Genomic DNA, 68,407 nt, shown 5'->3' on the forward strand with positions numbered 1-68,407 from the left:
GAATAGCATTATTGCATTTGTGAGGCAAAGCATGATATGTGTTAGTTGCATTTAAATTATGATTTCATATCTATTTATTGAACTAATATGTTGTTGCCTCCCTTGGACCTACTGGTCGAGCTTTTCCCTTGGGTGGCCGTACCTACTCGGAACCATGGAGTTGGTTCTCACCCTACGTTGTTTTGGGGTGTTACAGGTTCGCACGTGAGCGGTGCGGCGGCGCGAGGCAAGGACGTGATAATTTTAAACATTCACAAACCATTTCTAAGTCTCCCAAACACTTACAAACGTGCAAAAATCACCACAAATTATAAACGCACATACCTAAGATAGATGAGTATCATAGACGAGTCTTTTCACCACGAATCTTGAGATCATCGTCTTCAACCCTTCAAGACTCCACACGACTTAACGAAATCCGCTAATCTAGAAAATCCTTAACAATTTCTCCCTTTGGCGATTTCGTGACAAAACATAATACAAAGATCATCCAATACACAAAAACAAAATAATCGAAAAATTATCACAATCACCAAACGACAACCTCCTCGTATGATCGATCCAATAAAACAAAATACATTTCATACAATTCCTAAAACAAACGCTATGACTTAGACGTGACACGGAGTTTTGAAGTCTTGTAATTCGCTGCAAAACAAATTCTCCAAAACATGCAATCAAAATACAAAATATGCAATAAAAACATGAATAGTCATAGTCATCTACGCAATCAACATCTTAGTCACCTACTTAGTCAAAGCAAAGCATCTAAGTCTAAAAGCAAAGCAACAAAGTAAGCAGCAAGCATCACACATCTCCCCCTTTTTGCCACCAAATCGCAAAACAATAAAAGAAGATGCACAGAAGTCCCAGCATTTAATCAGAATCCTCATCCTGCGAAGGAATATCTGCGCGACAACACCCTATCTTGTCAAAGATTGCTCATCCCTAATGAGGTTCTTACTGTCGATACTACTAATAGACCATCCATTACAATTAACAGAGGTTAACATGTAGACCCAGCACAGCAAAATGTTGCTGACAAAAATGTATAGCGACATGCCATTTTGACTTAGACCCTCAAATTTTTTTTTTTTTCATTGTGGCTTCTCAACTTCTAATATTTTTGAGTTTTTATAGTTATTTCAATAAAAAGTTTAACAAATTATATGACTATTAATTTAAAGTTAATTATTTTAATTTTATTCACTAGAAACAATTAAATTATTAAATTTAATAAAATCATTAATGAATTTTTGATGATATCTTTTTATTTTAACTGTAATCACAATTTAAATACAAAAACTTAAAGTTAAGGGCATCGCAACAAAAAAAAAAATACTAAACTTGAGGTGGTCATTTGAAAACGACAGATGTGCCTTTATTTACTTCTAATCCCAATCAATCACTGTGCAAAATTTGATATTGTCACGCCCCACGACCGTCAATTTGGTCGGTTCGGGCACTTGCACAGACGTCGAACGAATAGAACCTTTCCTGTCCGTCCAAGGCTCAACAACAACGACCATCATGTTTAAAGAATTAGCCCAGGAATAGTTTCAATATACATGGCTTGCACGAGGGCAAGCAGCAAAAGCAAGTGAAAGTAAACTAGCTATACATGCATTCATTATATCTTGAATACTTTAAACAAAATACAAAGCTTCCATTATTTATTACATCCATTTTTCCAAAATACATCCCAAGTCACTCAAGTACAACTATTACATTTTTCTTACATGTCTCTTTTCATCATATACAAAAGATGAAAGCAAAAAGGTACATAACTATACTCGGTGAGTCCACTACCTAGGGCGCGATGCCCTTGCCGCGATCCTCGACCGCTCCGCTCGCGCTAGGATCTGCAAGGTTAGTGGTGTAAGAACTAATGAAAGTTCCCAGTGGATTCGGCCGCCGACCTCGCTGACTCACCCACTAGGTCTACTCAGGTATATATAGAAAGAAAGAATAGATAGGTAACCATACTAATGCTACTACAATGCATGTATAAAAACTGAACAATAGGTAATATGCTTATGATGCATGCATTTCACTTCTACCTTTACCTTTACTCAATCCACTTGGTTAACCATTTGGTTAAACCCAACTCACCAAACCAAATTCCTTTTGTCGTGGAGAATACCACTACAACCCGACGGGACTGTCAGCTGGGGAGAATTTCGCTACCGCCCAGTCGATGACAGCTCCGGAGTTCACCGCTCCTCAAGCATTCAGACTATCTGTGAGTATGATCCAATCCTCACTTGGAGGATGCCATGTCACTATTGCCACAATGTTTACATAGTTTTTCTTTGTCTAGCATTTATAATTCTTGGTGCTATTCATTCCGTCTAGTCACAATGTCACCTTGTTTACTATTGTCATAGTCCAATACTTTGTTCATACATTCATAGGGTTTCTATGTCCATGTCATGATTTCACATGTACTTTTCCATTGATAACATACAAGATGTTTCCCACCGTAGGCATATATCATCATTACCCTACAATGCATGATTTCCCTATGATACATATACATCTATGCTCAAGAAAGTGACAAAGACATAATAGGTCATTCGAAGATTTCGGATAGCACCACCCACCTCGTAGGGATGCCGGAGTGCGAGAAACCAAGTCCCGCGATTTTTAAATGTCCACTTCTCTTGACCTATGACAAATAAAAGCAAAATGAGGATTTTCCTTAATAACTTGTCGTAGACTCGTCGAAACTTCGATCTGAGCCTCCCAATGCGTCGGTTTAACCTTCAATTAGGAATACAAGAGATTAAACCCATGTTAGATCCCCATTCCTACAAAACCCCATTTCTATCCCTAGGTTTCATACATGGTACTCATAGTGCAATTTTCTTGGGATTTCATAGAATAAACAAAGCTCTAGAAATCCAAGAAACTCAAAAACCAACAAATTAGGGTACTTAAGCCAAACCCTAACTTAGAAATGCAAGAAACCTACCTTTGCTTCTTGCTCCACAAGACCTCCTTGTTCTTGAGCCTCTTTTCCACCAAAACCACCAAGTTTCCACCTTTAATCCTTCTCCAAAGCCTCCAAGGGATTCTAGAAAGAGAAGGAGGAGGAGATGAGGAGGAAGAAACGAGGCTTCCTTTGCATGTAAACAACAGGGGTAAGGGTTGGGGTATTTATACAGACCCCAACAATTGCACTTAGGTCCCTCACAAAACACCCTTTCATCCATTGCAATTCAGTCCTTTTTAGGCTGAGTACCGGTACTCGGGTTGGAGTACTGGTATGCGGACTCCCAGTACCAGTACCAGGTACACAGTACCGGTACCAGCTACTCAACCCGAGAGCTACACGAGCTCTGGTCCATCCTGGAGTATCGATACACGATTCCAGTACTAGTACATACCAAGTCTAGTATTGGTACTGGCTACGTAGTACCGGTACACACTCAAACAGCTTCTCAAACCCGAGAGCTAATCTTTCGGGTTTGCTCGCGAGGTACTGGTACCAGCCACTCAGTACCGGTACCCAACATGTCCAATACCGGTACTAGATGCTCAGTACCGGTACTCAACTTGACAGAAGCCCAAACCCGAGAGCTCATCTTTCAGGCAAACTGGCTGAGTACCGGTACCCAACCTTTGGTATCGGTACGCAGCACGGTATAACCAAACCTGAGAACTGCCCATTTTCCTCTTCTATTGGGTACCGGTACCATATTGGCTTGGTACCGGTACTTAATGCCAAAGCTGCAGTCTCACAGCAGCAGTGTTTCGTGGTCTGTTTTCACGCCCGGTTTGCGCTGAAACGCTTAAATACACCCGAAACCCACTTCTAACCATCCCCACACCTCCAAGGCAACTCGGGGACGTCGCTTATCCCACTTATGCCTCTGATCAATTCAATCAAAGTTAGCGTTGCGACTCGGGGATTCGGTATGTTACAGATATATTTCAAAATTTCATATAGTTGAGGGGTCTATACGTTTTTTCCTTGCCGCTTTTTCACCGTGCATCTCAACTGAAATTTTCTTTCATAAGTACACTAACTTAGTAATTTATTTGCACCTGTGTGCTAATTTTTGTTGATTATAATAGGAATGTAGATTATAGAGATCTATTTTTTTAAAAAAAAAACTTATGAAGGTTGGCAATCGATAATAAAACAAATTAGGAATTCAATTAGAAATTCGAAAAAAAAGTTAGGGACCAATTATATAATTATTACAAAAATATGCCAATACTGTGCTAATTTAGCATCTAGGTATCAACTTTCCTTAATTACTAGTGTAATGACCCGCACTTCGCGGCGGGAGATTGTAACATTGAGAGCTAATAATATGGCTTTTATTATATTTTTTTATTACGAAACATACAGATATATATAACATTCACATTATGTAAGATAACTAAATAAATAATATAGATTATCTAATACGATATAATGTCTTTTATAATGCAAATATAATTGATAAAACAGTTCTTAGATCATGGCCTATCGGTTCCACTTGATTTCTTGCGGGTGTTAACTTTGCTTGGTCCTTCTCCAGTCTTCGAACTGCGTAAGTATAAACAATATCTCATATATATATATATATATATATATATATATGGTGGAATAAGAAATAAAAAAAAATATTTTAAAAATATTAATACTTACAAATGTGATTTTTTTGCTACAACAGATGTTTCAATAGACAAATCACTATCGTTGCTTGACAAAATACTGCAAGTCAATAATTTTTTTTTTTTTGAACTGACAGAACATAAATTTATAATCAGTTCTTAGATTTTCTAGAACCGGCAAGAATAAACCTTAGAAGTTCAATAATTTTAAGCAAGAAAAGTTTATATAGATAAAACAATAGGGAAGAAGTTTCTAAAATAGATGGGACAACATACACAAACATGTATAGGAACAGAAAATGATCAAGACACATTGTTTGATAACAATTTTAATTTCTATGCTTGAATAGAGTCATTGTTACTGAATATGAATTACTGCACATAGAAATCATCGGCACAAATGTAACAATCATTATTGAACACTTTAATCAAATTTGATAAATTGGGAAACAAGCAATATTTGGAGTCACTAAAAGCCAAGAGAAAATAAAAGGTCTTCCTTTCATATGGAAAGCAGTAAGAGGATCTATTTAACAACATATCCAAAAAGTGCCAAGAGCAAATTATTATTTATTAGGACTTCGGATGTAATCCCAATGCCAGACAAGAACCTTCGGAATTAATCCATTCAACCACAGGAATTTAGTATAAGTACTTTAGTAATGAGATAAAGCCAATTTAATTGACCGAAAAGGCATATAGAGTCCATATAAGTTACATCGAATCAAACATGCAAACTTTATTTTATTATTTTGGTTAGTATTGGAACAAACAAATATGACTAACTAAATAACTTAACCAATTAGCATTACTGGGACAGATTGGGCTTCCTACTGCAGTAAGCATTACCGTTTCCACTTAAAAGTTTGTCCTCCATTGAGACGATATATTCCCTTTGTTGTTTTTAACTTGTGTTTATATTAACTAGTTAGTCCAAGTAAGCCTCTGCCACTCATGCAACTAGCACTTTTTAAACATGAAACAGGCCAGTTTATACAAGCACACCAAGCAATACATGTTTATACAAGCACACCAATCAATACATGTTTATACAAGCACACCAATCAATACATGTTTATACAAGCACACCAATCAATACATGTTTCTCCACATATTTATCTCCTCCATTGTGGTTATTGTATATGTATACTTGTTGCAACATAACCTTATTTTCTTGTCAATGATTTCATCTACGTAATCCTCCGGCCTTTATGCAGCTCACACCTTTTTCTTCCTTGAACTGGTTTGTTTGTACAAACAAGATTATCATCAATAGCGATTCCACAGATAACATGCTCATCGTAATGTTTACGTGCTCCTATCTTCCAGTCTTTTCCGTGTCCTGAAAGTGGTGGCTCCAAATGATTGAATGGGCTCCTATCAGAAAAATCTCTGATTTTAGGACTGACTATCCTTCTGCCTCTATGTAACTCGCATCTCTTTCTCCCTCGAACTGGAATCTCCATACAAGAAGTACCATCTTCTAGAATAAAACCGCATGTAGATGAAGTTTCTTGTGGAGTGCCTTCTTTTTCAATTACAGGAATTAAAAGAGGAATCCTCTTACCTTTGTGCTCGTCACACCTTTTCCTTCCCTGGACTGGCCTATTTCTACAAACAGCTCCGCCGCTAACGGGCATTCCACAAATATTATCATCTTTCGTGAAGTTATCACTAACTCTAACTGACTGAGGTCTGTGGTTTCCAAACTTGAGTACTTGAGGGAGAAGGTTTCTATAGCCCATAAATGATTCTGGAGTGTCAACTGATCCATTTTCATTGATTCCAATCCCTACTTTCTTGTCAAACATTATGTGCTTAAATTGCTGTAACTTGCTGATAGAAGATGGGCTTCTTCTGCTAGCAGCATTATCTAACTTCGCTAGAATTTCCTCACGACGATAAGCACCATTTTGGAGCTTATTCCATGCATAATCAAAAACTTCAAGGAGCTTGGCCTCTGCCCTCTCGGCTACTACTTTGTTAGTCATCTGTTCAAATTCAAGATCTTGATTAGACTGGAACAACTTAAATTAAAAACACCTAAATAGCACATAGTTAGACGTGGGAAAAGGTAAAAAGGTAGAATTATAGGAAAAAGAAATTATGCACAATAAATTTGTCTACAAAGAGTAATGGAAGTATCACTCTGAGAAAAAAAAACAAAAAAGGGTCATAGTCACTGAATACTGAAAACAATAATATCAATCAAAAAGGTGCCTACTTATATGGATTAAAAAAAAAAATCAAGTATTTGTAATAATTGATAGTTTCTGTCAGTCTGTTCAGGATAATCAGTTTTTCAAAAGATCATTAAACTTGGGTTTAAATCATTTGTAAGTTACTAAAATTTTGGATCTTGTTCATATTCGAGATTTGTAGTACAGTCTCTAGGTTTCAGTGTGATTTCAGTCTTAATTTAGTTCACCAAGGAGATTATCAATGATAAATTAGTGGAATGTGAAACTCGAGTTCTAATTTATACTGATTTGAATGTGATTTTCTAAATTATTAAAATTTTGCAGAACTACTGTTTATAAAATATAGTGAAAACAACAAAATCAATTATTTATATCTTTGTTATTATATAATTAGGAGTTGATCAAGCATGAATATTAGTTAATAGTTTCTTTGCTAGTGTGCTTTATAATGTTTTATTTCTATAATCTTCACTCAATTTTGTTTTAAATATTACCACCTTATAAAGATCTGAGATTGACACCAAAACTAATCCAGTCTCTTCATTTGACAACTACATGGGCTTTAACTATCTGGGGTGCTGATAATTTCTTCAAACAGATCAGTCACATGTTTTAGGAGCTACAATTTAAGTTCTGATGGCATTCTATTCCATCATGGGAGAGACAATCCGTCATAGCATACAATTGATTAAATCACATTATGAAGCTCTACAAGTTGAAGATCCAAATCCAGTAAATTAGATTCTTTAGGATTAGTCTGTATTTGGCTTTTTTTTGGCTCAAGTACAATTCAAAGAAAAATAAATAATTTAAGTTGCTAGACTCTGTCATGATGTGTTTTCCAAGCGAAGAAGAATTAAGTGTTTGTTTTGGATCTGCTTGAGACTTAACTGTAAGAGAAGGCAGAGTACTCACTAACAAGCCTTGAAGCACTTACGACAATAAAATAATTATTAAAGAGTAGTTTAAAGTCGTCATTTAGTTAATATATCTAATCAATAAAAATAGGCCAACATCCCCAATAGGCCAACGTCCCCCCTTTTATCTCTCCTGTCCAGAAAGGGTGTGACTGACCCAGCTTTCTTGTGCAAAGTGGGATCAAATATTTTTGTAATTTATGTAGTAAGATGTCGGGCTTTATTCGATACAGGGGTATCCCACTCATTCATCAGTCGGTCCTTTACTATTACTCATGGGGTAGACATAATAGAGGTCATGCATAGTTGATAGGTTCAAGTTCCTGAGCATGCTTTTTATGTTACGGACATATGACTCGCCTGCTGTTTACGGATAGGTGACTAGATTATACTGGCGATCTTGCTAGTGTTAAAGCAAATGAAAGGATTCTACCTAGCCTTGGAGGTCTCCAAATATTATGCAACCATTGATTGCGAGAGCCGAGTCGTGACTTTCTGTAAACCTGCCCAAGATGAGCTTATATATCGAGGCTGCAGGAGCTCGCTCTTCGCTAGTACTGTATCCACGTCGCGTGCGAAGAAATTGATTAATAGTAGCTGTGTGGCCTACTTAGCGACGGTGGTAGGGGACCGAAAGGAAATTCCAATGCTCGAGAATATTCATATAGTTCAAGAATTTTCGGATGTTTTTCCTGTCGAATTGCCAGGAATGCCACCGGACCAGGAGATTGAGTTCGTAATAGACTTGATTGATGATTCCCGGGCCGTGCCAATTTCGAAGACTCCATATTGGATGGCACCGACTGAGTTGAAGGAGCTAAAGGCTCAGCTACAAGATCTGTTGAATAAAGACTTTATCAAACCAAGTGTATCACCTTAGAAAACCCCGGTACTATTCAATATTCATGAAGAAGAAGGACAATTGACTTCAGTTGTGTGTTGATTACTGTGAGCTGAACAGAGTTACGATAAAAAATAAGTATATGTTGCCCCGTATTGATGACTTGTTTGATCAGCTTCAAGGGTCTTGGGTGTATTTTAAGATAGATCTTTAGTCCGAGTATAACCAATTGAAGATCAAACCGGAGAATTTGCATAAGACTGTGTTTCGAACGCGGTATAGGCATTACGAATTCACGGTGATGTAGATTAGGCTCACTAATGCCGGGCTCACTAATATCCCAGCGGCGTTTATAGACTTAATGAACTGTGTTTTTAAGCCCTTTCTAGACCGATTTGTCGTAGTATTGATTGACGACATGAAAAAGCATGAAAGAGCATTTAAGATTAGTGCTGCAAGTTCTTTGGAGAAACAAGCTTTATGTCAAGTTTAAAAAGTGCGACTTCTGGATCCGTGAGGTCGCCTTCTTGGGTTATGTGATTTCAAAAAGTGGGTTATCAGTGGACCTAAAAAAAAAATGAAGCTATTAAAGATTGGCCCCGACCGACAAACATAACCAAGGTCCATACTTTTCTCGGTCTTGCGGGGTATTATCAGCAGTCTGTTGTGGGATTTTACAAAATCGCCACTCCATTAACACGCCTTACCCGCAACGGAACCATATTTATTTGGGCGATGATTGCGACCAAAGTTTGAAAAAGTTGAAGGACAAGTTGACCACAGCTCCAACTCTCACTCTGCCCGTTGTGAAAGAGGAATTGGTGGTGTATAGTGATGCACTGGACTGGAGAATGGTATGGTGTGCGTGCTTATACAGCATAGGCTGGTCATTGCTTATGCCTCTTACCAATTAAAGAATTATACGAAAAATTATCTAACCCATGACTTGGAGCTAACAGTCGTGGTTTTCGCACTTAGGTTGTGAAGACATTATTTGTATGAGGAACATTGTGAGGTTTATACGAATCATAAGAGCCTAAAATATCTATTCACTCAAAAGGGGTTGAATCTGAGGCAGCATAAGTGGTTAGAACTACTAAAAGACTATAATGTGACTATTTTGTACTATTTGGGAAGAGCCAACGTGGTGACAGATGCGCTCAGCAAGAAGTCCATGGAGAATCTCGCGACGATGATCACGATTCAGCCACAGTTGCTTATGAAAATGCGGCGATTTGACTTAAAAGTCGTAGCTCTGGGCGCCCCCACAACACTCATATGACCTAAGTAATTTGACCGACCTTATTGAGGATAAAAAGGAACAGTCTTCGGACCCAGAGCTCCAAAAAGTGCGGGGCGATATTGAGAGTGGGCAAGCCGGCTAGTTAGGTTGGATTCGGAAGGCACTCTTCTATTCGGAAACCGATTATGTGTGCCCAAGGACGAGAAAATTCATGAGAAAATACTAAGAGAAGCTCATCAATCTCCCAACACTATTCATCCAAGTGGCACCAAAATGTACAAAGACTTGAAGATGCATTAGTGGAAGCTGGGAATGAAAAAGGATATAGGACGTTTTGTGACACAATGTCTAATGTGCCAACAGGTGAAAGCAGAACATCATTTCCCCGCGCGTAAGCTTCAAAATTTGCCGATTTTCGTGTGGAAGTGGGAGAGTATCTTGATGGATTTCGTTGTGGGATTATCTCGATCACAAGGAAGCCTTGATACAATTTGGGTGGTGGTGGACCGTTTGATGAAGTCGGCTCATTTCTTGCTAATCCACACCACGTGGTCAAGGGATAAGTTAGCACAACTGGACGGTGATCTTGTTAATGGCTCGACTGTCAACACACATTTGCTACGTTCCATATTTTTTTTGGTGTAAGGAGGGCAAGCACTGCGACAGGGCTCATAGTCTCTCTAATGTAACCTTTTTGTAGAAGTTCATAAACCTGCCCACATAACTCTTCATGTTCAGTAGGACTTATCCGATAATGGGCTAGATGTGGAGTGCTTGCACCAAGTACAAAATCTAGACAGTGTTGGATGTTTGTCATGGGTAGAAAGCCATCGGGGAGTTCCTTAGGCATGATATCAGAAATTTCATTCAGCAATGGTTGAACAGCTCGAGCTCGAGGAACTTCAGTGTTCTCAGATATTTCTTTTGCTAAAAGGATAGATACTATTGGGGACTTTGTTTAGATCTTTAGAGAATTGACTTTTGTTCAAAACACTCATTTTCTGTTCATCAGTGAAGGGTTGTTAGCGAACTTTTCCAGTTTAGGCTTTAGTTTGGATAAGTAATTTAAAGGAATAAATCTAACTTTCTTATTGTCCATTGTGACTATATAAGCCCTAGTCATATATAGTGCTACAATCAAATTGCCAAGGTCTAACTAACAATAGGTGATTCACATCCATGGGAACAACATTACACCAAATCTTATCAGTATAAGTTTTCTTAATAGAAAATTCAACAAGACATCTCTTTGTTACCAGAAACTCACCTCAATCCTTAAACCATGTTATTTTGTAGGGTTGAGCAAGTTTTCCGGTCTTCAGTTTGAGGTTATTAACCATTTCTTTAGAGACGATTTTCAATACTCCCACTATCAATGACAGAAGAGCAAAACTAACACCCTACGCTATAGATGAATCTAAAAAGGCTACGACGCTTTCAATCATCTTGGGTGGACTTAGAGACTGATAGGACTTGATGGATCAAGAGATTTGTTTCATTCGCATCGAAAAATTCTTCAGAAATCTCATCTACATCTTCTTGTTCTACAGTTTCTTCCCATTTTCATTTTTTTCCTGATTTTCTATTAGACTAGCTCTAGAATTAAATGTTTTCAAAAGGAAATAAGAGGATTTATGTCCCGGTTTGTTAATTTATAACAAATGACGCTAGAATCTAGGGCTGGCAAATGAGCAAGCCGGCTCGTGTTCGACTCGCGTTCGGCTCGATATTTGGCTCGCTCGAGCTCGGCTCAAATTAATTTCAAGCCAACTTTGAGCCTAAATTTAGGCTCGAAATTAATTTCAAGCCAAGCTTGAGTACTACCGGACTCGCTCGAATTAGCCTCGAAAAGCTCGATATATATATATATATATATATATATATATATATATATATATATATATATATATATATATATATATTTATNTATATATATATATATGTGTATACATATATGTATACACATATATATATATGTATAGATATATATATATAAATATATATATATATATATATATAGTACCAATCACTTGCTATTAGGTTTTGGCTCTTAGATGAAAGGATGTGCGGTTAGAATGATAGTGATCTCCTAGGGTCGGATAGAAATGGTCAAAGGTGTAGATCTAACGGCACAAAATTCGATAGCACTAAGCATTTGGTACTATCGATAATATAGTAGCCGGACTCTATCTCTCTCTATATATAGTCCGGCTATTATACTATCTATAGTACCAATCGTTTTGTGCTATAGAGTTTTCTGCCGTTAGATCTACCTATATATAGAGAGTCCGGCTACTATACTATCGATAGTGCCAAGTGTTTGGTGCTATTGAGTTTTCTGCCGTTAGATCTATCCTTTTGGCTATTTTCACCCGTTAGATCATGCTATTCAACCTGCCACCTCCTCAACCCTAGGGGGTTACTATTATCTTGACCGCACATCCCTTCATTCAAGGGTCGAAACCTAATAGCAAGCAGTTGATACTATTAATAATATAGTAGCCTAATTCTATATATATAGGCTAGGGCTACTACACTCTTATGAGTATAGACTCATTTATATTCATAAATTTTCGACCGTTGGATGTGCAATTAGGATGATATTGGTCCCCTAGGATTGAATGAGTGGTTAATTGAATAGTATGATTTACAAATGGAAATTGTCAAAAGTATAGATCTAACGATAGAAAATTTATGAGTATAAAGGGGTGTATACTAATAACAATATAGTAACCGAACTCTCTCTATATATAATTATATGTAATATATATTTTAATTATATAAAATAATATATATTATGTATTTTAATTATATGTATATAGAATTTAGATTCTTGGGCGGACAAAACTAAACCAGCAAAATCCTACTCTAATTGCTCTCACTCTCTCTCTGTTTCACTCGCTCACAGAGTCACTTTTCCTAATTTTTTTTTTAATATTATAATATCGTATTTCATGCATTCATTTTGTATATTGGACTATTAGATTTTTTTTGTATCGAATTTTGGATAATGTTATATAAAAATTAAACTGTAGATTGCACGATGTTAAGAATTTCAAGCGACTCGTTTAGGGCTCGAGCTCGCTCGACTCGAAGTTAGGCTCGCTCGAGCTCGGCTCGAATTAATTTCAAGTCGAGCTTGAGCCTAACTTTAGGTTCGAAATTAATTTCAAGCCAAGCTTGAGCTGAGGTAAGCTCGCTCGAGCTCGGCTCGTTTCCACCCCTACCAGAATCAGCGGGTTTTGCACCTATAATTCCTTTGCCCTTAAGGTCTTGAACTGGTTTTGAAGAGGTTTGACTATTATTCTTTGGGATAGGCTTGGTTCCTATGGTGTTTAGTTTATTATCAGCCTTAAATGCATGACTATAAGCCATGTCGACCCTATAGAAAGTTAAAAGGTCTAACTCGTCTTGGATTTGGGTTCGAAGACCGGCTAGATAGCGAGCTATCCACTATTCTCCATCATCTTTAAGTTCATTACAAGTTTGAAGGTTGTAAAATTCTTCATATTCTTGTACCGACTTAGGCCCTTGCTTAAGATTGTGAAATTTTTGAAAAATAGTTTGACAGTAATCAGTCAATAAAAGTTTTCCTTTTAAGTTTTTCTTTCATTCTTTCCCACGAGCTAATCTTTTCCTTACCCTTTCTAACCCTATCGCTTTGGACTTCTTTCCACCACAATAAGGGATGACCTCTCAATTTAAGGGAGACAAATTTAACTTTTTTGTCATCAGGTAATTCTTTCGATACAAAAAATTGTTCTAGTTTGTTTAGCTAGTCCACAAATTCTTCAAGTTGTAATTTATCATCGAACTCACTCACGACTATTTTAATGCCCTGATCCTATCAATGTATATTTCCTTCATGTATATTTTGAAAAAGAGGATTTCTTCTAGCAGATAAAGTATGATTGTCAAAATCAGTGTCACTTTCCAAATCTTCTCCTATCACATTTTGTTGCTGCATAGTTAACCTTTCCAACATTTGTTGAATGTTATTCATTTGATTTTTTATGTTTCTCATGAAATCTTGTTGTTTATCATACGCTTCTCTCCAATCACAAGGATTTTCACTATTGTCTGTCTTTACCAAATGCTTACAAATTAATCAACAAAGTGATTTTTTTTCTTCTTTTTTTTTAAAAAAAATATTTTGGCCCAAAAAGAAGAACAAAAAGGACAAAGTTCAACACCCAAAAAAAATTGTTTAGGTCAAAACAAATGTTCCCACGAAAAGAACCTATCTCTGATACCAATTGATGCAAACCGAGGGGTCGCCAAATCTAAATCTTCAACTTTATTTTCATTTAAAGGTATTTCTTGAAATAATTAGGTTTAATTTATCAATTCTAGCGAACTTTACTAAAGTTAAAGGAAGAAAAAATTTCAGCAAGACAGAAAATTAAAATCGAATTGAAGTAATACTAAGATGGTGATAAACCTTCAGTATATGAGATAAATAACAACCAACTAAAAATATATACAAGTTCCAAAAAGGTAAGTTCGATTTTATCAAACTTAAAGCTTTAGATTTGGTTGTTTTGGCAAAGATGGTTAGTAATGGTGGAAGGCTAGATTGAAATGGATAATGAAAGATCAGGAGATGAGGGAGAAGATACAAGAAATGCACCGATCACACGATTGCACAGGATCCACAATCGATGAGGGCGGCACATAAGAGGAGGCAGGGATCCAGAAGAAGAGGAGGGGTAGGAGCAGAAGATCTTGAAGCCGATCTTGACACGAGAAAGAAGCGTTAACGATCAAGTTGAGGAAGAAGACGATCTCGGCACGAGGAAGAAGCATTGATGATCACATCGGGAAGAAGAACACCACGACAAGGATAAAAAACAAGAGTAGAAATTCCTATTCATCAAATTTGCCCCTCAAAGCATCAAGAACCAAGCATTTATAGTGTTAAGAGCCTATCCTATAATAAATTATTGTCCTTTTGTCTTCAACACAACACGATCACCCAAGGGCCATGCATAGAAGACAAGACAATTTTGGGAAAGCCGAAAGGTCTTTTTGGAATGGTTTCTATGTTTATTGAAGAAAAGGATTTGGGTTAACCGAATTAACTAAAACTAATCTTAAGCCCAAATTAAACATGAACTTACAAAATAGAACAAAATTGCATCCAAAAATAAAATAAAGGTTTATTTTGCTGCATCAATATCTTCCTGGATATGAGTTCATTAGTCTAAATCAAGATAAACCTTTTTGATTCTGTGGGGATGATTCTAGTAGACTTCTATTATGGCACAGCCACAATAGAGGGCAAAAGTCGTAGAGAGTCTTATTAGGTCCAGAATATACAAACTTATTTCAAGATTATGATGTTATAAGGTCTTCCTAAAAACTATATATTGCGACTATTTAAATTTGACTAATGAAGTTATTCAATTATCATTTCATTAATGTACATAACAGTACTAGAAATGCTCACTACCACTGAATAACATAATTTAGTGCTGGAGTATGTCATAGTGATCAATGAACAAAGTCATAATAGGTTTGCAAGTGTTGCACAAACTCAATGTAACAAGTTATAAAGAACTGGAACTATTTGAGGCAGAGTTTGTACCAAGATAAAAAATGAACTAACCTTTGCTATACAATTAGCCAACTCATAGCAACTATTTTAGTCTAGTAATATTATGTAAAGGTACTATAATTGTTTCCGTTCTCGCAATATCCCAAATTGCTGGAATATGGTGTTAGTGCATTTTTCATATCTGTTTAGTAATTATAGAAGATCCTGGAGAAATTATCACTTACCTGCACCCACCTAAAAACAAGGGAGTAACCCTTTGAAAAAATCTCCCTGAATAACCCAGGTCCTGCTGTAAAGCACGGACTTCCATTTTTACTAGAACAAGTAAGTGAATTTCCATAGTCCAAATGAGATCCTGTGCGGCCATAGTGCTGGAGCCTTGTTCTAAGATTATCAGCTTGCCCAAGATACACTACAACAATGTCATCCAGATCATGTTTACGAGTCCAGCGACCTTCATCAGGGATAGTTGTGGCAACACCCAACTCATAGAGACCAGGGCAAGAACAATTTGCAGGAAGATTGTGAATTCGGTATCTCTGCACTCCATCCTTTCCTGACAAATGGTCTTCCCAATCCGATGGTCCAATAAGAACCTGGCAAAGTGGAAACCCAAAAAATTAGAAAAGTGGAACAGCAGTCGGAAAAGCATATGCATGCATCACATACAAATGCATTTGTAGTAAGAATTTAATCTTTTACTACTATACTATACATAAACCGACCAGCTTACAAGGATGAGAAACAGGTGGAAAGAAAAAAGAGTGAAAAAAAGCAAGCTGAAAAAAAGGTGCTTATCCTTCATGCCCATATGGTGTTGCATGTCAGGTTATTCCCTACACTGACATGGTGAATAGTTATATATGCTGATAGGTCATGAAAGATGCACTCAATTTGCAACAGTAGCACAAAATAAAATAAAACACACTGTATGCAGCAGAATTATATGCCAAAGAAAAAAAAAAAGAAAAAAAACTGAAAAATGTGTGCAGTATCTTATGAACTCGCTATATGCCAACGACATGCTGGCTGATCCAGACCGAACCTGACCCATGTCGACATCTGGGTTCCAGGTCTATCAACGAAGTCGGCGCAAGTCGGCACCTGTATCCGCTATGGACTTGTTTGTTTCAACGTAAGTAGATTTTGGATTGAAGTTGATTTTGGATTGAACTAGAATTCAGGTGATAATTACTTCATCTCCACTATTTGTTTCTAGCACTATAGAAGTGAAGTTCTGCCAGTTCTGTTGTTTGTTTGGCAGGAAATGAATGACATAAAAACTGCAGTTCTCCATTTCCTCTTTTTGTTTCATCGAAAATTATTCAATCCCCACACTCCTGGTGAACTTACCTTCTACATACCATTATTGCCTCTTTTGTAACTTAATAAATAATAAATTATAATATAAATATATAATAAATAAAAAATAATATCATTATATTTTTTACACAATTATAATTAAAATAATTTATTAATTTTTTTGTATATAAATCAAGGATTTAAGTACCGTGACACGGGGTCGTGCCGGAAACTTGCCGGCACGGTACAGCACAGTGCGTGCCGAGCCGTGCAGATGCATACCGGTCAAAAAAATTCTTGTGTGCCGACACATAATGCATGAAATATTTATTTTCTTTAGCAACAAAATATTCTAACTATTTATTATATCTTTTTATCACATTTTTTTAACTTTATTGAGGAAAATATTTATTAATTTAAAGAATAGAGGGTTTTGAGCTGTGCCATCGGCACGGGATCTGCATCGTGCCGGTATCTTGTTGGCACGGTACAACATGGTGGATGCGGCCCGTGCCGACGGGCACTTAAAACCTTGATATAAATTATAATAATGCAATAAATAAAATTCGAAAGTTAAAAAATTATTAAAATTTAACAAATTAATTTTCATCATATTTTAAATGTGCAAATTAAATAAAGGATATATTTGAAACTTAACTAACCAAACTTCATCATATTTTTAACATGCAATCAAAATAATTAAGTTCTCCACCAATATGAAGTGGAGAAGAGAGATATAGAGAGAGAGAGAGAGTAACCCTAAACATATTTACTATTTCTTTAGACCTGCATGTTTCTTAATTTTCTATAAATTTTGACTACCTATATGTGAGATTTGGTTGAGATTTGAGAAAATTAGAGAAAGTTCATGTTAGAGGAAAAAAACAGAGGTTGAAGATGAGGGTTCTTCTCTTTGTGCACACGTCCCGAGACGACCCAACAACCACCCATCTTTCCTGTTGCACACGTCAGCAAGCAGCTTGGACCAACTTTGTCCAAAGATAACAATTAGTATTCTTTTTTAATTTTCTTGCTTCCCAAAAAAATTTGTAGTACTAATTTTCTGTTCAGATCCAGATCTACACATATCATCTATTGGTAATAAAAGTTCGGTTCGTAGAATAGTTTAACTTCTATTTTCTTTTCTTGAGAAAATTCGTAGCCTTATTTCCATTTCACAAAATTCCAAAAAATAACTTAGTCCATTTCTTTCTTGTAAGCTACTTGATTACGATAATTGGGCGGAAATCGATTACGTAGACATCTACAATCCTATCTAAGAGGTTGTTGCAGATAAATTGCGAATTAATCCAGACTAATTGCAATAGCTTAATCGTACTGCCCGTTGGACATCGTGTGGTATAATTTTTTTACCTGATCTAATTTCTTTACTTCATTATTTTCCTTCGTCGAATGTTCTTTCTTTACTAAAATCACTAAAAAAAAAGTTCGTTTAATTGTATTTTGCAAACTGCTTTGCCTACTACGTCTAAGGGATAACCACTTGTAGGATAGGTTTGTATTTTGCAAGCTACTTTCCCGACTACGTCTAAGTGATAACCACTTGTAGGATAGGTTTGTATTTTGCAATCTACTTTCCCAACTACGTCTAAGGGATAAACACTTGCAGGATAGGTTTGACATCTTGTGTGCTGCATTGGTGCATAGCATATAGGATTATAATCTGCCCTGCATCATACTTGGTATCAGAGGCCCGCGGTCAATGCATGATCCTTGGGAGTGGTAAAATTAATCACCCTGTACTAATGTCTTTTAAGCCGACGGCAATGGATTAGATTTACAGCAATTGACTGCTTTGAACACAAAATTAGACGACATAGGAAAGTGTGATGACCCTTGTGAATGGTCAAGCCATAGATGGCACTGTGACCCCCAACGCTGCTCCCGATAGAACAGCCCTTAAAGCCCAAGGCAATGGAAACCAACCTGACCCTCTTAGACTCAATTTCCCACCAGTTGATGACATTACCAAGAAGTTAAAATTAAAGCCCCAACCTTTGACGATAGATTTGACCACCCTTAAACTTTCATTGACTAGCTGACTAATATAGACCAATTCTTTGATTGGTACGATATGTCCGATGACCGTCGTGTCCGTTTCGCCAAAATAAAACTTGTAGGAGCAGTCAAACAATATTGGGTAAGTGTTGAGCGACAATTGGCTAGGTCTAGACAAGTACCGATCATGTTGTGGGATGAGATGAAGGTGAAATTAAGTGAAAAGTATTTTCCCTCAACCCATAGGCTACTTCAGATAGAATAGATGTTGTCCTTACATCAATGTTCGATGATCGTAGCTGATTACATACAAAAGTTTAATGAGATTTCCGTTAGGCATAATGTCCAAGAAGAAAATGATGTGATCTTAGCCCGACTTAGGAGAGGACTACGTGAAGAAATCCAAAAAGAGATCACACCCCATCGAATCACCACTGTAGAGGATGCATTCCAACTCAGACTCAAGTATGAGCATTACCTCAAACTTTTAACTAGGCGCTTCCATTACCAAGCCGAGGAGTCGAGTAATAGAGACTGAACTGATAGGAGAGCCAAGACACTACCGAGTCCATCTTGCCCTCCAATCAACCAAATCGAGACCCTAGGGGGAAAAATCTTTAGATGGGAACTGAGCAAGACCTTTCTCGAGTAAAGTGTTTTAACTGTGAGAGGATGGGCCATTACTCAAATAAATGTCCTATAAAGCGTAACTTAATGATGAAAAATGATGACGATGACTTCGAGGAAGTAGTGTATGAGACTGAAAAGTTTCTAAGTGACGAGGATAAGCACACGTATGTAGATGACCTCGACAGCATTATGCCTTTGCAAGTCGTCTGTTGTGTCTTTACCATCAAGAAGGATGAGGATGACTGACAATGCACTGTTATCTTCCACATTTACACTAAATGCTGGTGTAAGGTGTGCAAAGTCATCATTGACGACGGTAGCTGCATGAATATGGTGGCCAAAAACAGCCCTCGACCGGATGAAGTTGACCCCTGAACCATATCCTAGTCCCTATAGAGTTGCTTGGGTAGATAAGACTACAATACCTGTCACTAAGCGATGTTTGGTCCCACCCAATTTGCTATATATAGGGATCAAGTGTGGTGTGATGTCCTCCCGATGGATTTTGGACACATTCTTTTACGACGACCATGGTTGTACAATCATGATGTTACGCATTGTGGCCATCCAAACACATACACCTTCACCCATGATAAGAAAAAGGTTATGTTGAGACCTCACAGACCTAAGCCGATTCAATATCTCTCTAGCCAACCTAGTGCACCTAAGGGACCAACTCTATCTAAGGAAAACACATTTGAGTATCACTAAGGCTGAGCCGACCAAACTGCTTCACTTCCTGAACAAGAAACAATTCTGTCGGGAAGCCACTTCTGGAGTTGTTTACACCCTAGTTGTCCGAGAGGTAGAGGAGCTTTCCTTTGACCCTGACCTCCCACTGAACCTTCAAAACCTATTGTCTAACTATTCTGATTTGACCCCAAACGAGTTACCTGATGAGCTTCTACTCATAAGAGATATCTAGCACGCGATAGGTTTAGTGCCTAGGTCGCCATTACCAAACATGCCACAGTATTGGGTGAACCCTAAGAAACAAGGTGAATTGAAATGCCAAGTAGATAACTTGGTTAGAAAAGGTTTCGTTAGAGAGAGTATGAGCCCTTGTGCAATTTCGGCACTTCTTACTCCTAAGAAGGATAGAACTTGGCATATGCGTATCGATAATCGAGCCATCAACAAGATTACTATTAAGTATATGTTTCCGATCCCTCGATTGGACGATATGCTTGATATGATGGTTGCATCTATGATTTTTACGAAAATTGACCTTAGAAGCGGATATCACTATATAAGGACTAGACTAGGAGATGAATGAAAAACTGCCTCTGAGACAAAGGAAGGTTTGTATGAGTGGTTACTGATGGCATTTGGTTTGACCTCCAACTACGTTCATGCATGTCATGAATCAAATACTTCGACCTTTCATAGGAAAGTTCCTTGTGGTCTATTTCGACAATATTCTTATTTATACTCAGGTCGAGGACGAACACCTAAGCCACCTTAGGCAAGTTTTAAACACTCTTAGGAAAGAAAAGTTTTACATTAACTCCAAGAAGTGTGCCTTCGTGCAACCTAAGGTTGTTTTCTTAGGCCTTGCGGTGTATGTAGATGGAGTCTCAGCCGATTCTGATAAAGTCAAAGCAATCCAAGAGTGGCCCCAACCCTAGAACATTCATGACGTTAGAAGTTTCCATAGGTCAGTAACATTTTATCAGAGATTCATTAGAGATTTTAATGCAATTACGGTTCCAATTACAAACTACATGAGAAAGGGAGAATTAAGGCTACGAGTAAAGCGTTTAATGAAATTAAGGAACTTACAGCTAGTCCACTTGTTTTGAGGTTGTGCAATTTTGAGAAGATCTTTGAGGTTTCTTGCGATGCATCTAGATTAGGTATTGGTGGAGTCTTAAGTCAAGAAGGTCACTTGATCGTTTATTTTAGCGAAAAGCTAAATGAGGCAAAGATGAAGTGCTCCACATACGATAAGGAATTGTATGCGACTGTGCAAGCCCTGCGGTATTGGCGACATTATTTGTTACCTAAGGAGTTTGTTATACTTTCTGATCATTAAGCCCTTAGCTACCTTAAGTCACAAAAGAAATTAACATGCCAAGTGGGTTGCGTTTCTTAAGGAGTACACTTATGTTCTTAAACACCTTGCTGGTGTCGAGAACAGAGCTGTCAATGCCCTTAGTCATGTCGTTATGACTTTGCATCCCGTAGGAGCACAAGTCACAGGGTTTGACTGAGCCAAAGACAAATATACAACATGTCTAGATTACGGAGAGGCTTATAAGATCCTTCTATATGCACTGTGTGCCTACCCTGATTTTGTTATTCATGATGTATATTTATTTAAAGGTAGTCGTTTGTGTGTTTCCCAAGGTTCATTGAGAGATTTCGTGATTTGGGAGTTGCATTTTGGAGGCTTAGCAGGACATTTTGGTAAGGACAAGACCATTCTTTTGGTTGAAGACCATTTCTTTTGGCCAAGCCTTAAGCAAGATGTTGCACGTGTTGTTGCCCAATGTGGTATATGTCAGACTGCTAAAGGCAAGCGAAAGAATACTAGTTAGCATACACTTTTTCTCATACCCCATGCCCTATTGTCACGGGTCTAATGACTTTTTGTCGAAAAGCCCGCGCGGCGCTCGTCTGTCACCTGCACAGAACGAGCCAGCCAAGCCAAACCGTCCCGAGGCACAACTTCGCAAATTGGCAACGACCGAGAAATGAGAGAAAGCACGTAAAGGGATCCTGCAAATTGGCACAAACAACGAGTATTTTATTGATAACGAAAAGTTGGACTACAAGCGAAAGGCACAAGACTCGACTTGGTCGGGCATGGCCGGTGAGGGCAAAATGATCACCAAGACACTACGCTTTTAGCGAAGCGGGCTCACTTAATACGTCTCACCTAACCTTCCCGTACTACCCTATATTAGCATCCACCCATTTGGCACCCCGGGGGTACAAAGGTGCTCACCGAGGGGTACGTTTTCCCACTCCGCACATCCATGGGAAAATAGGCCGCCGACCTATGTCCGACACGCGTCCGGCTCAATCCGTCGCATAAGCGGCCATCGTTAGCGAAACCTATGTCCCCTTGGATGTGTAGCACAAGTGAACCCGCGGGTAGCCAACCGGATGCCAATTTACATGCAATGCCCATCCAAAATAAGGAAAATCCTATGTCGAAGTCTTGCCCGACACAACATTTACAGACTCTTTACAAACTCAATGTTATTGACAAGGTCAGGGCCGTTGACAACTAAAAGGGCCCTGACAGACTCCCCCACTTGATTCCTCGACGCCCTCGTCGAGGTCTTCAGCTTGTACCACCTTGCGTGCTCTGTTCATCCCGACGTGTCCGTCGAGGTCTTCTGCTGGTACTCCCTGATCTTGTCTTCTTCATGCCGAAGTGCATCCTCACGCTCCCAACTGGCTTCAGCCTTCGGTAGGTTCTTCCACTGGACGAGGAACTCCCTTTCTGCTGCTCCACTGGGTAGCTTCCGCACTCTGTCCGCCAGAATGTTGTCAACTCGCCTCTCGACTGAGGAAATGGTGGGGGTGGGGCGAGTCGAGCTGTTCCTTGAGGGATCTTCACGGTCGGCATGGTAGGGCTTCAGGCAGCTCGTATGGAACACCGGGTGGATTTTAAGCCACGCCGGGAGCTGCACGCGGTAGGAGACCTTTCCCACCTTGCCCACGATAGGAAAGGGGCCTTCATACTTTCGGACCAAACCCTTGTGTACCTTTCGGAACACTCTCAGGGATGCTGGTTGGAGCTTGACCAGCACGAGGTCGCCTTTGCTGTAGTCTCGAGGCCGCCTATCCTTATCGGCCCACTTCTTCATCGTTCTAGCCGCCTTCTCCAAGTAGGCTCGGGCGATCTCAGCATTACGATGCCACTCCTTGGCAAGGTGGTAGGCTGAGGGGCTGCTGCCGGTGTACCCGATGACCAAGGTATGAGGTGTTGAAGGTTGCTGGCCGGTGATGATCTCGAAGGGGCTTTTGTTGGTCGCAGAGCTCCGCTGCAGGTTGTACGAGAACTGGGCTACATCAAGTAGCTTCACCCAGTCTCGTTGGTTGGCACTTACGAAGTGCCGCAGATATTGCTCGAGTAGAGCATTTATTCTTTCAGTTTGGCCGTCCGTCTGAGGGTGTAGGCTGGTGGAGAAGTATAGCTTGGAACCCAAGAGCTTGAAGAGCTCCGTCCATAGCCGCCCGAGGAAGCGGGAGTCCCTATCACTGATGATGTTCTGAGGGACCCCCCAATACTTCACCACATGCTTCAGAAATAGCCGCGCCGTCTCCTCAGCAGTACAACTTATGGGTGCGGGGATGAAACTGGCATACTTCGAAAATCGGTCCACTATAACGAGAATCGAACCGAACTCCCCCACCTTTGGCAGACTGGAGATGAAGTCCAGGGAGACGCTCTCCCATGGCCGCTCCGGCACTGGTAAGGGCTCCAGCAGCCCACACGGCTTCTCTCGCTCCACCTTGTCTTGCTGGCATGTGAGACATGTGCGTACATATTCTTCGATGTCCTCCCCCATTTTCGGCCAATAATAGGCCCTCTCCATAAGGGCCAGGGTCCGATGTACGCCCGGGTGGCCAGCCCACAGAGTGTCGTGGCACTCCTGGAGCAGTTCTCTCCTCAAGTTCCCCGCCCGCGGCACGTACACTCGATCCCCCTTTGTTTTGATGAGGCCATCCTGGATCCAGAATCTTCGTGCCTTGCCTTCGTCGATCAATTGCTTGAGAGTCACTGTCATGGGATCCTTCCTCAACCCTTCACGAATCCTCTCTTGCAAAGTCGCTTGTACTTGACTTGCCCTCTCATTCGACAGAGTTTTAAGGGCGGCAAGTTCGGCCTTTCTGCTAAGAGCGTCAGCGACTTGGTTACATCGCCCTGGCTTGTACTCCAAAACCATGTCGAACTCTGCTAGGAAGTCTTGCCATCTCGCCTGCTTCGGAGTGAGCATCTTCTGAGTCTGAAAGTAACTCAGAGCGACGTTGTCTGTCTTGACCACAAATCGGGATCCCAGGAGATAGTGCCTCCATACCCGGAGACAATGCACCACTGCTGTCATCTCCTTCTCATGGGTCGCGTACCGCCGCTCGGTGTCATTCAGCTTTCGGCTCTCGAAGGCTACAGGGTGGCCATCTTGGACGAGTACCCCCCCAATAGCATAATCCGAGGCGTCTGTATGGACTTCGAACGGGAGTGAGTGATCAGGTAGACGTAGTACTGGCTCCTCCATCACCGCAGCCTTCAAGTCATCAAAGGCTTTCTGACACTCGTCGGACCACCTCCATGCCCGGTCCTTTCGTAGCAGGTCCGTCAATGGTGCAGCCCTCCGCGAGTAGCTGCTAATGAAGCGCCGATAGTAGTTCACAAGTCCAAGGAACGAGCGTAATTCCGTTACTCTTGTCGGCGCTCTCCACTCTTTTATGGCACGAATTTTCTCCTCATCCATTCCAATTAGGCCACCACCCACTCGATGGCCCAAGAACATGATCTCCTTCTGAGCAAAGTAACATTTCTCCTTCTTCACATAGAGGGAGTGCTCCTTTAATGTCTGGAAGACGATGCGGAGGTGTTCAACATGCTCCTCCAAGGTCTTGCTGTACACGACAATGTCATCCAGATAGATCACCACAAATTTGTCTAGATGGTCGTGAAACAGGTTGTTCATCAGGGTACAGAACGTAGCTGGGGCATTCGTAAGCCCAAACGGCATCACCAAGAATTCGAACGCCCCATACCTTGTGACACATGTTGTCTTCGCCTCGTCACCTTCCGCAATCCGGACCTGCCAGTAACCTGATCGCAAGTCCAGTTTGGAGAAGTACCGCGCCTTCCCCAATTGATCGAACAAGTCCGCAATGAGTGGGATTGGGTACTTGTTCTTGATGGTTGCCTTGTTCAGAGCCCAATAATCCACGCATAGCCGCAGACTGCCATCATGCTTCTTCTGGAAAAGTACAGGGGCTCCGAACGGTGCTTTCGAGCTGCGAATAAGACCGCCTTTAAGCAGCTCGTCTAGTTGCTTCCGAAGTTCTGCCAACTCCGGAGGAGACATACGGTAGGGAGAGCGAGCCGGGGCCCTCGTGCCAGGCTCGAGCTCGATCCGGTGGTCCACTGCCCGTCGGGAGGTAAAGATTTTGGTAGTTCTAGGGGCATGACATCCTTGAATTCCTTCAAGAGCTTCGCCACTACAGGTGGCGTCGGAGTCTCGTCCCCACTCCCAGTCTCCAACTTCAAGGCCGCTACATAAGTCAGCTCGCCCCTCCTTACGCCCTTCTTGAGCTGGAGCGCTGAAATCTGTCGGGCATCCGTTGTCTTCCGCACTACCGGAACGACACACGGAGATTCGTCTCCCATCATGCAAAGGGATCCAAGAATGGCATGGGTACTCCTCTAGCTGTCTGAAGAAACTCCATCCCGAGGATGACTTGGAAATCATCCAGCGGCACCGACATGAAATTGGCTTTACCTGTCCACGAGCCGATGCTGACAGGTACCTCCTTCGCAACACCCGCAATAGGTTGGGCCTTCGAATTTACTGCTTTCATGCGACTCCCATCCTTGCTCAGTGCAAGTCCAAGACGTTCAGCTTCACCAGTCGCAATGAAGTTGTGGGTAGCACCTGTATCCACCATGGCCCTTGTTGTCTTTCCATTGAGCTTGATGTCCACGTACATCAGCTCACTATGTTTACTCTCCTTCGGTAGCGGGGTCTTCTTCTTCTCCCCCACTTGACCTTTGAGTGCATTGAGCAACCGGAGTGCCCCCATCCGAATGCTTCCTGTCTCAGCTGCCTCTTCCTCTTCGTCGGATTCGGGTTCCTTCGTCTGCACCGCATTGAGGGACTTCCTCTGAGGGCACGCTCTGACGAAGTGTGGACCCCCACAAAGGAAGCAACCCTCTTCCGGGCTCTTCAAATTCTTCGGACTCTTGGACCCTACCCCTTTTCGCTCCGTGGGTGTCGGTCCCTTACCCTTCGCCTTCTGGTTGTGGGTCTTGGGGTTGTTACTCACGGGTTTCTTCTTGGGGTGTTCCGGCGGCGAGTAGTCGGTCAGCCGCTCAGCTGCTCCCTGAGCCGCAGCTAAGTCCTTGATGTTCTGGCGACGCAGTTCCGCCTGCGCCCAAGGTTTCAGTCCTTCGAGAAAATGAAAGAGTTTGTCTTTCTCGGACATATCTCGGATATCCAGCATCAACGCGGAGAACTGCTTGACATACTCTCGAATGGACCCCGTCTGCTGGAGTCGTCGCAAATTCCGCCGCGCGATAAACTCGACATTTTCGGGAAGAAACTGAGCCTTCAACTCCTTCTTTAGGTCCTCCCAAGTGTCGATGGTACAGCGACCTTCCTGAATGTCCTCGTATCGGGTCCTCCACCACAGCTTGGCATCTCCGTCGAGGTACATCGTCGCAAACGTGACCTTCGACTCCTCATTGTCGGGTTGGACGACACGGAAGTACTGTTCCATGTCGAATAGAAAGTTCTCGAGCTCTTTCGCATCACGAGCTCCACGAAAGCTCCGCGGCTCCGGCACTCGAACACGCCCTGCATGCCCGCCACCTTGGGGTGCGGGAGGAGCGTTGCCCACGGCCCGTGTCAGCAGTCCGACACGTGCAAACAATTCGATGGTCTGCTCCTTCAAGTTATGGACCGCCTCCTTCGTATTATCCTGCAGCTCAGTCACTGACTCGACGAGTTGAGTGAGCGTCGCCTCAAGCATGGCGATCCGTTGCTCATGCGTAGACGCCTTTGTCACCTTCTCGTCAAGTCGAGTAAGCTGGGCCTCCAAGTCGACGAGTCTCTTGCGATTACTCTTGTGCCTATCTGATTCGCCTTGTCCTTCGTTATCCGCCAGCGCCGCGAGCTGTGCCGCCGATGGTTGCGCCACCGTGCTTGTCTCTGCGACAGGGGCTCTGCTCCGGCCCATGTCGTCTCCGTCGATCCGGGCTCTGATACCACTTGTCATGGGTCTAATGACTTTTTGTCGAAAAGCCCGCGCGGCGCTCGTCTGTCACCTGCACAAAACGAGCCAGCCAAGCAAAACCGTCCCGAGGCGCAACTTCGCAAATTGGCAACGACCGAGAATCGAGAGAAAGCACGTAAAGGGATCCTGCAAATTGGCACAAACAACGAGTATTTTATTGATAACGAAAAGTTGGACTACAAGCGAAAGGCACAAGACTCGACTTGGTCGGGCATGGCCGGTGAGGGCAAAATGATCACCAAGGCACTACGCTTTTAGCGAAGCGGGCTCACTTAATACGTCTCACCTAACCTTCCCGTACTACCCTATATTAGCATCCACCCATTTGGCACCCCGGGGGTACAAAGGTGCTCACCGAGGGGTACGTTTTCCCACTCCGCACATCCATGGGAAAATAGGCCGCCGACCCATGTCCGACACGCGTCCGGCTCAATCCGTCGCGTAAGCGGCCATCGTTAGCGAAACCTATGTCCCCTTGGATGTGTAGCACAAGTGAACCCGCGGGTAGCCAACCGGATGCCAATTTACATGCAATGCCCATCCAAAATAAGGAAAATCCTATGTCGAAGTCTTGCCCGACACAACATTTACAGACTCTTTACAAACTCAATGTTATTGACAAGGTCAGGGCCGTTGACAACTAAAAAGGGCCCTGACACTATGGCGAGATCTGAGCATGGACTTTGTTTTAGGACTTCCTGAAACTATTCATGGTCATGATTCGATTTTAGTAGTGGTCACTAGGTTTTCTAAGAAGGCACACTTTATACCATGTAGAAAAACTTCTGATGCCACCCACATAGCGAAGCTTTTTATTGATCAGGTCGTAAAATTGCATAGACTGCCAAAGACTCCTGTGAGTTATATAGATGTGCGGTTTGTGAGTTTTTTGAAAACAATGTGAAAATTAATGAACACTAAATTGCAATTTTCTTCACCATATCATCCACAAATAGATGGCCAAACTGAGGTCATCGATCAAAGTCCAAGTGACTTATTACATTGCCTAGTAGGTGATCATACTAGAAACTAGGATAGCATTTTACCTATGGTCGAATTTGCTTACAACAACTCGGTTAATCGCACCACAGGGATAAGTCTGTTTGAGATTGTCACTGGTTATAACCCGAGGACACCCACTAATGTAATTCCATAATTTCCATTACATGTAGACTATAGGTCAAGCCAGCATGTTGAATCATTTGTTCTGCTTATAAAAGACTTACATGATAAAATAAGACGAGCAATTGTTTTAAAAACTGAGGTTTATGCAAATAAAGCAAATAAACGTCGGCGCAAGAGAAAAGGAGAAATGGTTATGGTAAGGGTTCGACTAGAACAATTTCTCAAAGGTACCGTGAAAAAGCTACATGCGAGAAATTTCGTTCAAGATCTTGAAGCGACTAAATCCAAATGCTTATGTCTTGGATTTGCCTGCTAATGTCGGTTTTAGCTCAAAAGTCAATGTCAACGATCTTAGCCACTATCAAGAGCCTATTTCCATTAACAATCCTATCTCCACAAGTATCTCCACTTCCACTTCCATTTCCACCCATACCAAGTTGTTATTACACTATCAGGTGATTCGCATAGCTTTCTGGTGAAGTGGGCATCCCGACCCGATGAAGTCACATGGATACCTAAGCACTAGCTTAGAGACATTGCTCTAGATCTTTGTGAGGGTGACATTAGCCAAAATCTGTTGAAGTTGGATTTTTCCAATTCGGGGAGAGAGGATGCAGACTGAACTCGACCCGATCGAGGTCCTGGTTCCAGGTCTATTAATGAAGGCGCAAGTCCGCACCCGAATTCGCTATATGGATCTAAAGATGTTTTTTATGTTATTCTCGAATGTATTTAGTATATAAATAGCCTAAAAGGCTTTGCTTTTGGATGCTTTTATGATAATTGAATAAAATTTGAGTTGAGTTTTTTTGACAGAGCTTTGCGTGAAAAGTCTTCCCGAGGTGTTGCCAATTCTGGTGAGGTCCAAAGCTTTACTATTTCTTTAGACCCATGTGGTTCTTAATTTCTGCAAATTTTGACTACCTACTCGTGAGATTTGGTTGAGATTTGAGAAAGTTATGGAGAGTTCAAGTTAGAGGAAAAAAAAAAAATTGTGGTTGAAGACAAGGTTCTTCTCTTTGTGCCCACGTCCCAAGACAAGCCAACAACCACACCGTTCTTCCCAGTTGCACACATCACACGTCAACAAGCAACTTGGGCCAACTTTGGCCAAAGCTAATGATTAGTATTCTTTTTTAATTTTCTTGCTTCCAAAAAATTGTAGTACTAATTTTCTGTCTAGATCCAGATGTACACATACCATCTATTGGTAATAAAAGTTTGGTTCGTAGAATAGTTTAATTTCTATTTTCTTTTCTTGGGAAAATTCATAGCTTATTTTCTTATTATAAAATTCTAGAAGTCACTTAGTCTGTTTCTTTCTTGTAAGGTATTTGATTGCGAGTGTTGGGCAAAAATCGAGTACAGAGACATCTACGAGCCTATCTAGGAGGTTGTTGCAGATAAATTGCAAATTAATCCGGGCTAATTGCAATAGCTTCATCCTGCAGTCGTTGGACGTCATCTGGTATAATTTCTTACTTGATCTAATTTCTTTGCTTTATTATTTTCCTTAATTGAACATTCTTTCTTTACTAAAATCATTAAAAAAAATGCTCGTTTAATTTTATTTTGCAAATCGCTTTGCCTGCTACATCTAAGGAATAACCGCCTGTAGGATAGGTTTGTTATCTTGTGTGCTACATTGGTGCATAGCATAGAGGATTATAATCCGTCCTACATCACTGGCTCGTGCAATGCTCTGGCATGGTGAAATATTTCATGCTATCACGGGTAACCAGAAAGGGCATAGTCTTAGTAGCTTAATAGTTGTATGAGGTATGGTAGATGTAGATATGCAAGCACTTCAAGTTGGAAAAAAAGATGCATGAAAGTGTACTACAAAGAACAATTTCGTTAAGTTTCAATGATTGTATAGTCCAAATGTCCAATCGTGATTTATTAGTTATATTTGAAATTTCGAACAATTTCTAAGCTTTCTATATTAAATAGTAGTGGATCAGTAAATAAGAAATTAGGGTCCTAATTCAAGCAGGAAAGAGTATGATTAGATTAACAAATTTTGGATAAGACACAATTTAAGTCTACTAGAGCTCAAAGAAAGCTAGGATTTAGGCCCTGTTTAGTATTGACGGCTATCTAACGCTATTAGGCCAAAAGGAGTTGAGGAAAAGCATATAGAAATATGTTTTTGCATTTTTCAGTTGAATCGTAAAGGTTATATCATAACAGAATTGTTACAATGTATACAACATGATATTTTATTTAAGAAACAAATAGAATAATTTTCCCCTTTCACTTTCTCACCTATGAAGCACGGATACTTCAAATTTCATGCCGTACCCGTATCGGATACGTACCGTATACCGATACGCGCCCGATACGTGTCCGATACGGGAATGAAGTATCCGGCATTTTTAAAAAATAAAAAAATATCGGATACGGCTCGGATACGTAAGGGATACGGCGGGATACGGGGGGACACGGCCAAGTTCTTTTTTGGTCTAAAATGATCAAAACTTAAAAATTTTTTAAAAGCTCACATCCAAACCTATTGGAAAGAAGGAAAAGAGTGAGAAAACCATCAATCTCTGTTCAATTTATCATTTCCTCTATTTTTTCGCTTTTGAACGGTGGAAGGCGCTCCCTCTCCTTCTATCTTTACACAGTATTTACTCTCTTTCATCTAATTTGTCAATCTAACATTAAGCAAACAAAGACTATAAAGAATATGATTTTTTTCCTTCTCTATTAAATTGTTAGCATATTTTTTTATTACTATTTTAATTATAAAACTAACAAAACAGACATATATATTGAATGGCTAATTATCTAGTTTGTGCGACTATGTATCTATTGTTGTCATTTGATCAAGTTGGATGATAGTTGGCTTAATACTTTTTATATTATTATTTTATATAATTGATTATCTTTTTTTATGAACATATGTAGAATAATTATACAAGTTAATGAATATTAAAATATATTCCTTAATATAGTCCAGATATCATGATTGTTCTCAATATATCATTACATATAATCAACATATATTTAAATATATTTAAAATAATATTTTATTCAAGTATATCCCACGTATCGTATCCTAAAAGTTTTAGGAATTGCCGCATCACCGTATCCGTATCGTGTCGTATCCATATCCCCGTATCCGTATCTGTGCAACATAGTTTCTCACCATATGTAAGGCACTCTCCTTGCAATCCCAAAAAAGGCCTTAAGAGTAATGGAGGTTAGATAATCTACCCAATACTATTTTTACAAAAACCAACTTAATTAGCTGAGATAATCTATCCAATACTCTTTTTACAAAACCAACTTAATTAGCTACTACTGAACTAAATGATAGCTCAATACTTTAGTCCTGCAAAACTAATTTAAATTTACACAAATCTTCAATAACCCAAGCCTTACCTAAATTATACTATAGCACATGGACCAAGAATTACTACTTCCCAGAAAAGGAAGTCATCAATGAACCAAAATCAGACATTTCCAAGTCTTGGGCGCAAATCTGGATCCAAATTTCTTGGTAACACCTATCAGCCAGAAAGTTGATAAAAGAATCCTAGTAAGTCCTTCCTTCTCCCCAACTTCCAAGACTTCCTAATCAAATTCTATTAAGCCCTCATTTGTGGTATTAAAATTAGCTTGAGTAAAGGGTTTGCTATGAGTGCTTTTCTTCTTTTTCATATTTTCCTAAATTTCTCTTCTTCTACAATCATGAGGAACTACACTGATCTCCAAAGTCAGAATATTACTAAAACTATATATGAAAACGAAAACTTGCCCAAATAAAATCCAATATTTCTCTATCAGGGTTCATAATAAGGAAGCTGGCAACCAGTGTTAAGCAGAACAAATATATCGAATATATTAAAGCCTCACAAGATTAAGCTGTCGAAACCTAATCCCTAAGTTAGATCGACCGTTCTTCTGATTTCAACTCAAATTTGACAAGGCCAGCAAACTCATTAACCCTCTATCTAGCAAAACCCTTTTTTTTCTTTTTTGTGAACATAAAACACAGGTGATTTCATATAAGGTTCATAAAAGGGATTAAGAAATATATATACATAGCATGAACTCATGTCTTCACACTATCTAGAAAAACTACAAATTATAAAGGACTAAATTACACATGTCAGAATCCTCAGAAAGAATGTATTCCTAATGTTTCTGTATGTTCGGCCCACTCTCAATCTTACTTTAGATGGTATAAAATGATGACTAGGAGAAAGAATGTTTACCAGATCCATGCTTTAAGTGTCACACTCCAAATAAGAACTGTTTTTGAATCATACTAAAGTGCGAAGTCTGTCTAACATTCCATATTGCAAAGTGGTAACTCAAATAACCAAACCAAAATTAAAAGTTACTAGCCAAAGATAGTCTTAGTATCCAACATCCAAAATGACTTTGTGATCCACCAATCACAATCTAACTAACAAATAAAATAAGTAGATCATAGTGACGAACTACAACTACTATATATCAAATCTCCAAAAGCTTCAGAATGCCTTGCATTCTCCAAAAGGTTCTGGCTATAACTTCGACGCTCAAATACTACGATCCTCTGAGGCACCATTCAGTTGGGGGATATCCCAAGAAATAAAAGGGATATCCTCTAATTTGCATCCAAAAAATAGAAAATATTTGGGGAACTTATTATTCCGACAACACCAGGTAGTTCCAATACAATGCGTTAAGAAATATTTTGCTCCACCATGAGAGCAAGCAACTTTTGCAATTTATCCACACAAGTTGTTCGAGAGTAGCTCGAGGAAAATCTTTTCTTTCCTCTTTGTTACTCTTTTCTAACCTAAACCCTCTTTCCTCCGATCAAATACCTCCATTTAACTTTGCAGTCTCCTACCTCTCATCGACCTACATCTCAAACTTCCATTAATATACAATTTTTTTCTACGGTTTCCTAGCTACCACTTCCTTTGTCTCATCAATCTCCAAAGGCAAATATTCTCTAACCTTTAGTCCTCACAAAACACAATATTCTATCTAAGCAATCCATTAGGGCAGAGAAACTACTCTGACCTGATTGGTCTATAAAATCCTTTCTAATGTATTGAGGTCACAAGGTTCTCTAGTATACTGAGATATATGAGCTTCATTTAGGGTTTCATAGGACTTAAGTAACGTGGCATAGGGTTGAGCCAGCAATACAGCACAGCGCGTGTTGTGCAATGCCAAAGCGTGCAGTTGACAATTATATCTATGAGTTTACACATTTTGGTACGAATTATTTATTTTCTTTGGCGCCAGTATTTTCTACTTGCTCATAATATATTCTTTTCAAATTTTTGTATTCTATTACTTAATAATTTCAAAAAAAAAAAAAAGTATTTTAAGTCCTACTATCTGGTGGTATCATACCGATACTTTCTTAATACGATACAGAATGACAAGCACTACCTCTTCCAATAGGCACTTAGATCCTCGTTCATTAGTTCTTGTAAAACTCTCTACCAGTGTACCTCAGGTGCTCTACCTTAGTAGCCCTCGTAGTAGACATCATACTTTTTTGGATTAGCCCAAGGATTGTGCCCTAAGGTATGCATCCTCTATAAAATTTAAGTCTTCTCAGAGTATATGTTATACTGTTATTAAATGCATTTGTTGTGTGGATCTCCATGTTCTTATTGTCGTCTTTTTCTTTAAGAACTATGGTTTTTAGATGAGCTTCCTCACTAAGTATTGATCCATCATAGTTTGAAAAGGATCAAACTTGGAACAAAAATTGAAGTTTTCATGATTTATAGCATTATGCTAACCAGCCAACCATTCAAAGTCGTCTATACCTGCAAACAAAACAAAAGACTAATTTACACCCAACTTGTCAATCTATAGTCCACTACTCACCATATTAATCAAAGGAGTTTTTTTTAAAAAAAAATCTCAACTCCTTCCCAACATACTATGATGTTCCTTTCCCAAATTCAGTAGATGCCCGTACTCTGTTCACTGTTGAATACATCAGCCAATCGAAGAAAGAACAAGGCTTAGATCATTCACCAATAAAACCACCTTTGTAATATGAGACCTGTCTTAACTTCATGGTGCCGCATCAGATTCTCATTCTATTCACTTGGAGTTGATATTCATGAGCTAAATTTTCAAATTACAGAAGTGTATCATTACCATAGACTACAGATATATAATGGTCAATACCCAATTAGTTCTATTGTTCATTACGAATTGCTATGTTGTTTTCAATTTCAGTATTTGATTTACAAGCACCTTTGGTACCAATATCTATTCTGAACTTGTAAATATTAGAAAAATCAAGGATGTTTAGTATCAATATTAAATAAAAGGAAGAAATTACAGGATATCTAGATCATATTCAAGAGAGGACCACCACCCCCACCCCCCNCCCCAAAAAAAAAAAAAGAGAGATAAATATGCCTCAGCGACATGCCAAATAGCCAAATACAGTTTGCGATTCAAATGAAAAAAGGGAAAGAAATTGATGACTAAATCACAATCACAAGAGAAATGAAGTCGAGAAAACATTTTAGAGTACCTCAATGTGCTTTTGCCAGGAATAAGAAGCAAAAATTAGGAAGAGAATGCCACTTCTTGCGATGAAAGGTTTGAGTTTGATCTGCAGTTACTAAGAGCTTGTCTAGAAATAAAGTACTAATATTTATTTCCGAAGATTTTGTTCTTGTCACACAGCATACCTCTCACATCATAAGTAGTACACGGTCTACAAAATTCAGTGACACTGTGGTAGTAAGAAATAGCAAGTTACTATATAACACCGCACAACAATGGAATGTAAAATCCAAGATATATGCATAAACGTTACGTCTTGTTACAAGCAGAATCTGAGAACACTAAACTAAACAATCCTACCGATTTTCCCTCACGAGAAATCTGCGCAACCATTTAGATCAGAGCATCAGTTCAGTTCTAAAAAGGTAAACAACAAGAATTGCGGAGCCCACAAGTCAATTTCCGATTTGAACCACCGACGGAACATGGAGGTTCGGTGGCAAAGAGGGAAGCGACTGACAATCGGGCGGGTAGTAAGAGTCGGTGGGCGAAAATGATCGAGCAAACCAACCTTCCAAGGGGAGAAGACGGAATCGTGCTTGGTGCGGGGGCAGTCCTCCCTCTTCAATCTGGAAGGCATCGCTCACGACAGGAGGCGCCGGCGTCGCTATCCAGTGCTGCTACCTGGAGACTCCCCTCTCTCTTTTTTAGGGTAAATTACACAGGTGGTCCCCAGCCGTTTTTAAAATTTTCAATTGCATCCCTTTTTTTTCCCATAGGTTTTGTTTTTGCATCTTTAACTCTCTCAAAAAATTTTCTTTTATAACTAGTTAAGGGACCCACGCGATGCTGTGGATAGTTATTTTAAAATTTAATTTTAAAAATTAGTTATAAAAATCAATTTTAGAATTTAAATGGTGCAATAAGTACATCAAAAAATTTTAGTAGCCATAGTAGTACCTCATTAGTTAGTGAAATAATTTTAGTAGGTATCGTAGGCCCCCAGTAGTTAGTGAATGAGAAGAGAAATTATTATTTGTGATTCTCGTAATTAATTTTCATCAAATATAAAATTAACTTAAGATGCATTAATTTTTTTTATTTTTTAATGTACAATTTATATGTGAATGCTCAATATTATATTTAATACCAGTAGTCTAAATTATTTAACATTTATTTATATATATTTTACATTTTATAAAAATAAATAGTAAATTATATAAAATATATCTATATCAAATAAAATACTTATATAATAAATAAAAATATATATATTAAATAAAATATTGTTAATATATAAATAAATACTATATATAATGAAAAAATAATAATAAATAATATAAAATATATATATATATATACTATATATATAATATATTTATATAATATACATATATATTATATTAAGTAGTATATATATATATATATATATATATGTAGGTCTACTTATAACTATTATGGTACCGAGCTCCGAACTATGCGTTTTGTTATCGATCTAGAGGCGTTCAAACAAACGATCAACACCGTAAAATATGATCTAGGGTATAATGAATCTCTTAGGAATAAAATTTTAGTTTTTCTATATCGTTTACTTAAGTAAAATTTATTATATCAAAATAGACGTGAACATTGAATAATCTTTAAAATTGAGTATAGACTTTTAAAATCAAGATCAAGAATGTTTAACCTTAATCTATATAGTTTAAAGTATTTCTCATCAAATTTTGAAGAAATTTTAGATTCTTCAATCACCGTTAAACTCAAACCTTGTCATAATGGGCCATGAATAATTGAAATTTTGAGAACATTTGATCATAAAGTGAAACTAATGTCTGAATAAACATTAAAAATTTTATTTCTAGAAACTGAAAATCTCCTAGATCAGCTTTTAAACGTGGGTTATCCTTGATTCTGAACGCCCTAAGACGAAAACCAACACTATAGTACCGACTCGTACTATAGATTTAGGGTATTAGTAGCCATACTAGTAGATATAGTGTATATATTATATATATATAAGAATGAGAGGGAGGTCCACGTGGACCTCCTCTACCGTGTCCACGAGCCGAAATGCTCTGTGGACCCGACGAGAAACCCCCATATGAGCCCGTCTGTTTTTCGGCTCCGCATCAGTCCCGCGCGCGGACGCCGTATCCGTGCCCGCCCCCTGCACGTCCCCTGTGCGCGGCGCCCCGATGAGCGCGCTGGCCGCGCTCCCGCATTAGGCTATGCTCCACCCAGCACGAGCTGCCCCTCCCCCCCAGCGCCACCCCGGTGCCGCCAGCGCCGCCCCGCTCCCGCCCCAATCAGGACCCGCCCGCAGCGCCCGGCTCCCGCTCTAGCCGCTCGCGGCTCCACCTGCGCCAAGCGGCCAGTGGCTCCGCGCCTTCGCCCGCCGGCTGGCGCCTATCTTTCAGCGCCGCGCACGGTGCCGCTCGTGGCTCCGCCCCACGCTAGCGCCCCGGCCGCCCGCGGCGCCGCGCCCTCGCACGAGCGCGTTGTTACTACGCCCTCACCTCACGCCTCGCCTTCTCTGGCGACAAGTGTAGCAGTTATTGAGGAGAATAAGATATTTAGAGATATAGATATAGATATAGATGAGCCCTACAAAATATAAATTTATATAAATAGCTCTCTCCTTATAAAAAAAGCGTCACGCTTATATTTTTAAATTAAACACAGTAATCAACTCGTGATTTTAGTATTTTTTTCTTTTTATTATCATTAAATCATCGTGTTCAACATAAAAATACCAGGGTGATACTCGAGTGGCGAAAAAAGTGTCATCTAGATAAAGATAAGTTTAGTAGGGTTATGTGTAAAAAAATATTTGAGAGGGCTAAATGTAAAAAAAAAAAAAATCTTTTCTCATTTAAATCTCCAACCTTATATTCTCCTATTATAATTAACAAAACTATTATTAAACTCTATACTAAAGTTGAAACCAAATGTTGTTCCTTCGTTGAGCCACGTGGTCTTTCTTTTATATGGATTTTCTCTCTCTCTCTCTCACATGTTCTCTCTCCCTCACATGGACTCACATGGGCTATGTTCAAGGGACATGCACGTGCCTCTTTGTACCTTCTCTCTACAATTAAAAATTGGGCTTTTTTTGCAAATTGCCCCCTGACAAATTTTATTTGCAAAAATAGCCCTGTGTAAAATTTATTTGCAAAAATGGCCCTGGCCCTGCCACGCCAGCGCCACGTCAGCGCCNATTATTGAGATTCTATTGGTTGTGATGTTGTAATGTGTATTAATTTTGTGATGTTGTGATGTGCATTACTTTTGTGATGTTGTGATGTATTGTGATGTGTATTGATAGGTATCTGTATCGTATTCTTTTATTGAATCTTGTAATTCATTTTTCTTCAACATGTATCTGTATCGTATTCTTGTATTGAATCTTGTAAATGATATTTCTGCGGCAAACTACTTGTAGGGCTGGCAGTTGTATTGGACACGGTGAATGGATGACCGTGTCCAATACAAATGTAATGGACACGGTGATCCATTCACCGTGTCCAATACAAATCTATTGGACACGGTGATCCATTCACCGTGTCCAATAAAAATCTCTGGACACGGTGAGTGGTTCACCGTGTCCAATACAAATGTATTCAATACCCCGAAAATGGTTAAGTCCGTGACCAATACAAGTAGCCAGGCCGTGTTTTGCCAAAAATGGAAGTGAAGGACACGGTAAATGGTTCACCGTGTCTAAACGCGGTGAACAGTTCACCGTGTTTAGACACGGTGAACGAATCACCGTGTCTAATGCAATACTAACGCTGGGGCAGGGTGTGAGAACACTATGAACACGGTGATTGGTTCACCGTGTTTAGACACGGTGAACCAATCACCGTGTTCAACTTAACTACCTGGCCGAGCCCCTGCCCGCGTGGCGCTGACGTGGCGCTGGCGTGGCAGGGCCAGGGACATTTTTGCAAATAAATTTTACACAGGGCTATTTTTGCAAATAAAATTTGTCAGGGGGCTATTTGCAAAAAAACCCCTTAAAAATCTAATCTCTTCCCTTTCTCTCTCTCTATTGTTTTTTCTAACCGAACACACACACAAAAAAAATATCACTTATTTAATTTCACCTCGAGTGGTTTGCTGGGCCATGCATGTGCCTCTTTTGCACCTTCTCTCTACAATTAAAAATCTAATCTCTTCCCTTTCTCTCTCTATTGTTTTTTCTAACCGAACACACACACACAAAAATAATTTTTCACTTATTTAATTTCACCTAGAGTGGTTTGCTAATTATTTTACGCTGCTTCAACTTTGCTCGCCTGCTTAAATTTCAGCTTTTTTGATGAATTTTCTTCGCTGCATTTGTTTTGATTTGATTGAGTAAAAACAAATCATAAAAAAAAGGTGTTCCATCATTAAATCACGTCGGGCATGAATGTGCCTCTTTGCACCTTCTCTCTACAATTAAAAATCTAATCTCTTCTCTCTCTCTCTCTATTATTTTTATAACCGAACACACACACACACAAATAATTTTTCACTTATTTAATTTCACCTACAGTGGTTTGCTAATTATTTTACACTGCTTCAACTTTGCTCGCCTTCTTAAATTTCAACTTTTTGATGAATTTTCTTTACTGCATTTGTTTTGATTTGATTGAGTAAAAACAAATCATAAAAAAAACAGTGTTCCGTCATTAAGTCACGTCGCCTGTTTCATTAAATCTGAAGTTTTAGTTACTGTAACATTCATGCACCTTGTGTTTGATGCTAAACAACATTGCTATATATAGAAAAAGTTGGGGAGGATACATGCATTCTAATGATAAGAAAGAAAGCAAAAGGACAAGGAATATTCTATATACTATGGAAAATTTTGTTTCATACATCCTGTGTTTGATGTTAAACAATATTGCTATATATAGAAAAAGTTGGGTAGGATGCATACATCGGAATGATAAGAAAGAAAGCAAAAGGACAAGGAATATTTTATGTAGTATGGAAAAGTTTGTAAGAGAAAAGTTTATCCTGTATGTGAGATACAATTTTTATTGAACTTAGAAAAGTAAAAGGCAATTTACAAATAATTCATGGTAAAATTGGAATGAAAACAGGAGATTTAGAATTTTCTGTAAGGAATGTAGTTTTTGTTAGCAGAAAATTTAGTGTAAGAAAATTTTGAAAATGTGAGAATATGTCGGAATTATTTTTTTGATGCTAGATTTAAAGTTTCGTGTCATTCTGACACTCGAAAAGTGAGGACGAAACATAATAGCAATCTGATAAAGATTTTAGTTGGTAGACCTTTCGGCGACAAAAAATGATTCAAAACTGAAAATTAAGATCACGTTCTTTTGGTTGATTTTAATTGAGCTTGACTTTCAAATTTGAGCTTAAACGGACATTCAGAAGGGCTCCAACTAAAAATATCAGATTCTGAACTAAATTAAACTATAAGTTGTAGTTGTTGGGGAGCCTATATGTAAGCCCATACCATCTCTCCCTGGTTTTGCCCAACACGTGTGAGAGTGGAGAAGGTTCTCTTTCTCTCTTTCTCTCCCACACACACCCACAACATGAGAGCTTCTCTCTCTTTCTCTCAATCCCTCTACATTTTCGGTTTAGGTAGGTTCGAATTTTCCCTCTCTTCTCTTCCTACAGAATGTGAATATCCGCCGTGAATATCCACCGTGAATTGTAGAGTAATCTTATCTGAAAAAAACTCTGGATCTCTCATCTGAAAAAAAAAATCTAGATTGGCACAATTGGGATGGAAATTGAATGCCATGTTTGTAGTAGCCGTGCGAGTTTGAATTCAAATATGAACTTAGACTTCAAGAACCAACATGATTCATGCTCAGAACTCCTAACTTGACCAGATAAATAAAAAAAACAATTATGTCAGAGATAAACTCGATTTTTTTGAACTTATAATATCATCGCTAATAAATCGCCATTTGACCAAACAACTTCAATAATTTAGCATACAATGGACTTCAAATTTTTGGTAGAAAAAAAAAAACATACAACCAATTTGCATAACTTTTATTTTTTTACATAAAATATTAATAATTACACAACTGTCTATAATTGTATGCCTTAAGTCGTAATCTGTCATATTATAACAGTTTACAAAACCAACCTATGAAATATGGTAGATTAAAATTTGATAGTGAATTGCATCAAAATTTCTAATTTATTTCAACTTTCAAGTTGAAGAAAATTTGCTGTGGTGTGAGTTAAGTAGCTTAATTTTGTGCCCAATATTTATCTAACTAAATTGGATTAGGTAATTTTAGTTGGCTAATTCTAATACTAGCACATGACTTTCATATTTCGAAAATATTTATATTTACGCAACTAAATTGGTTAGTTAGAATTCATTCCAATAATTCAACAAAACCATTTGTATTTACGCAACTAAATTGGTTACTTAGAATTCATTCCAATAATTCAGCAAAACCGACCTATAAATCACGAAAGCTTAGAAATTATTAAATTGACTCAAAAAAATAATTTACTTAACCACTAACAATGGAATATTTAGTTTACTTAATCCATTAATGTGCTGCTGGTTTGAAAATTCAAACCTACCTAAATCGAAAATGTAGAGGGATTGAGAGAAAGAGAGAGAAGCTCTCATGTTGTGGGTGTGTGTGGGAGAGAACGAGAGAAAGAGAACCTTCTCCACTCTCACACGTGTTGGGCAAAACCAGGGAGAGATGGTGTGGGCTTACATATAGGCCCCCCAACAACTACAACTTACAGTGTAATCCAATTCAGAATCTGATACTTTTAGTTGAGGCCATTTTGAATGTTCGTTTACGCTCAAATTTGAAAGTCAAGCTCAGTTAAAATCAACAAGAAGAACGTGATCTTAATTTTTCAGTTTTGAATCATTTTTTGTTGCCGAAAGGTCTACAAACTAAAATCTTTATCATACTGTTGTTGTATTCCATCCTCACTTTTAAAGTGTCAGAATGACACGAAACTTTAAATCTAGCATCAGAAAAATAATTCCGATATATTCTCAAATTTTTATAATTTTCTTACACTGTGAATTTTCTGCTAACAAAAAACTACATTTCTTACAGAAAATTTTAAATCTCTTGTTTTCATTCCAATTTTACCATGAATTATTTGTAAATTGTCTTTTACTTTTCTAGGTCCAATAAAAATAGTATCTCACGCACAAGATAAATTTTTCTCTTACAAAATTTTCTATACTACATAGAATATTCCTTATCCTTTCGCTTTTTTTCTTATCATTCCGATGCATGCATCCTATCCAACTTTTTCTATTTATAGCAATATTGTTTAACATCAAACACATGGTGCATGAAACAAAAATTTTCATAGTACATAGAATATTCCTTGTCTTTTTGCTTTCTTTCTTATCATTAGAATGTATGCATCCTCCCCAACTTTTTCTATATATAGCAATGCCGTTTAGCATCAAACACAGGGTGCATGAATGTTTAGTTTTGTCTCTACCTATTTGTCTTTCAACATCAACCATGATATAGAATATTCTCCAACATGCTATATGTATACACTTCAAATAAAGAAGATTGTTAGAGAAACCCATGCTTTCCAGGTTATTCCTGATTTTCAGAGATCAGCTATGAACCATTACTCCTTTAAAGTTACAAAGATATTTCATGTGAATTGTCTTCACGATAAAGACAATCATATTGCAAAGGAATTTAATAGTGCGGTCGCTTCTGAAAATCAACTTATTATACCTGATAAAAATAGTGCTCAAGTGGAAAATACTATTGGCGAATATGGTCCTACCGAAAGCCAATCAAGGTATGATTAACAAACAAGTTAAGAACTGATTATAAATTAATATTTTGTCTGTTCAAAAAAAAAATTATCTAATAATTAATGTTCTATCTGTTTTCAGCAAAAGGTTGAATCTTAGACAGTTTCTGATCATTGTTGGATTCTTAAATTGGCACGGGTGAAGCAATATATTTATTAGCCGTCATTTCAAACTTCAGGTTTTTTGAGCCCCCAGCGGTAGCTGGCGCGATGTGGATTGGTTCCACTATTGAAACAGTAATTCTGAAATGCTGTTTGGCCTAGTTTTGAGACTATGGCTTCTATTGTCTTGCTACACTTTGCATGGGCCTGTTCCGTCACTTAAGATGGCACCGTTCGAAGCAGCGAATGAGGTGTGGAGATGTATGGCATGGGTCGGGACACTTCATACGCTGCAGTGGCGTTCATGTGAGTTTAAGAGAAAATCAACGAAATTTGAATTGTACCTATGTTCTGATCGTGCCATTATGAGTTGTGGGTAATTTTTTGTCAAGTTTAGTGGCGATTTGGTGTTGAGGGGCATTTTAAAGCTGAATGCATCCTGTGTGCGTCATCCGACATTGATGTGGTGTTCGGAATATTGAAATTTGGCATTTTTTCCAGTTAAGCCGTTGGGTTAGGAGCACACTATCATGATTGTTGCTGGTTGAAACTCTATTGTAGTTGCATCCCTAGTGAAAAAGACCCACGGGAGTGATCTTGTTGTCTTGTGTTGTCCAACTATCGAAAATAACAATTTTGAGATTTATGGACAAAATTTCGTAGTTTCGGTGCACTAATTGTACAATTGGACTTCGAAACTTGTGGAAGGTATTCCCGAGGGTCCTTACTATTTGTGAACAGTGGTTGAAAGGTGAGGCTGGTACAATTGATTTTGTCATCGAAATTGGTTTGATTCAGAGCTATCGTGGTCTAGGTCGACTGCTGTAATCCGTTTTGTCAAGCACTTGGCGTGAGGCTATCACAACACTTATAAGTGGCGTGTCTCGTGATAGCGAAAGGGATGCTATAACTCTTTGCTAAGTTGGATGGTCTTTGGGCTTATTTTTGAAAGTCCGCTTGTGGAATCAATATTTCATTTGTGTTGAGGTGCAATTTCGTGCGATTTGGACGTGTTGGTTGGTATAGATGACACGTTGCGGCTAACTGTAGTAGTTGATTGTTTTGTCTGGATTCGGGTGACACCTAGAGATATCACTCGAGTCGAGAACCTAGGTACTTGATTTGGTGGGTGATTCGATTCGAAGTTGGTTAAGTTGTTCTTACTTGGTTTTCCCATAATGTTTCTATTGTTCCATAACACATGTTAAGTAGTATAGCTTATCATGACACCTTATGTAATGTATCGCATCCCCGTGAGTTGTGCCGAGTTCTGACGAAACGAGCGGAGCGCGGATTCGGACAAGTTAGAGTGGTTCGCAAAGTGTTTAAAACGCTTTGGAACGAGTTGCATAGGGGTTAGAGGACCCATGAGAGCAAGATGGGAAAGTTTCAACTTGAAACTCAAGAATTTTGCTCTCGGGGTTTGGACCCTGTGCAGGGTCCGGACCCCGTAAGCGAAAATTACCCAGTTCGGGCAGTGCATAGATTGCATTGTTTGGGGTGTTAGGTGCAATTTTGTTATGAGAGGGGTGTATAGAAGTGAAGGGCTTATGTTTAGGGCTCATTTCTCTCAACCCAACCTAATGTTAGGGCTCCCTCTCTCTCTCTCTAAAAACTTTCTCTCTTTTTAGAGCTTGAGCAAGAGGGGCTTTTGGAGGGGCTTTGGTGGAGAAGAAGACCAAGACAAGGGTGTTGCTTGAAATTGTGCAAGAGCTTGGAGGAAAGCTTGAACCTAAAGGTTGGTTTTCATGTTTCTAAGCTAGGTTTTGGTTTAATTCCTTCTAGCATGAGTTCTAGGAGTTGTAGTGGTAGATTTCTCCATTTCCCTCATGTTAGGGACTTGATTGGAGAAGATGATGTTGTGTAGGGACCTAATGTTAGGATTTTGTTAATACGAGGTCTAAGCTTTGGATTGATCTTTTATTACCCTAATTGTTAGGTTGACGAACGCGTTGGCGAGCTCGGTTCGGCGATCCGACAAGCGTACGCGGAGATATTGGCGAAAAAGTCTATTTTGGCTTCGTTTTGCCGCATAGGTGTCCAAAAATCATGAGAATCGAACGGTAGCATCTTAGCATTCCTATAAGGTAGGGAGTGCTATCCAGAATCTCTGAATTCCCCCCTATGTCTATGTTGCCTTTTTATTGAGCATATGTGAATAGTCCCATCATGCATGATAGGGTAGTTGACATGTGGTTATTGGTTGAGATTCAATTGTATGCTTCTAATGTAGATGAACATAGTAATTGACATAGAACCATTTGAGACGTGTATGTTGGAACCCTATGCTTGTGTGAATGTGAGATATGGACTATGATAATAATAAACAAAGGTGACATTGACATTAGCGAGTGAATAGTCCCATTCATGCATGATAGGGTAGTTGACATGTGGTTATTGGTTGAGATTCAATTGTATGCTTCTAACGTAGATGAACATAGTAATTGACATAGAACCATATGAGATGTGTATGTTGGAACCCTATGCTTGTGTGAATGTAAGATATGGACTATGATAATAATAAACAAAGGTGACATTGACATTAGCGACGAGATTGGCACTGAGAGATGAATTGCTAAACAAGGTTAAACCAATTGTGGCATTATGGCAAGTGTGGCCTAGATAGTGGTATATATGACAAGGTAGAAACCTGTCATTGCATTGTGGCATCGTGGCTTGTGGCAAAATAGCAAATGTGGCTACACGTCCTCAAATTGAGGATTGAATTGTACTCACATTAAGTCTTGACTTGAGGGAGGTAGCTCCCCCTCAAGCGGTGCGTTCCGGAATTGACACCACGGGGAGAGCGATCCCCGAAGACGGTCCCTCGGGCGTGGTAAAGTCCCCCCGAATGATAGGAATTTTGGATTGTGAGTTTGGGGTTAACAAGTGTTAACCGGTTTGATTGGGTAAAAGCCAAAGAGAAAGAAAGCATGCATGCGTATTTATCATACATATGATTATCTATCTGTTGATCAGTTTCTTGCAGGCATAGTATTAGCATTAGTGTGGTTTGACACTTTCAAATAGGGTATATCCCTGTTTAATCAAAAAAAAGCATTAGTGTGGTTTGCTATATCTACTTTCTTTCATACTTATGCCTGAATAGACCTAGTGGGCAAATCGGCGAGATCGGCGGCCGAACCCACTGGGAACTTCGATGTAGTTCTCACACCACTAACCCTACAGATCCGAGCGCGAGCGGGGCAGTGGAGGATCGAGGCAAGGGTTTAGCGCCGTAGTTAGTGGCTACCGAAGTATAGTCATTTCCTTTGTACATTCAACTTTTGTATGTTGAAAAGAGATGTATAAATCTTTATGTTTTGGGTTGGATGAATGTAAATGATGTAAATATATGGAAATGAATGGATGTAAATGTGGTTACTTGTATTTGGTTAAAAGGTAATCAAATGACATGTATGTGGTTGTATGTTTAGTGTAGCAGCTTAGAGCTTTCACTACTTGTCGTTGTTGCTTGTCCTCGAGCAAGCCGTGTATGATTGCATTCACTCTATGTTGAATTGCTTTGATTGTACATGTGTTGGAACCTTGGGTGGACGGGGGAGGTGCTGTCCGTTCGGCCTCTGTTGACGTGCCCGAACCGACCAAATTGGCGGTAGCGGGACGTGACAGATATAATGGTATCAGAGCCGTGGTGAAAGTAAAAAAAGTCTAGGATGGTCTTAGGGACCTTAGGGTTGGAGACCTCAGGGACTTAGGAAACGTTTAACGTGGACTTGGTTATGCGGAAGCTAATTGATTGGGTTGTTGTCAGTACTTCTCTCAAAGGAGTTGGAGATAGATTCAAGTGCTTAGTTGTTTTTTTCTTGAGGGATTATGTGGGGCGGCCGACTACATAATGCCAAGGGTTGAAAATGAGTACACTTGATCGCTTTCGCTTGATTGGGTAGTTAATTGGAACGTGTGTGTGTCACGTGTGTCAAGTACTAATGTGTATGCTACGTTTCAGGACGTGGTGGCACCACCTCGACGTTCAACGAGGTCCGCTCCGGCATTGCCTAGTGAGGTGCCCGAGCAATCTAGATAGGATGAAGTGTGCGAGTTGCGAGCCCAAGTAGCAGCTTTGGTCGGGGCTATGCAGCGGCAAAAGGAGCAGATTGGAAGGCTCCACGACTTGGTGGCTCGACAGGCAGCTGTGGCTACACCTGTACCTCAGGACCCGCCCGCACCTGTAGCACCTACTCCTGCGGTGGCGGCGGCATTGGTGACGGCTATTCCTCCGATGGCTTCGGGTTCTTCGGCTCTTGATCCCGATGCACTTGAGGCCGAGCAGGAGCAGTCGTTGGCAGTGTTGACGGCCTTTAAGCGGTTCAACCCTCCAACCTTCAACGGTGATGACAAGGACCCTTGGGTCATGGAGGCTTGGCTTACCGCTATGGAGGCGTTATTCGAGGATATCTACACCTTTGAGAGAGATAAAGTTCACCTGGCGTCTCATTGTTTTGAGGGGTCGGCTCAATTGTGGTGGACACGGGTGAAGAAAGGCCGGTCATTGGAGCTTTCACCCATGACTTGGGAGGCGTTTCGGGAGCTACTATTGATGGAGTATTTTCCCGAAAGTGACAAGCGGAAGATCAAGGAGGACTTTCGCAAGTTAAGACAAGGGAACCGATCGGTGCGGGAGTATGAAAAGGAGTTCTCGCACATGGTGAATTGTGTGCCGGGCTTGGTTCGTGGTGATCGGGACCGAGCGGAGGTTTTCGAGCGCGGGTTGCGACCCGATATTTTCAAGGTTATTCATGCATTTCACTTGAAGACCTACGAGGATGTGCTCCGCCCGTTATGGGTGGAGCGCGGCAATGCTATTGCGCGAGAGGAGCGCGATGCATTTGAGAAGGACAAAGACAAAGATAAGTCCAAGAAGCTGGCGGCTAGTGGATCTGCGGGGCAGTCGAGTTCCAAGCGACCCCTCGGTATCAGCGACCACTTTAGCGGCGAGCTAGGAGTCAGACACAAAGCCAGACGACTTCCTTCCCATGTGTGATTTGCGGTGGTGATCACAAGGTAGCGGGCTATCCTCAGCGTGAGGGGCTGTGTTTCAGATGCGGCCAAGCAGGGCACTTGAGTCGGGAGTGTCCGGGTGGCGCATCACTTGCTCCGTCAGCGGCTTCAGTTTAGTATGCTCCGCGATAGCTTGCGGGATTGCCACCTGCTATGTCGGCTGGATGCGCGTGAGCACCGCGTCAGTCGGAGGGATCTCGAGCACCGAGTGGACGGGTTTTTGCCACTCAGGTGGAGGAGCAGCCTGCCATACCAGATGATGTCGTGGCAGGTATTATTTTGATTAATGGCACTAGAGGTAGAGCTTTATTTAATACAGGTGCATCTTATTCATTTATCGGTGCATCGTTTGCTAAGACTCATGGCATGAAAGTAGTGTATAACCCGGACTATTGGTGGGTCAACACACCAGAGCATTTATTTAGTGTCCACGAGGAGTGCCTGGCTTGTCCGGTTCAGATAGGCGATTGGATCATGCCGGCAGATTTGCTAGTGCTAAATCAGATGTGGGGCTTCGATGTAATTTTGGGGATCGATTAGCTCTCCAAGTACTATGCCAGTATCGATTGTGAAAGCAAGGTGATCACTTTTTATGAGCCTAATCAAGAGGAGTTGGTATATCGTGCGTGCAAAAGCTCGCACTTCACGGCGACCGTGTCGGCGGCGAGGGTGAGAAAGATGATTAAAGGTGGATGTGTGGCTTATTTTGCAACAATGGTAGAGACTCAAAGGGAGCACTCAGAACTTGGGGATATCCGAGTAGCATGTGAATTTTCGGATGTGTTTCCGGTGGAGTTACCGGGATTGCCACCGGACCGGGAGATCGAGTTCGTCATTGACTTAATTTCCGGGGCGAAGCCAATTTCGAAGGCTCCGTATAGAATGGCACCGGCGGAGCTTAAAAAGTTGAAGGCTCAATTACAAGACCTGCTCGATAAAGGCTTTGTGAGGCCGAGTGTGTCGCCGTGGGAAGCCCCGATGCTATTTGTGAAGAAAAAGGACGCCACACTCCGACTCTGCGTGTATTATTGTGAGTTGAACAAAGTGACGGTCAAGAACAAGTACCTGTTGCCGAGGAATGATGATTTGTTTGACTAGTTGCAAGGGTCGCGAGTATATTCGAAGATTGATCTTCAATCAGGGTATCATCAATTGAAGATCCGGCCGAAGAATGTGCACAAAACGGCGTATCGTACGCGGTATGGCCACTACGAGTTTACAGTAATGCCGTTTGGGCTTACTAATGCCCCGGCAACATTTATGGACTTGATGAATCGAGTCTTTCGATCGTTGTTGGACCGGTGCGTCGTGGTATTCATTGACGACGTGTTGGTTTATTCACGGAGCGAGGAGGAACACGAGGAACATTTGAGGACCGTGTTGTAAATACTTCGAAAAGAGAAGCTTTATGCTAAGCTAAAGAAGTGCGATTTTGGCTTTCGGAGGTTACCTTCTTAGGCCATGTGATATCCGGGAGTGGCGTCTCGGTGAATCCAAGGAAGGTTGAGGCAATTAAAGATTGGCCTCGCCCGACAAGTATAGCGGAAGTCCGCAGTTTTCTTGGATTAGCGGGCTACTATCGGCGGTTTGTGGAGGGGTTTGCAAAGTTGACTACTCCCCTCACACGCCTTACGCACAAAGGGGTGAAATTCGTGTGGAGTGACGATTGTGACCGAAGCTTCCAAGAGCTAAAAGAGAGGTTGACATCGACCCCGGTACTTGCTTTGCCGACGCCGGGGGAGAGCTTCGTGGTATATAGCGATGCTTCCTACAGTGGTCTCGCATGTGTTCTTATGCAAAGTAGGCGAGTCATTGCGTATGCTTCGCGTCAATTGAAGAGGTATGAGAAGAACTACTCGACACACGACCTTAAGCTAGCCGCGGTCATTTTCGCGCTAAAGTTGTGGAGGCATTATCTTTATGGTGAGCATTGCGAGGTGTATACCGATCACAAGAGCCTCAAGTACTTGTTCACCCAGAAAGAGTTGAATATGCGGCAGCAGCGGTGGTTGGAGTTATTGAAGGATTATGATATTACTATCCTATACCACCCCGGGAAGGCCAATGTGGTAGCCGATACGCTAAGTAGAAAGTTTGTGGAGAACTTGGCGACGGCAGTTACTAGTCAACCGTTGTTGCAAAAAGAGATGCAACGGTTTGGGTTGGAAGTAGTAGCGCCGGAGGTTCCGACCATTTTGGCGGCGCTTGTGGTTCAACCGACCTTATTGGAGAGAATCAAGGAGCGGCAAGTTGAGGACCCATATCTCCAGAAGGTGCGGAGTGATATTGAGGGCGGACGCGCCGGTGACTTCAGCGTTGGATCTGACGGTGCACTTCTGTTCAGAAACCGGTGGTGTGTGCCCAAGGATGATGAAATCCGCAAGGCGGTATTGCAAGAAGCACAACATTCCCCGTACAGCATACACCTGGGCAGCACTAAGATGTACAAGGACTTGAAAGTGTTTTATTGGTGGCCGGGCATGAAAAGAGACATTGGGGAGTTTGTTGTGCAGTGCTTGACGTGCCAACAAGTAAAGGCAGAATACCAGTTTCCCGCGGGAAAGTTGCAAAGCTTACCTATACCCGTGCGGAAGTGGGAGGACATTTGATGGACTTTGTGGTCGGTCTACCCCGATCGCAAGCCGGACATGACGCAATATCGGTGGTTGTGGACCGTTTGACAAAGTCAGCTCATTTCTTGCCGATCCACACCACGTGGTCCGGAGACAAGTTAGCACAAGTTTACTTGGATGAGGTAGTGAGATTGCATGGGGTTCCATCATCGATTGTGTCAGATCGAGACTCCCGGTTCACTTTTTATTTTTGGAAGAGCTTGCAAGATGCTCTAGGTACGCGGCTGACTTCAGTACAACGTTTCATCCTCAGAGTGATGGTCAGTCGGAGAGGACAATTCAGATACTCGCGGATATGCTTCGGGCGTGTGTACTTGACTACAAAGGAGGGTGGCATGAGTATTTGCCAATGGCGGAGTTCGCTTACAATAACAGTTATTAAGAGAGTATAGCGATGGCACCATTCGAGGCACTCTATAGATGTAAGTGTCTCTCCCCTATTCATTGGAGCGAGGTGGGTGAAAGGGTCACCCTTGGTCCGGATGTGGTGCGAGAGGCGAAGGAGAAAGTTCGCCTTGCTCGCCAAAGGTTGTTGACGGCACAATCGCTGCAACGAAGCTACGCGAATAAGCGCCGAAAGGATTTAGAGTACACGGTTGGAGACCGTGTATTTCTCAAAGTATCGCCTATGCGTGGGGTAAAGCGGTTCGAAATTCGGGGGAAAGCTTAGTCCCCGATACATTGTACCGTATGAGATTCTGGATCGGATTGGACCGGTGGCGCACAAGTTAGCGTTACCGCCGAAGCTTGCGGGAGTGCACAACGTGTTCCATGTATCGAATCTCCGCAAGTATTTTCGTAACTCCTCACATGTGTTTGTAATACACTGAACTCTTGCAAATTGCGGAGTTCGAGTGTGCGGCATGAAGTGTGGATCTATCTTACATGTTCTAAATGGCTTGGACAAGTTTTTGGACAAGTTAGAGGGTGAGTGGAAGGCTAGAAGCAAGAAAATGCAATGCTCGGGCGAAATCAACCTTTTTCTGCTTGCTGTACCGGTACAGCCATTAGCTTGTACCGGTACAGCAATGCAGAAACGTGGCAGCATGGGCTTTTTGGTAATTTCACCTTCTAATCCCTATCTATAACCCCCAGCACGACTNCGAGGCTGGCGGCTTACCCACTGGGAACTATTGTTAATAGTTCTCAAGCCCTTTTTATGGTTGTTTTTACAGAACCATCTACAGGAGAGGCTAGGGATCGTGGCAAGGGAGTCGCGTCTAGCTAGACTTTGCTAGGAGCGTGCTAGTCGATCACCTTGCTACTCGGGCTACGGCCGAGGGTGATGTCCTTTGTATAGAGTGACTACCATTGTACAGATGTTTTTGTGTGCCCTGTATTGTATATGAGTTGTAGATCCAGATGTTATAGTTCATACTTTCTCTCCTTCTGCTGGAATTTTGGATTGTATACTCTTTGTTCTTTTACTGATAATATATCGACTTGTACATTGCTCTGATATTGAAATAGGATCTCCTATGATTTCTCCTATTGCCTTGCTTTGTTCTATAGACGCCTTATACACTGCAGGTGTATGGCGGGTCTGTGCACGTACCGGATATGCTTCCGCTGGTACCCGGGCGTGACAGTGTTGGAGTATGAGCCGGTTGCGCTACACGAGGATGGCACTTATGAAGAATTTTCGGTGAGCATTCTTGCTCGAGAGGAGCAGAAGCTACGGAATCGGACTATTCCATATGTGAAGGTCCAGTGGAGCAATCACTCGAAGCGTGAATCCACGTGGGAACTCGAGGAGAAGATGCGCGAGACCTATCCTCATTTATTCGATCAAATGAGCTAAGGTATGTGTTAAGTTTCGCGGACAAAACTATTTTTAAGGGATGGGGAATGTAACGTATCGCACCCCCGTGAGTTGTGCCGAGTTCCGACGAAACGAGCGGAACGCGGATTCGAACAAGTTAGAGTAGTCCGCAAAGTGTTTAAAACGCTTTGGAACGAGTTGCATAGGAGTTGGAGGACCCATGGGAGCAAGCTAGGAAAGTTTCAGCTTGAAACTCAAGATTTTGCTCTCGGGGTGCAGGGTCCGGACCCCATAAGCAAAAATTGCCTAGTTCGGGCAGTGCACAGTTTGCATTGTTTGGGGTGTTAGGTGCAATTGTGTTATGAGAGGGCTGTATAGAAGTGAGGGGCTTATGTTTAGGGCTCATTTCTCTCAACCCAACCTAATGTTAGGGCTCCCTCTCTCTCTCTAAAACCCTTCTCTCTCTCTAGAGCTTGAGCAAGAGGGACTTTTGGAGGGGCTTTGGTGGAGAAGAAGACCGGACAAGGGTGTTGCTTGCAATTGTGCAAGAGCTTGGAGGAAAGCTTGAACCTAAAGGTTCGTTTTCATGTTTCTAAGCTAGGTTTTGGTTTAATTCCTTCTAGCATGAGTTCTAGGAGTTGTAGTGGTAGATTTCTCCATTTCCTTCATGTTAGGAACTTGATTGGAGAAGATGATGTTGTGTAGGGACCTAATGTTAGGGTTTTGTTAATATGAGGTCTAAGCTTGGGATTGATCTCTTACTACCCTAATTGTTAGGTTGACGAACGCGTTGGCGAGCTCGGTTCGGCGATCCGACGAGCGTACGCGGAGATATTAGCGAAAAAGCCTGTTTTGGCTTCGTTTTGCCGCAGCACGCGGCGTAGGTGTCCAAAAATCACGAGAGTCGAACGGTAGCATCTTAGCATTCCTACAAGGTAGGGGGTGCTTTCCGGAATCTCTGAATTCCCCTCTATGTCTATGTTGCCTTTTTATTGAGCATATGTGAATAGTGCCATTCATGCATGATAGGGTAGTTGACATGTGGTTATTGGTTTAGATTCAATTGTATACTTCTAATGTAGATGAACATAGTAATTGACATAGAACCATATGAGACGTGTATGTTGGAACCCTATGCTTGTGTGAATGTGAGATATAGACTATGATAATAGTGAACAAAGGTGACATTGATATTAGCAACGAGATTGGCACTGAGAGATGAATTGCTAAACAAGGTTAAGCCAATTGTGGCATTATGGCAAGTGTGGCCTAGAGAGTGGTATATATGACAAGGTAGAAACCTATCATTGCATTGTGGCATCGTGGCTTGTGGCAAAGTAGCAAATGTGGCTATGCGTCCTCAAATTGAAGATTGAATCGTACTCACATTAAGTCTAGGCTTGAGGGAGGTAGCTCCCCCTCAAGCGGTGCGTTTCGGAATTGACACCATGGGGAGAGCGATCCCCGAAGAAGGTCCCTCGGGCGTGGTAAAGTCCCCCCGAATGATAGGGATTTTGGGTTGTGAGTTTGGGGTTAACAAGTGTTAACCGGTTTGATTGGATAAAAGCCAAAGAGAAAGAAAGCATGCATGCATATTTATCATAAATATGATTATCTATCTGTTGATCAATTTCTTGCAGGCATAGTATTAGCATTAGTGTGGTTTGCTATATCTACTTTCTTTCATACTTATGCCTGAATAGACCTAGTGAGCAAATCGGCGAGGTCGGCGGCCGAACCCACTGGGAACTTCGTTGTAGTTCTCACACCACTAACCCTACAGATCCGAGCGCGAGCGGGGCGGTGGAGGATCGAGGCAAGGGTTTAGCGCCGTAGTTAGTGGCTACCGAAGTATAGTCATTTCCTTTGTACATTCAACTTTTGTATGTTGAAAAGAGATGTATAAATCTTTATGTTTGGGTTGGATGAATGTAAATGATGTAAATGTATGGAAATGAATGGATGTAAATGTGGTTACTTGTATTTGGTTAAAAGGTAATCAAATGACATGTATGTGGTTGTACGTTTAGTGTAGCAGCTTAGAGCTTTCACTACTTGTCGTTGTTGCTTGCCCTCGAGCAAGCCGTGTATGATTGCATTCACCCTATGTTGAATTGCTTTGATTGTACATGTGTTGGAGCCTTGGGCGGACAGGGGAGGTGCTGTCCGTTCGGCGTCTGTTGACGTGCCCGAACTGACCAAATTGGCGATAGCGGGGCGTGACACCTTAACTTACATGCTTAGTTATTTCACATATCAGTTGTTCTATCTATCTTTCCTAGCTATCTTTCCTAGCTTATTGCTTATGATTTATCATATTTACTTCTTGTCCTTGGATGATGTATGATATGTACAGTAGGATTGGTTATAGTTGCTTATCTACATGACTATAATATAACTTGGCAGGTGATTAGTCATTAGTTAAGATTTGACCTTATTGGTTGGTGGATATATCCTTATGGAATTGACCTTGTTGGTCGACAGATTTACTCCTTGACTTTGTATGTTGCTTGACTCTCTTATACACTTTAACCTCGTTGGTTTATAGATTTGCTTCATGAGATTCGACCTAGTTAGTCAGTGGTTACTCCATATGTAGTGCACTGAACTTTTGAAAATAATTATGTTCTAGTAAGAATAGTATTTTGATACTATTTAAAAGATATTGGTGGAGTTTGAGATGTGTTGGAATGGTTCTGGTGCAAAAACAACACAAAAATGAAATTCTGGTGTCAAATTATGCTTAGTAGCAATTTCGATGTACGTATCGGTACTGAAGTTTAGGGTATCAGTATTGAAGTTTGAGTTCAGCTGAGGAAGCCTTCGAGTTTTGCAAAACTCTTGAGTAGTATTGATACCGAGGGTTGCGTACTAGTACCTGTAAAGAGTACTATTGGAACTCTCGAGCGAGAAAACCTGCGAACACTCTCGGGTTTGCATAACTTCCACAGGGTACCAATATTTAGGGGTTACTACAAGTATTGGCCGTGGTGTACTGGAACCTGGTAGTGAATTTGGCTGGGAAATAATTTAGGTTTTGAAGAACCTAGTTTGTGGTAACGATAGTAGGTAGGATACTGGTATTGAAATGCGACTACTAGTACTAACTTGTACGTAGGCTAAAATTGTCAGTGGGACTTTCTCCCTTTGTGAAATTGGCTAACATCATGGAGTAGCTTTTCGTTGACCTATTCATTAAGGAGCAAGGGAAAAAGTCTCGCTGGCCATGCACTCACTTTCTAGAAGGATCGGCGTTGCTCGCGTAGGGGCGGGAGGTGATAAAAGGAGCAAAGGACAAGAAGTGTTCCCACTCTGGGAATGGAGGTGCGTTGTCAAACAACAAGATATCTATAATGCCCCGATTCCAGAGCAGAAGCCCACTGAGATGTCAACAGACCGGCCGAACAGACAGAGTTTTCCCTATCCGAACGAAGCGTCAACAAAGCAGAATAGTAGCAAAGCAAGGCTAAACACAGAATCAGCCCAAAAACTATTTCTAGAAGCTACAACTAGCATTTATGTATCAGAGCACCATAAACAACAATAAAACTACCCTCGTGGCCTAAGTTAACTTATACAAAATAACTCACTAGAAAGCGATAACCTGAATCAATATTATTCTAACATGCCTGTATAGAAGTAAAGCGCGGTACTGAAGATATCTAATATATGCATCAACTTTAAAAGCGGTGCACCACACAAAGTATGCATCATCTAGAATACTAATGATAACTGCAAGATATTACTCACTCATATGCATGCGACCCAATCAACACACTGTGTTCTAATCGTAAACTGACTAACTCGTAGGTCTCATATGTGATGAACAAGAGACAAAGTGACTAAAGTATGCATCAATACTAATACTCATAAATAAATATAGTAAGAGCACCCAATCGTAGCGACCGGCCGACTTAGAGGTTCGGTCAAGCCTGCGCCCGCCTAGTGCCCGAAATCGCACTCCCGCAGGTGCACCGTTGACATCTAGGCTCTGTCCCTAGCGCAAACACCACTCCCGCAGGTGGGTCGTCTTCCTAAGGGCACACATCTCTCTGCTATAACTGGCCAGCGTTCGGAGCGACACTCGAAGGGGAGCGACCCTATCGAGTCTAATAGCGAGTATCTCAGTCAAACTCAATATGGCTCTGTAGGCTATGATCTATACAATGATCAAAAGAATCACAAGAACCAATCTGATGCCCTCAGCACAATTAAAGAGTGTCAACTAATGCATATATCACAATAGCACAATCATATACTTCTCAATGTCTAAAACCTCTCTACTACCACCGTGCTAACCCACAATATCCATCACATGTATCATAGCTTGAACAATGCAATAATCAGTGTATGTCATATAATTCTATGCTCGTAATGTCCAAACAGTCTATTGTAATATATGCAATGTAAACAGTAGTAGGGACCAAACACTATAGGCGGCGCAATGTATTACTCACATAATCTATAATCTACACGTGATATATGTTGTACTGTTATCATAACCTGCGGTAGTATTTCATACTATTTTTCTTTACGCTTGCTTCTATATTAAAAAAATTCGGTATACAATATTTGTCACGCCCCAAGTTTCAACTCAACCCTGGTTCGCCAACCCGCATACACAAGATGCTCTATGTACATAAAGCGATAGTAGTACCTATAAAGCATACAAGAGTAACTACAATCAAGTAATAGAGCTGGAAAGAAACTGCTAAAACTAAAACGTAATCCTATACATTCATAGATCCAAAGAGTACATAAACACCTCACAAAACTCTGAAATATAAAATATCCATCTGTATGTACAATGACCAAACACCAAAAGCTATCTCCAAAAAGAGTACTCCGCTAGCTCTGTAACCAAGGTAGGTAGGGATTTAACTCACGACTCCTTTATCTCGATCAATGACAGCGATAGGAATTGAGGGCTCTGCAAGAAAAAGGAGTAACAATGCGCGTGATAACTACTATAAACAATTAGTCCTCAGTGGATATCGTCACCGACGCTAATGGCCTACCCACTAAGTGTACAAAATTGAAAGAAAAGCTGGGTTAATAAAGGAGAAAAAGTAGTAAAGTTGGAAAGAAATTTACAGCTACCATGCCACTACACTACTAATGCTCAAGTCACACTATCACTAAAGTGCATGCATCAGCTTTTATCGAACAGACAAAAACTACTCAAGCCAAAGGGACCTCCATAAGGCAGGTCCAGCCTGTGCCAACCTACTGCTACGCACTACCCTCAGGGGTGGCCGAACTAAATAGGACGCCCAAAAAGGTTGCTGCGACATTAACGCACCAAAGGCCAAGCTCCGGGGCGGCACTCGAGGGGTGCCAACCCACCGAAAAAAATGTGTACTTTGTCGGGCTCAAATTTGGCTCATACAGGCTGTAGTCAATATAAATAATCAATCAGATCAGTAAACAGAAGCTCCCATGCTATCGGCACAATCTGATACAAAAAATCTAAGATTTGGGACCATCGTCAGTCTGGATGGCACCCGACTATGCAAATCAGTAAACTCTACTGTAAAAATTCACTCGGCATCTCAGCACAATCGTAAATCCAACCTACACTAATCTGTGCACTCGCAACTCACTAATAGGGGCGAGAAAGCAGTAAAAACAGTTAACCTAGTTAATTCCTAATGATGGCAATTAACATGTTTAGAGTGTAGGTTTTCTCTTAAGTCAAGTCCCAATTTAGCAATAATTAATCTTTTAAAAACAGGTTTGACATGCTCCAAATTCAAATTTCATAACTATATATGCAAATCTAAAATTTGAGCTAAACAATCATGATGAACAAAACAATTGCATGCCGAAATTACTAATAGACTTCAGAGGAATTTCATTGAATTCGGTAAACATCAATCCACCTAGAGCGCTAATCCGACTACGGATCAAACTGGAACTACACAAGCACCTTCTCCTAACTCCAATTAATAGGGAAGTGAAGGAAAAATCCACGAATCCCTGTCGGACTTAACCGAATTAAAAGCCGAATAAGGATTCTAGTGAAAAGCTTTTCAAAGAGGGTGATATGGTTCTCACTATATCTCGTTTGAAAGATGAATTGCAGCAATGGGATTGGACCATATATTTCGACTTCGGAATCGAATTTACTTAACCATGAGTCAATGCACCTTAAAGTTTACCTGGGGGTAACTTCAATTCAGCTAACATTTAGGTGCGGATCAGCTGGAATCCCCTAAATAGCTCGCACAAGAAAGTTGGAGTCAAAACACCCAAAAGAAGTAGCTCAAACATCCAATTTCAGCATTGAATCAAAATTACCTTAATTGGAGCTCAACTCCTTGCAGTTCAGCTGAGTAACTTGCGCCACCAACTTCTCCTAACCAGATGGTTCACGAGCATGCCCTAATGTTGCAGTTGGAAGTATCAAAATCCATTAATTTCCTTCTCAAAGCCAAGTGCCATTGCTGAATTGCGCATGCTGCTGCTGTTGAAACTGCAACTTGTTGCTGCTGTTGAAACTGCAATTTCCTTGACCCACAAAGAGAACCAGTGCAAAAAGAGGGTATAGGGCAATACAAGATTGATCTAAAGTACCTATGCCATAGGATAAGTTCAATAATTACCCTTAAATTCTATCATAAAGGTCAAATAGAGCTCAAGAATTCAGCTTCATCATAAAAACTATTTTTTTGGTTGAAAACTTCAATGAAAACTGAAATTCAGGAAAAACTAGACATCAAATCAATCCAAACAAAGTTCTCACCAACTCTAGATGAAGATAAGATCACTCCTAACCTTTCAAAAGCTCAGCTACATAGGTATATTAAAAGAAATTCAATCAAGAATTCAGCTTGTTCAAAATCAGCATAAAACTTCAATTTCAGCGACCTTCACCTTTTCAGCAATTAAACACGACTTACCTGGTCATTTTCTGAATTAAAACACTCCTCATGTTCACCTCTTCTCCGAGAATACGAACAATCAATTCCCCAGCAATTTGGATTTCGAAATCTCTCAAAATTCCATCTTGAACTCAGCTGCAGGCTGCTGAAATTCTGCTGCTGCAGAATGTTAAGGTTGATGTTGATGTTGCCGCAGCTCCTAGGACTCGCAGGAAGGAGTACAGCTCAAGGAGAAAAGGAGAACGTAACCAAGGTGATCCTCGGCTCCAAAACACTGAAAACCTCCAATTTAAACTGAAAAATCACCGCATAATAGGTTGGAATTGGATTAAGAACAAATAAAATCAGCATATAGCCATTTCGGTTGGACTGGATCAAAACCCAAAATTTCCTCAATATTAACCCTCCAAATAAACTCAAACGACTTCCCCACCATCTCTGGATGAAGATAAGCTCACTCCCAACCTTCCACAAGTTCAGGTAAAAAGCAAAAACCAAAGGAAATCCATCAAAACTCAAGGACATGCAAAAATTCCACAGGTTCTCATTTCGGTTTGTAAAGCTCAATGCAAATAGAAATTCACACCATACCAATCATTAATTCAACTCAATTAAACTCCCCTCCTGTTCTACGTGAAGATGCTCTTGTCCCCAACTTCTCAAAAGATCATGTAGCAAGGTAGATTAAAAGAAACTAAATCAAAACTCAGCTCAACCAAACAAATCAGCATAAGCTCCAATTTTAGCAACCTTCACTAATTCAGCAATTAAATCCAATAGACCAGAAAATTTGCTGAAGTAGATCACTTCTCAAGTTCTCTTCAAATTCTACCTGTGCATGAACTCTTCCAACATCCCAAAGCCTCGAAATCCCCTCAAATACCAAGAAGAAAGATGCTTGACTATGCTGTCAGGCTGCTGTTGCTTGCTTAAATTTGCTGCAGCTTGTTGGCTGCTAGTGCTGAGATGCCCAACCAGCAGAGATGAAGAGGGAATAGGAGGAGTTCGTGATGAAGGGTTTGCTGATATTCCTTGCTCCAGCTTGCAGTGAAGAAGGGGAAGAAGAAGAAGAAGTCCACTGGTGCTGCAACTAGAGTTCCTTACTGCCGCTGCTAGTGGACTGCTGTTGCTAGTTTGGTATCCTGTGCAGGGAGAGTAGGCAGCGAGAATGGAGAGGAGCAAGAGAAGAGCAAAAGTAGAAGTTTTAGAAGAGGGAGGAGGAGTCCACTTTCAGTTTGCTACAGGAAAAAGACTCCAATTAGCTAGGTTGGTGGGGAAAAATAAGTTGAGCCTTGGCTCAACAACAAGCAACTAAACTTGATCCAGCAGGAATTTAATTCCAATTCAGGAATATTTGTGACATCAATTTCATGTCCAAATCAATTCCAATTCATTCTGACACTATCTAGAAGTGTCAAGTAATTCAATAACTGTAATTGTTTCGACAAAACATACCTTAAATTTTTCGGAACACTACAAGACAACCTAAGCACCCTCGATCCCAGGGCAGGGCTAGGAGCACATCGACTGGCGGCCAATAACAGAGGAAGCCTCGCTGCGTGATTTGCAGTAAGGCACATTGGGTGTCTGCCTGCTCTCGGCGAGCGGGTGGATGGTATGAATGCGGGCAAGAGGGGCACATTCGAGCCAACTATCCCAAGATTGACCCTAGCAATGATTGTTACTTCTGTCCCCTCCACTCCTCGCCAGAACTAGGGAAGTGCATCGGCAGTTGCTTTATCTGGGTGCCCTTGTACTTCTAAATAGCCTAAGAGAGTATGCTAGGCTTCTGGAGGTCGGGTCTATGTGATGACCCAACAAGCAGATCCACTAGAGGAGAATTTGGCAGGTAGCACAACTGTTTACGATTTTCAGGCTAAAATATTATTCAACACTAGAACGGCTCATTCTTTCCTTCTTTCCTTGCTGAGGACTTTTTGATTACCCATGGGATTGCGGTTTAGTTTATAGACTCTAAATGTTTGGTTGGTGTGCCTGGTTACCAGGTGCTAGTGGTTGAGGAGTGTCAATCTTGGTTGATTTTGTTGGGTGAGAAGTTTCCTATAGACATAATGGTCATTTGGTTGAAGCAGTGCGACATCATACTTAGGATGAATTGCCTCACAAGTATTAGCTACGATCTATTGTTTATATCGGACTTTGATCCTAGCACCACCTGGGGAGGTGGAAGTTGTTTATTTGGGATACGAGAGAGAGGTGTTCCTAAGGATGAGTTTAGAATCCTAAGTAGAGCCAACCGTAAATAGGTGTGTAGCTTATCTGGTCATGGTCTTTGACACCCGCATTGAGGCACTTTCTCGGAGGAGATTTTGATGGCTCAAAAGTTTTCCAACACTCCCTGTTGAGTCGCCGGGGATGCCTTTGGATCGAGAGATTGAGTTCGCAGTAGACTTGGCTCCTGGTACCACACCTATCTCAAAGGCGCTTTACTGAATGGCATTTGCTGGGCTTCTTTAGGCCTAGCATGTTCTGTGGGCCACATTGGTTCTTTCTTGAAGAAGAAAGATGGTTATTTACAGCTCTGCATCAACTGCTGGGAACTAAACAAGGTCAGGATAAAGAAGAGGTACCCTTTTCCGCGGATCGATGATCTCTTTGATCAACTTCAGCGGTTGCTAGCGTACTCCAAGATCGATACACAATTGGGGTACCATAAATGCTGCTAGAGCATTAGTCAATCCAAAAGGCATCACTGTGAACTCATAATGCCTATACCGTGTCCTGAAAGCCATCTTGGGAATATCCTCAGCCTTCACGTTTAATTGGTGGTAACCTGATTGCAGATCAATCTTTGAGAAAACACAAAATCCTTATAACTGATCGAATAGATCGTCGATGCGTGGCAAAGGATACTTGTTCTTAATGGTCACTTTATTCAACTCCCGATAATCAATAAAAAGCCTAAGTGAACCATCATTCTTCTTCACAAATAACACCGGCGCTTTCCGAGGCAACACACTCGGTCTCACAAAACCTTTCTTCATCAAATCCTGAAGTTGCGCCTTTAACTCTCGCAGCTCAATCGAAGCCATTCTCTAAGGTGCCTTCGAGATCAGTGCAATTCTAAGAACTACGTCAATTACAAAATCTCCCTATCTGGTGACATGCTCAACAGCTCAGGGGGAAACACATTCGGGAACTAGTGGACTATAGGGATATCCTTGATTCCTAGTGCCGCCGTAGGCACCTCTACTACCCTCGCCAAGAAGGCCACGCATCCTCTACTTATCCTCTACCTCGCTCTGTCGAGATCATCGTAGCGAAAAGAGTACTCTAACAACCTCGATACACAAACTCGTCCTGTGCTGGCTCGCGGAAGGTTACCGTCCTCGCCATGCAATTAATCGTCGTGATGTACCTCGCCAGCCAATCCATCCCGAGCACCACATTAAAATCCTGTAGCTGCCGTAAGACTAACATGTCTGCCGGCATGATTCAAGGTCCTAGCTACACTGAACAAGAACAACAGCACTCCTTCACGTGCAGAACATGATCAAGAATCTGCACCTCACGTGCACGTGGCAACGGCCATATCTCTAGTCCATATAGTAATGTGAATGCTCTACTAATGAATGAATGTGATGCACCGGTATTAAATAATGCATGCACTCTAATACCAGGTAATAAAATGATACCTACCACCACATGATCGACTGTAGAAGAGTCCTCAACCTGTGCGGCATAGACCTGACTGCTCTGGTTCTGCTATCTCCTGTCTGAAGTGCAGGAAGGCAGAGCCTGGTTGGTCTGTGAATACGTCGGTGGTGCTCTTGTCCTCTACTGCGGTGAAGGAGGGGCTGATGCCAATAATGGTGCTGATGAAGCCGTAAGGGGACACGACGCCCGCATGTGCCTTGACTGTCCACATCAGTAACAGCGCCCCCTCTACTGGTCACAGGTGTAGGGAGGATGCTGCCCTCTACAGAAAATGCACCAATCAGACTGTGACTGCCTTTGCTACTGCCTATGAGATCCACCAGACCTCTGTCGCCCTGAACAACCATGACCCTGGGAGTGAGATCGCGACGGTCGGTCTTCTCTCACTGGTCTGTCATCCCTCCTCCGGCACTGGCCGCTTCTTTTCTGAACTTTGCCCTGATACTAGAACTCCCTCTTTTAGCATCGTAGCGCCCCGTTCTACCCACAGAGCCTGCTCAGTAGCCGGATCCAGGGTCTGCAACCTCTGCCACTGAACCAAAGTATAAATCTCCGGACGTAGCCCTCTCTCGAACAGATACACCCTGTGCAGCTCGTCCTTCGCAACGAATGGCACGCAGTTAAGCAACCGTGTGAACTCCCTGAGGTACTTCTGCACTGATCTGTCTCCCTGCTGTGAATTCTTTAGATCTTCTTCGAGTTTTTGTTTTATGTTGTTCAGGAAATAGGTCCCAAACAGTAATCCATGAAACTCATCCCAAGATATTTGTCGGGTGCCTCGAAGTCCACTGGGTCTAGTCCTCCGCCACCATGCATCCGCATCTCCCTCCAAACAATGCACTACCATGTGTACTTTTTCTCTCTCTGGGATGAAGATGTCCTGAAATAGCTTATCCATGGCTGCCACCCAAGCCTCCACTTCCCAAGGGTGAGTATCATGGCCAGCAAATCGAGGTGGATCAAATCTTCGAAAACGGGCCAACCGCTCGATAATTCACTCCTGCTCCGCCTTTGTCAATGGCTCATCCCCCCTGGGTACCTCTCTACTATGCGACAGCGCTGTCAGTGTTGTGATCGTCGGAGGTGCAGAGGCTGCGAGAATCTCTGCTGTTGTAGTCGGTTGTGGCAACTAAGGTTCTCTAGCTTGCGGTGCTGTACTAAACTGCCGTGTCAACACCTCACACAACCTCTGTAATAGTGCACCTTGCTGCTTAGTAACCTCTGTCAAGGCAGCCAACTGCTCCCGAAGATCGAGTGGTGCACTTCGTCCTGCTTGCTCCAGCTCTATGGGTGGCGCTGGTGTGGCCTGTGTCGGTGGTCGATCTCTGCGCGTCATTCTGATCACCTACAATAGCACAATATAAGTCACACATAGTAACTTAGCACTCGACCCAATCCAGCGAGAGTCCAAAACATCTCTTCACCTCTGTGTAATTATGTCGTCTGCAACCAACATAATTATCCAATAGTGGTAGACATGCCGATCACTTTTGCATTCCTTTTAAAGAGTTTATACAATTCAATCATTGACCTTCTCTAAAAGTCATGACTCTTACGTCTTACTTTCCTAAGGTCTGCCAAAGGTCTAAGGTTTTCTAAGTCCCATCGACCTATCCCTATACTATGATACCAACTTAATTTGTCACGCCTCGGGTTATAACAGAACCCGGGCTCGTTAACAAATCCGCTGCGTACACGGGAAGCCCCGTGCCCACGAAGCGCTAGTACCTGCTCCAAGTATAATAAAGCCATACAGAAGAGCCAAATAGAGCTAAAGTATAAAATTAGCTAAACACTGAACTGTACAAAAACATCATCCGGATACAAGATCCAATACTTAGATATAAAAATAAATACAACCGATTGGCAAAAGCCAAACCCAAAATTTACAGCAGTCTAGAAAAAATAATATCCGGGTCCAGTAGTCCTAAGCGAGTACGTCATCGACAATTACAACCCACCCAGGTCTACCAGAGGCATAAAGGGTAAAGTGGTAAAGAACAGATAAGAACTGCTGAAAGGAAAATTACCACTACTATATATGCCTCCACACTAGTATAGAACGAGTAAGTGTAAAAGGAAAGCAATGCATCAACTCTAAAAATCTGCCTAGAATAATCCAATCAACCGACTGGCTCGAAAGAGCAGTTCCGCCTGCACTAGCATCACATCTGATCTCACTAACAACCTGTGGATCGCCGACGTAGAACATACCCAAAAGTAATCAAGCCGCCTATGTAACATACCGGATTTTAAATATAAAAGAGAAAAATAAATAAAAATAGTATGAGATACTATTTTATTGGATTTAGAGAAGTGAAATATTGGTTGGGAACGACCTGTGCTGAAATCGGAGCGAAAACAGAAGATTTAGAATTTTCTGTTGGAAGCGGGACTAATAAATTAGCAGAAAATGTACAGTCTCAGAAAATTATGAAAATTAGCGGAGATGTCAGAAATATTTTTATGAGGCTAGATTTAAAGTTTTATATTTTTCTGACACCCGTAGAGTGAGAAATAAAATCCGAAAACTATCTGATAAAGATTGCAGTTCGGCACAATTTTTGGCGACCAAACGGGGTCGAAACTGAAATATTAAAATTTTTTTGGACTTATTAAGTAAAACCGAGCATGCCTGTCAAATTTGAGTTCAAACGGACGTTCAGAAGGGCTCCGGCGAAAAATAAACTGCTCGAAGTGAATAGTGCGTAGTTGAGGGGCAAAATGGTAAAAAGGGTTTAAAACCCCTTTTCTTCTTCTCCTCCCAACCGTGGCTGGCCCAAGCCGACACACCACACCACGCATACACAAGAACACACACGCATGGAAAGGAAAGGAGAGAAATCTCTTTCTCTCCTAAATCTCTCCAAAAAGAATGGATTTGGTGAGATTGAAGTTGAGGTGGATCGTCTTCGTCTTCTTCATCTTCTCCATGGTTTGAGCTCATTTTGAGGTGAGCTTCTTGAGCCCTTTAATGGTAGATCTTTAATGGCTTGGTTTAAATACCTTATAAATGAATTTAGAGGAGTCCTAGCATGCTATCTAGATGATTAATGCTTGAATCATGGATCAATTTAGTGATTTTTGCATCAGTTGTACGCTAGGACTCCAAAATGCAACTTTTAAAATATGAGGGTTTGATCTCATTTGACCCTTCGTAAACCTAATTGTAGGTAACGAAACGCGTTGGCGAAGACGGTTCGGCAATCCGACGAGCCGTTACAAAGTTATTAAAGAAATAGACGTTTAGCGCTTCGGTCCGCCGAGAGGCCGAGGCGACGTCGTAAAATCATGGAAATGGATTTGAGCATCGTGGCACATAACCGAAGACCTATAATTTTCGGGGCGCAAGCGGAGCGGCTTGAGGCGCAGTTGCCAGTATCGGCCGTGCCGGATTACGGGTGCCGCGGAAGGCCGATTGCAAGTGTCGACAAGCAATCGGAACGCGAATTAAGGTGGGTTGGTTTACCTGAAGGACACTAGGTCGCCTTTATGTCTAAGAAACTAGAATCCATGTTGATGCCATATAAATGTAAATGAAGCATGTAATGAATGCATTTAGCTAAATAAATGCATGTGATTAGTATGATGTAAATGCTAAAATAGAATCATTATGAGCAAGTTACATAATGCTAAATATGTAATGTAGAAATGCTAAATGCATTGTTATGAGCAAGTTACATAATGCTAAATAATGTAATATTAGAAATGCTAAATGCATAATGAGCAAGTTATATGATGCATGCTTATAGTATGATGTAAATGCTAAGTAGATGCATATAAATGATATATGAGATTATAAACGCATGATTAGCATTAATGAGATCATAGATGCATGCTTAGCATTGTGAGATTATATATGCATATGAACTTGGTAGATAACTCTAGTTGATAGAGAGATAACATTGGAAATGAGAATTGATAACTCTAGAATGAGTATAATGCTTAATTGGACAATTAGTATGTGAATTAGATGCAGTGTCATCTAACTTAGAGTTAAGGAACATAGGTCGTGAGTAGACCTAGAATCAAATAGATCGAGTGGCATCTAACCTAGTGTTAATAAACTAGGTCGTGAAATGAAAAGTACTTAACCTAGAGTCAAGTGAATCTAGGTCGGAAAGAATAATGATCCTAGTGTAATAAACGTAGTTAAGAATGTGAAAGCAATAACCTAATGGGTGAACTAGGTTGAGAAAGGCTTAGACCTAGGAGGTCAGTTCCATAGGTTAAGACCAACCCCTATGTGATGTGAAATGGATTCCGGAATCCAAGGCTAAAAGGATACACCAAAGTGTGTCGGGTGTGTGCGACGATTTCGCCGCCCAACGGGCTAATGAACCATTGTCGTGGCGTGTGCGACGATTTCGCCGCCGGATGGTTAGCCAGTTTGTGGATCCTACGCCTGTTGACTAAATCACTGTCGTGGCGTTGTGCGACGATTTCGCGCCGGGTGGCTAAGTCATGGATCTAGGCCGTTGTTGGTGAGGTGCGATTCGTTCGCCGCCAGACGGCTAGGACAGGAGTACGGTGAGCTGTTGCCAGCTGAGGTGCATGTGAGCGTTCCTCACCTCGAACTAGACAGTGCGCGGACTATCCGCGATTGATTGATCAAGACCGAGTCGGGTGGCATAGAGAACTAAGGTAAGAGAAACTTAGGAAAGAATGGCCAGTAGAAAAGTGCGGACAAAGTGTAAGAATAAAGATAAGTAAAAATAAAGATCCGCTAAGGAATAAGAATAGCTGATAAGTAAAGAAAGGTTACAAGTAAAGAATAGCTAAGAGCTATAAAGTAAACATTAAATGCAATAGTAAAGAATGATTAGAAATAGTAGCGTTAAAAGTAACCTACTTGCATGATTACAGGAATTGCATATTGCATTTCGTGAGGCATGACATGTATTTCAATTGAATATATATCTGTTGTATATTGTTGAACTAACATGTTGGCAGTTGCCTCTTAGACCATGTTGGTTGAGCTGGTTCCTTGGTTGGTTAAACCCACTGAGGACTATGAACAATAGTCTCACCCCCGGTGTTGCTGTTCTTTGGGTACAGGGTTACACACGTGTGCAGCGCCGGGGTCACAAGGCGGAGGCGTTAGTTCTGGGGCAGATAGCGCCCTACCATAGAACGAGACCAGATCTAGCATCACCCCGTCTATATACTTAGGGGTATAAGAAAATGAAAAGAATACAATGTATCAAATCTGTAGTAGTAAAATGTTGTAAATAACTTAGATTGCTTTGGGATGAACAAGGAATCGGATTGATGATGTAAAAACTATGAAAGTGAATGAATGTAATAACTTAAGGATGTTTATATTGTATGTATACCTTCACTTGCAATCTGATTGATATCATGTTCCTGGTTGGACCTTCGTGAATTGTATTGATTGCGATGCCTTGGAATGTACCAGGGGAGGACTCTGTCCGTAGTACAGGGGAAACCCTGTCATATTCGCGATGTCGGCGGGCCGGACCTCGGCCAAATAGGCGTGGTGCGTCGCGGGTTGACAGTTGTGGTATCAGAGATAAAGTAGAGAATGGGAATGGCTCTTAACTGACCTAGGAAGACCCTAGGATATCTCTCTTTGTTGTTG

At 40.9% G+C, this 68,407-nt stretch overlaps 2 protein-coding genes and 1 long non-coding RNA gene across 4 annotated transcripts; 1 reads left to right on the forward strand and 2 right to left on the reverse strand.

Annotated features, from left to right (window-relative positions):
- LOC109707210 (protein EFFECTOR OF TRANSCRIPTION 2-like) lies at window positions 5,555-35,632 on the reverse strand. 2 transcript variants are annotated; one of them, XM_020228333.1, is made up of 3 exons: window positions 35,490-35,632; window positions 15,592-15,963; window positions 5,555-6,599 (listed from the first exon to the last, which is right to left on the reverse strand). In XM_020228333.1, exons 1-3 carry the CDS (start codon window positions 35,556-35,558, stop codon window positions 5,799-5,801), a joined length of 1,242 nt encoding a protein of 413 aa, XP_020083922.1. In that variant the 5' UTR covers window positions 35,559-35,632; the 3' UTR covers window positions 5,555-5,798. The 2 variants fall into 2 exon arrangements, with proteins under 2 accessions (XP_020083922.1, XP_020083923.1); XM_020228334.1 differs by lacking the exon at window positions 35,490-35,632 and adding an exon at window positions 35,279-35,483.
- On the forward strand, window positions 46,923-47,831 carry LOC109707499. Its single transcript, XM_020228797.1, has one exon. The coding sequence runs from the start codon at window positions 46,923-46,925 to the stop codon at window positions 47,829-47,831; it is 909 nt and encodes a 302-aa protein (XP_020084386.1).
- LOC109708041 lies at window positions 56,956-60,711 on the reverse strand. Its single transcript, XR_002215641.1, has 4 exons — window positions 59,146-60,711; window positions 58,544-58,819; window positions 58,405-58,457; window positions 56,956-57,173 (listed from the first exon to the last, which is right to left on the reverse strand). It is a non-coding gene; the product is annotated as an uncharacterized LOC109708041 (long non-coding RNA).

The sequence above is a fragment of the Ananas comosus genome, linkage group 3 (genome assembly GCF_001540865.1).
Source record: "Ananas comosus cultivar F153 linkage group 3, ASM154086v1, whole genome shotgun sequence".
NCBI classification, from domain to species: Eukaryota; Viridiplantae; Streptophyta; class Magnoliopsida; order Poales; family Bromeliaceae; genus Ananas; species Ananas comosus.

Excerpts from the sequence above, each read along its gene's own strand:
- LOC109707210 (XM_020228333.1), bottom strand. The coding sequence starts at position 35,558 with ATGCCTTCCAGATTGAAGAGGGAGGACTGCCCCCGCACCAAGCACGAT. Across the intron at positions 15,964-35,489 it reads CCGTCTTCTCCCCTTGGAAG|GTTCTTATTGGACCATCGGA; the intron begins GTTGGTTTGCTC and ends CCACTTTGCCAG. Across the intron at positions 6,600-15,591 it reads TTGTTTTTAGGTGGGTGCAG|ATGACTAACAAAGTAGTAGC; the intron begins GTAAGTGATAAT and ends GAATTTGAACAG.
- LOC109707499 (XM_020228797.1), top strand. The coding sequence starts at position 46,923 with ATGCAGCGGCAAAAGGAGCAGATTGGAAGGCTCCACGACTTGGTGGCT.